The sequence below is a fragment of the Rhinolophus sinicus genome, chromosome 14, assembly GCF_057876585.1.
Source record: "Rhinolophus sinicus isolate RSI-liver-muscle chromosome 14, RSI-T2T, whole genome shotgun sequence".
Classification (NCBI taxonomy): Eukaryota; Metazoa; Chordata; class Mammalia; order Chiroptera; family Rhinolophidae; genus Rhinolophus; species Rhinolophus sinicus.
The window spans coordinates 85199420-85271300 of record NC_142514.1 but is presented as its reverse complement, the minus strand read 5'-3'; the positions used below and the strand labels follow the sequence as shown (position 1 = coordinate 85271300).

General features: G+C 44.0%; 1 protein-coding gene and 1 long non-coding RNA gene across 8 annotated transcripts; one reads left to right on the top strand and one right to left on the bottom strand.

The window, feature by feature from the left end:
* Positions 1-47828: 47828 nt before the first annotated feature.
* TFAP2A (transcription factor AP-2 alpha) lies at positions 47829-70687 on the bottom strand. Of its 7 annotated transcripts, none has more exons than XM_074335244.2 (8): positions 70255-70686; positions 61206-61263; positions 60829-61066; positions 57607-57658; positions 55293-55524; positions 53249-53367; positions 51172-51313; positions 47829-49497 (listed from the first exon to the last, which is right to left on the bottom strand). In XM_074335244.2, exons 1-8 carry the CDS (start codon positions 70325-70327, stop codon positions 49209-49211), a joined length of 1203 nt encoding a protein of 400 aa, XP_074191345.1. In that variant the 5' UTR covers positions 70328-70686; the 3' UTR covers positions 47829-49208. The 7 variants fall into 7 exon arrangements, with proteins under 7 accessions (XP_074191345.1, XP_088647513.1, XP_088647512.1 ...); XM_088791387.1 differs by lacking the exon at positions 70255-70686 and adding an exon at positions 69385-69884; XM_088791386.1 differs by lacking the exon at positions 70255-70686 and adding exons at positions 61801-61911; positions 62467-62860 and having other exon boundaries at positions 60829-61263.
* On the top strand, positions 62094-67310 carry LOC141572152 (uncharacterized). The gene is made up of 4 exons (XR_012497328.2): positions 62094-62248; positions 62856-63062; positions 65591-65959; positions 66163-67310. It is a non-coding gene; the product is annotated as an uncharacterized LOC141572152 (long non-coding RNA).
* Positions 70688-71881: the final 1194 nt, after the last annotated feature.

Sequence of the window (71881 nt, the reverse complement as noted above, 5' to 3'; positions counted from 1 at the left end):
CAATAGATGAATGAATAAAGAAGAAGTGGTACATATATACAATGGAATATTACTCAGCCATAAAAAATGAAATCTCACCATCTGCAACAACACGAATGGAGGGTGTTATGCTAAGTGAAATAAGTCAGACAGAGAGAGACAAATACCATATGATTTCACTTATATATGGAATCTAAAAAACAAAATAAATGAACAAACAAACTCATAGATAAAGAGAACATTTTGATGGTTGCCAGATGAGAGGGGGTTTTAGGGGGATGGGTAGAAAAGGAGAAGAGATTAATAAGTACAAATTGGTAGTTACAAAATAGTGGGTATAAAGTACAGCATGAGGAATATAGTCAATAATATTGTAATAACTATGTCTGGTGTCAGATAGTAGTAGATTTATCAAGTTGATCACTTCATAAGTTATATAAATGTCTAATTACTATGTTGTACACCTAAAACTAATATATTATTTCAACTTCAATTGAAAAATAAAAAATTATTTTAAAAAAAGAAAGTAACCAGAGAAATGCGCTATGGTTTAGCCACAAAGATACAAAGATGCTCACAGCAGGGTAATTTATAGTAAGAAGAAATGCAAAGCAAAATAAATGTACAATAATAATGGTTTGATTACATTTAAAAATGCTAGATATAGAGGAAAAACTAAGCAAATATTAAAAACTACATTGTAAAAGATTATGTTATTAGCATGCTAGATGAAAAAGGGAGGTGGCAAAACAATATGTACCTAAGATTCATATTATATAAAATACCTGAAAGGATGTGAAGAATTGCCCAGATGACACTGAGACAAGGTCAGGGAATCTAAAGTAAATGGTGTCATACATGTGTCCTCTTTTGTGTAAATCTGCATGGCCTATGCTTTTAGGGACTTTATAATGCTATAATTTGACATGCACTCATTTTTTAGAAGTTTAAGCCAAAGTCACTAACTGGAAGGAGATGTTATAACAATGATGGGAAAGGGGAACAAACTAGAGGTCAGGAATGAGGATTAGTGGAAAAAAGAGGAGTGGTGAGAAGGGTGTAGCTCAAAATGAGAATCCAGATAGAGATAAGAGTAGATTTGGGTGGAGTTCTGAAGATGAATGAGAGATACCTGATAAGCTCTGACCCAGTCAATTTCATGATGAGACTTCTAAGAGATGACAGGGGCAGGTGGAGATGTAGAACTAAAAATGGGAGTTAAAAGTTCAATGATGATAAAGTATAGCCAGGATTTCACAAAAGAGGTGAAAGTAAAGAGTTTACCAAGAGGGAGTAATCTAAAATTTGATTGATTAGAAAAAGGCATTATTTGCCAGGGATTCTGAATGTCACAGCATGGAATTATAATTACAGCAATTTTTACATCTATGGTAATATAATTAATGAAATGACTAATAACCAATGTATGATGTCCCGACAGGTATAGTACATCTATCATCATCCACCTTTCTCCATTTCTTATCCAGCACGATGTCATGAAAAAAATATATGGACTAATGGATCCAGACAGATCCAGATTTAGATCCCAACTAGTCTTCTGGAGATTCAGTTTCTTTATCTGCTAAATTGGGATAGTAGTAACCCACCCACAGAAGATGATCGGAAGAATGAAGTGTGTTACGATGTATAAAGGGCCTAACTCATAACAGGCTTTCAGTAAGTATTTGCTTTTTCTTATCCACCTGTCTGTGCCACTGGCTGGCAATAGCAGGAAAAGAAAACAGAGTTTAGCAAAGAGAGGTGTTAGGTAGAAGTTAGAAAATGTATGAGGAGGAGGGTTAGGATGGGGTCCATAGTGCCTATAGGAAAAGCTCATAAATAGCTTTGATTAACTGCCTCCAGCCACATATCTGTTTTTAGTATATGTTTTTACAACAACACATGATGAGAGGTAGTCTAGAGCAAGATAAGGATCGGAGTCAACAGACCTCCACCCATTTTAGGAGGTCATGACCTCTCATGGAAGAACATGCACCACCTTTTCCCACCAAATCAATATGTAACTCCCTCACCCCATCCAGCAAACTGTAAGTCTGGACAAGGGCTTTCTCACCCTCTCTCCTGCTCTCTCTCTCTCCCTCTCTCTGTCTCTGTCTCTTTGTCTTGCTCTCTCTGCCTCGCTCCCTGTCTCTCTGTCTCTCTCACTAATACCGAGAGCCTATGCCTTTCTCTCCCACTTCGACTAGGCACAGGCACGTTCTCTTCCCCAAGAACATATCACTTATACCAGGGGCCTAGGCTTCTCTCTCCCCCCCTCTCTCCCATCTAGGCTAGGCACATTCTCTTCCCTGAGAATGTATCACTAATAAACCCTACTTTCATATATATCAGCTTGCTGACCTTTGATTCTTCACTGCATCCTCAAGAAGAACCGAGACTCCCATAACAGAGGGAATAAGGCCACCTATCTCTCACTGCCTTTTATGGTGACTATGATTTTGATAGAGATGTACTTCAGTCTTGGCTGATTTCTTTCCTCCTGGTCAAGGCTGCCTAGCATCTCACACAACTTGCTCTACCACTCCAAAGGAATCTGTTGGTTTTACTGAAGGTCTTGCCTTTTAGAGAGGAGCCAGGGGATTAGTTGTGTGTCAGTAATCGTGATTTCCTAACACTCCCACTTATTGATTCTAGAAAATATGCATCTCACATTAGTAACTATAACCCAGTGATCACCCCTCGCCAATTTCTCACCATTTTATATACCCACTACTCACTCCACAATATCCCAGAGTGACCCCAAGACTTAACCAAACTCTCCAGATCAATACCAGCCACACCAAGCACTACCTATGTTTTTAGCATGAGTGTCTGACAAGGACACTCCAGGCTGTGTTTGCAATTAGCTTCTTTGAAACACTACCCAGTATTAGAAACATTACCCAGTATTAGAAACATAGGTTCAAAGATTTCCATGAATCATGTAAAACAGTCTTACAATTTCTTCTTTTCTTATGTATGCTCCATAGTCAATAATAGATTCACAATAAATGGGATTATTCATTCTCATAGACTATACTGCTAACAGAAGTATATTCTACAAGCAAAAAGAAAAAATCAATAATAAAATGGCTATTACTTATGAGCTTAGAAAACTTTTATATCCAAAAAATAACCCCAGGATGATTTCTAGAAAGCAAATCAAAGTGGGAAAAGAAATAATGGCCAATATCAAAAGCAAAAAAGACAAGAAACTCCATTACCTGTTTTTATTTCCTTTTTATATTTGACATATTTTCACTTAAGAAATTTTATCAGACATATAAATGGTAGGTGAGGCTGCCATCATTCAATAGTGAATGCTGATTCTTCATGTAGAAAAGAGACAGCAGCCGATGCTTTTCCAAATAGTAGAATCACCTTTGCAGAAAGAGCTTTCGCCCATAAAATGTACTCCAGAGATAGGTATTTTATAATTTTATTAGTATTATTACTAGTATTAATATTTTTGTGTGTGTAGTAGTTTATATTTTCAAATCACTTTCATCACCAACATCTTATCAAATGGGTCATCAGAAAAAGAAATTAAAGCAAGTATTATTAACACCATATTTCAGAATAGACCTCTGAGGCCTAGAGAAGTTGGGTGTTAAAATTAGAGATTAGAAAATTCATTGTTACTCTTCATAGAATCAATGTGGGGTTTTCTTTTCTTTCCAGTTTTATTCAGAGATAATTAGCATACATCACTGTATAAGTTTAAGGTGTACAGTGTAATGATTTGACTTACATATATCGTGAAAATGATCACCACAATAAGTGTAGTTAACATCCATCATCTCATGTAGATACCAAAAAAAAATTTCTTGTGATGAGGACTCATGATCTACTCTCTTACAATTTTCTATATATCATATAGTAGTGTTAACTTACAGTCATCATGTTGTACATTACATCCCTAGTACTTATTTATCATATACCTGGAAGTTTGTACCTTTGAATGCCATCATCCAATTCCCCCTCTTCCCACCCCTGCCTCTGATAACCACAAATCTGATCTCATTTATATGAGTTTTTTTTTTTTTTTTCAGATTCCACATATAGATGAGACCATACAGTGTTTGTCCTTCTCTGTCTGACTTATTTCACTTAGCATAATGCCCTCAGCGTTCAGCCGTGTTGTCAAAAATGACAGGATTGCCTCCTTTTTATGGCTGAATAATTCTCCATTTTGTGTGTGTGTGTGTATACATATTACAACTCCTTTATCCATTCACCCATCAATGGAAACTTAGGTTGTTTCCATGACTTGGCTATTGTAAATAATGCTGCTATAAACACAGAAGTGCAGATACCGCTCCAACATAGTGTTTTGGTTTTCTTTGGGTATAGTCCCAAAAGTGGAATTGCTGGGTCACTGTGTGGTTCTATTTCAGAAACTAAATTAGTGAATCTCTTGAAAAAGTGCACTGGATCCAAAATTCTCCAGATGTTATGAATTGAATTGTGTCCCCCAAAATTCATATGCTGAAGTCCTAATCACCAGTAGTTCAGAATGTGACTGCACGTGGAGGTAGTGTCTTTAAAGAGATAACCAACATTAAATTAGGTCTTTGGGGTGGACCCTAAACCAATCTGAATGGTGTCTTTATAAGAAAAAGAGATTAGAACAACCACCACAGAGAGAAGACCATGTGAAAACACAGTGAGAAGTTGACATCTACCAAGGAGAGAATCCATTTTTGTGTTATGATCTGGTGGAATCAGAGGGATAGGAAGTCAGTGACACTTGTCTGTCTGCCATGAAGTCAGTGTTGGGTGACTTCTAACTTGACCCCATCTTCCTAGAATGTGTGCTTCACCTATAAGCTGAAAGGCCAAGTAAGTTTCATTGAGACATTGGGATGGTTTCTTTCAGGAAATCCCAACCTTGAAAACAAGTCCATAAATGCAACTCTATAGAATGGATAGTAGTGACAGAAAAGATGAGTGGAATATCTATCATATTTTAACTAGAGCAATTGTACACCAAACTGGGATCCATGGCAATAGAATTGGGCATTTAGAATCTACCAACATGAATTAAGATGATTATCTTACATCCCAGCACTCAGGCACATCACAGCATCTGAACTAATTGTTCATTTCCCAAACCCAGTTGCAGACACAGATGTTGTCTTTGAACAAAACAGAATACTAGATATTACTGACCAGTTGTACCTGGTGCAAAGGAATAAAAGGATCGCGAGTCCTTCCACTTGACACCCACCATATCTCTTTACTTCTTAACCTCTCATAACTAAAAGCAGGGCTTACATTCAAACTTTCTACATTGAATTGTGTCTTGAAATGCATCTTAATCATTGACAGAATTACATAATATTATGTAAAACAATTAGGACATTATGTAAAACAATGAATCCATCTGGCTGATGTATCTGTAAATGATTATAAATGTGTATTGTAAACGTGGGCTGTCCTTGAGGAGAGAACACATGTGCTGTTCGAGGACCTCTTTGAATAATTAGCACAAAGTCCCTGATAAATGTGCACATCTGGTGAAAAGAAAGCTGTGTTTGATTTCAACACATGGTCACTACCTGGTAACTAGCTCTCCCTTTAAGCACCAAGTCTTCCAACAACTTGGGGTAACCACAATTTTGAGATCAGTGTATTTCCTCCTACTTAGATCAGACTGTCACACTTACAGCTTAGTCTTTCAAGATAATTAATATAAATGTGGGAAGGGACATGCAGGGCATAGATGATGGGTTACCAGAAACATATGGTCCTAACAAATCATGGGACAAATACAAGGAATTATTACATTAAAGAAGCAGCCAGAATTCTTTGACATTTTTCCATAATTGTTCCACATTTTCCCAAACTAGATGTATACTATAAATTCAAACTTCTGTCTCCAAGGAAACTTTTCCTAGCGCCTTCTTTTTCCTACTGCTTTTCTTTCAAGAGTTTGAAGGAAACATCTTCAAGGTGAAGGGAACATCAATTCTTCAAGTTTATTGAGCCCCCGTTGTTGGTGTGACACAAAGTCCTGCTTCTTAGGGGCTTACAATCTAGTTGTAAAGAAATACTCACCACACCTGAAATTTTTAAGAATTTTCAACTCTTGTGCAATGCCACTTCCATGTAATATGTAGCATTTGTCAATCTATACCTCCATGAGAGCTTAGGTACACACCTGCATTTGCTCACACATATGTTCCCAGTACTTATAACAATGAACTGCACTTGGAAATTCTTCATAAACACATTTGAATAAAATATATGTAATAAGATGTAACATGAGTCCAGGGACAGGAGACATCAATTCAGAGCAGAGTTATGTGGATGATTATATGGAGGAGATTACCTGGGTCTTAGAAATTCAGAAGTCTTTTCAAGTGGAGGCATGAAAAAAGAAATAGATGGATAAACTGTAAAAGCCCACAATTCTCAGACCCACACTGACCCCAAGTCTATTTACTCCACCAAATTTGTGTTCCATTGTCTATCAGCCCCGTAAGGTGTGCGTTTTCCTACTTACAGAGCTTAAAGTCCATGCTCTCTCCAGGTATTCTCTCCCTTGCACACACCCTCAACTGCTCTCTCTCTCTCTCCCTCCCATCTAAAATCACTTGGCAAAACTCCCAAACCTGGTTAAACCCAAGCCTCCATCTGTTCAGCATCTGCCCTCCAGCAGAACGTGACCAGAGGAAAGCACACAACTACACTAACAGATTTCATTTTTAATTTAGATTTTATTTTAAATTTATGAACAAAACTCTCATTGGCTTTTCAAAACTTCCAAACAATACTAGATGCCCAGTCAGTTCAGTTTTTCATCCTCCAAAATGACTATTTCACACCATTTCCTCTCTTCCTAAAATGTTCAAAGACCTCCACTCCACTTCCTCTCTTAGATGACACTGCTATGTGTCTCAGAGAAAATAGAAACAAGAAGAGGTGAATCCACCTGAAACTAATAAAAAAAAACAAAACGAGGTGAATCTTGCTTTCTCATTATCCAATTCTACCAACATACCTGCAACCATAACTTTTTTCACTATTTCCCACCTTCTAAGGTCATTTTGTTTACTTGTTCTCTTGAGTCCATGCTTCTTGCCTACTTACAGGTTTAGCAACTCTTATCTCATTTTTCTCCTGATCACATATTTTTTCCCATTCTTCTATAATACTTCCATCTATGTACCGGGGGTGCCAAAAATATATATATACAAGTGGACACTTTGGTCAACATTGCTCAAGCAGTAGTTCGCTGTAATCAGAAGTGTCCAGACGGTGATGGTAACCACTTTGAGCACCTCTTGTAATTGCAGAAGTCAAACATGACTTGTAATCATCTTTTGTTATCGGTATATAGTGAGTATTACAATTTTAATAGTTTTTTTTCCTTTCTTAAAATGTGTATACTTTTTTTGGCACCCTCTGTATATAAAAAAAAGTGTTTTAATAGTTCCCCTCTTATAAAATCTACCCTGACCCCACACTCCTATATTTTCCTCCCCTTTCAGTAAAACTTGAAAGAATTATCTATACTTGGTGTCTCCACTTCTTTACCTCCCATTCTCTCTTTAACCATTTCATTCAGTATTTCATATCCAATATTCCTTGCTCTTGTTAAAGTCATCAAATCAAATCTAGGAGTCAATTTTCTCTCTTTGTTTTACTGGACCTCTCAACAGGATTTAGCACAGTTGACCACCTGTTCCTTGAAACATTATGGTTTTTGGGATACCAGATCCACCTGGGTTTCTATTTCATTGGCTCTTTCTTCTCGGTCTTCCTTGGTGGCTCCTCATCCTCATACTTTCCATTAAATATGTCTGTGCTCTTCAGCTCAGCCCCAGCCTCAGGGTGAGCATCTCCCTCCCATATCTTCTTGAGACATGGCTTTAAATGCCATCTACACACTGGTAACTCCCAAAGTGTGTCTCCAGCTCTAAGCTTACTCTTAAATTCCAGACTACTACATCTCTGTTTGTAATGCTCAGTGTCTTCACTTTAAATCATCAGAACAGAGCTCTTTATTTCCCAACTAAAACACCTCCTCCCCTAATTTCCCTCTCTCCATGAATCACCCAGCTGCTCATACCACAAACCTAGGAGTTAGCTTGACTCCTCTTTCCCTCTTACTACACATTCAATCCATTATCAAGTCCTTTGTCAACTTTAAAACATATTCTGAGCCCTATCACCTTTCACCACTTCCACTATCATCCCTATACTTCAGGCCACCATCACTTCTACTCTACGATAGCCAAGCACCTCCCTACATCCTTCTTTCTCCTCAAAGGATATATTTTCCACAGAACAACCAGAGTAATTTTTTTTAATTGGGTAACATTGTGTTTTTCCCAGGATGCATCAGCTCCATAGCAAGTCGTTGTCCTTCAATCTAGTTGTGGGCGCAGCCCACCATCCCATAACGGGAATTGAACCGGCAACCTTTTTGTTAAGAGCTCGAGCTCTAACCAACTGAGCCATCCAGCCGCCCACTGGCAGCTGAGCTCAAGTCCTTGTCTTCAATCTATGTAGTTGTGGAGGGCACAGCTCACTGGCCCATGTGGGAGTACAACCAGTAACTTTGTTGTTAAGAGCATGCGCTCTATCCAACAGAGCTAACCGGCTGCCCCCAGAGTAATTTTTTTTAACTATAAATCAGATCACCTTGCTTCCGCACTCAACTCCCTCCAATGGCTTCCTACTGCACTTAGAATAAAACTCAAGGTCCTTATGGCCTGCAAGTCCCTAGTCATCTAGCTGCTGACTACTTCTCCTCAATCGCACCCTTCTCGCTCTTGATCACACCTCTCCACCCACGCAGATCTGTGCACTGACACACTTCAGTTCCTGGTTCAAAGCTTTTACTATGTCATCCCCAAACTAAGAACACTCACTAGTGTCCCCATTTGTCAGCCTGACCCCTAACCTTCTCTGTCACTTCCCTAAGAAGTTCCTCCTTGTCACCATCCCCAGACAGGCTACCGTCTTCAGGGTTCTCTGCAGAAAATATGCTTGTTCTTGCTTTAGACTTCTCTTTCTTTTCCCCAGTTCAAAAGCCTACCCATTATAAGGGGTTTAAATATTTTACGTAAATTTATCCAGTTTTATTATTATTATTTTGTTTTTATAATTTTTAACCACTGCTGCCCCTCCAATGGGTCCAGTCTCTCCTCCTTCTGCTCAGAACTCTCTCTCACCTCCTGCAATGCCTGTGTCTGTTCTGATCATTTCACATGTAACCACAGCCAGCAATTTAGGTGAGGTATCCCCCGAAGGACCGCACTGAGATTGTCTATAAATCCTTTAGTTGACTCATTTAAACAGAAATTTGAAGCATTGTTGCAATGATAGCCAAAGTCTTAATTATTGATAAAAATTTCACTTAGGCTTAACATAACCAAACTTTTACAATTTTCAGAAGGGAAGACATTGATCTGTGTGGCCTATATCTATCTACCTACCTATAGTTAATGGTAATCAAATGAAAGTTGCAGCTTAGAAATTGGTTTGAGTGAGAGAAATCATTCCAAATAGCAACATATTTCTGCAAACCTATACACAGAACTTTCACTTTAGGTTCATCCATAATACCTATTAATTTGTTATATCAATCTGATTCGGCCTGTACCTGCTCACACTTTTAACAAACTGAATTGAGCATTTCCAGGGGAATAGGGGCAGAATGAGGAAACACCAACTGGTGAGCACAGAAGGGTGACTAAGGGGCCGGAGGTGGGGGGTGGGTTGGGAATAGCTTCACAGAAGGTGGGACTCTTAAGCTAAATGTTGAAGACTGGAAAAGAATCTGTCAGGAAGAGAGCTGAAAGAAAGGGGACTTCAGCAGAGATGAAAAGACTGTAATTGTGAGGGGTGACAGCATAGAAAAGAGTCAGAAGTAGGACTTGCCTGGAGTGTGGGCACCTATTCCAGAACTCTCGCAAGAAAGCTGCAGGTGGCTGTCAAGGTGAGACTGTGGGGCAATATGATAACTCTATGGGCCATATTAAGGATTTAAGAAGTTTGGACTTGACTTTGTAGGGTATCAAAGAACCCATGGAGGTTTAAAGGATTTTAATTTAATTTTTTTTGGATTTTAATTTCAAATAAATTACATTGACAACAGATTGGAGAATGGACTAGGAGGTGAGAAGTTGGTGCAAGGGAGAGACCAGCTGGACAGGTGCAATATAGTTTAGGAGAAAGGTGAGGAGCTGACCAGAGGCATCCAGTGGGAAAAGGAATAGGAATTCAGATTTGAAAAACATGTCTAAGAGGAGTCAACAAGTGTGTGCTGTGGATTATCTTCCAGTAAAATCTTTTGTGACTCATTAGATGTGGAGGCTGAGGAAGGGAAATGAATAAGGATGACGCTGAGGGTTCTGGTCAGAGAGACTGCATAGGTGGTGACAGCATTATCCAAAATGGAAGAGGGGGGAAGAGAAAGGCAACCTTGTTGGGGAGGAACAATGCACTTCATTTGGGACACATTAAATTGGAGGTACCGTGGAAATTCAGGAGAAGACAACAGGGAGAAGCCACAACTGGTGACGTAGATGTTGGTCAAAGACGTGGAAACTGATGAAATCATCCAAGACAACACACAGAGCAAGAAGAGAAAAGATGTCCTCTTTCACAAAATTTAGCAATGTAGAAGAGAGAGGGACAGAGTAGTATCTGGAAATAGGATGGTGGGGGTGGGTGGGAGATTATTTTAGGTTTAAAGAGATACAGACACTTTCTTGGTTAAGTGGAAGGAGCTAAAAGAGAGGGAACAGAATATTCAGAAAAGAGGGCTGTAACTATAAACACAAGGACGGAGGGAAGGTGGCAGATAAGGCAGACAGGATGGAAATGCAGTGCCCAGTTAGCTGAGTTTGCCTCAGAGATGAAAGGACACGCCATTTCTCTCAGACGTAAAGGAGAGATGGATTAACAAGTAATGACATGGGAAAGCCAGGTTGAAAGTAGGGGCAGTGAATAGTTATCTTGATGGTCTCTGTATCTTCTGTAAGAAGGCGGTGATAGAATCTGTGAAGAGTGTGTGTGTTTGAGGGGTGGGAGGGTAACAGATTTGAGGGAATTAGAGAGATTTTGAAATCACAGCCCTGGAATAGGTGAAAGAAAGCCAACTGAGACGTGCAGATGGAGGAAGTACCCGCACAGAGACAGGACCCGCGGTTATTGAGCGTCTTCTCTGTGCGGGCAGAGTTCTCACTGATCTGCCCGAGTTGCTGCACCCAGGAAAGTTGGAGACCTTAATAAGCTTGAAAATGTTGTTAAACTTCTTGGTGTTTTATTGCTTCATCACTAATACTCTTTAAGCTGCTTGGGGAAAGGGTATTAAGACAATGGCGACAGTGACGATGACTGAAGATGACCCTGCCTATCTGCCATCTCCTCGCTTCTTGCGCATTTCCTGCCGCAAACAAGAACGATGATTGCAGCTGCGACTTGCACTGTGTAGGAGGGCAGAGCTAATTTTTCCATAATTTCCTGCTATCACATCACATCTTTGCTTCCTCCTCTACCCTGCTGCCCCACCCAGTTCTCATCACTGTGGGATGTGATTATCAGGAGGAAATGTTGAAAGTGCCCCACCAAATATCAGGATGAAGAGGAGTCATTTCTTTTTATTTTTTATTTATTTATTTATTTATTTTTGCTGGGGTGGGAGTTGTTGAATAGTTAATAATAATCGCTGGCATTTATCTATCACTTAACCTGGGCCTGGTGTTGTTCTACCCTCTGCATGTATTAACTGTATTCACTCACTTCTTATAAAAACCCCATGAGGCAAGGCAGCATAGCTCCTATGAAATAGTTACTGCTATAATCATACCTATTTCACAGATGAGAAGCAGAGGCACAGAGTTTTGCCTGAGGTCATACAGCACAGGTTGTGAGTAACAGACTTCAAATCCAGAAAGTCTGGCTTCAGCCTCTGCTTTTCATCACCTCACTGCCTTCCTGTAAGTGAGATAAATGTCGGAAAACCTTAGACTTTCTTTTAGAGAAAACCTTAGAAATAATCTATTGCAGTCTCCCATATCAAGCAGGAATCCTTCTGCTGTGTGGACAGTTCCGGACTAGACAGCCTGCCTGTTCAACTGCTGCAGAGCTCTAAGTGGGACAAAACCTGCCAAAATCCTCCTACAGACTGGGCCTCCCTCCTTTGGGGAGGCCAGAGAAAATGTGACAAAGGTAGTGAGTCTTGTGCCCCTCCTGGTACATGCAAGTTATTACCTATCCCTGGACAGGCAAGGGAAGGGCCATTTCCTAGGCTGAATAGAAAAAAAAAGACCAGCATGAACCTAGAATATGAGGCTTTACATGTGGCCTTGGTTGGTGATAGAGATGGGGGAACTATGGCTCTCAGCTGGCCTGAGTCTCTGAGGCCCTTTATCCCAGTTGCCTGCCTTAAAACCACCCAGAGGGAGGACACTAATTATGCCTGACCCTTAGGGCATTTTAATGTCAAATCAGAAAACGTCTGTAGATTACTATTTGTTTAGGTTCAGAAATGGACATAAAAATAGACTTGACCCTATAAAGCTCAACCCTTCAGGCAATAATTCATAATTTGCTTCTGAAAGTGAAGGGTAACTTTGAAAATGGCTTCCTCCTCCCCTGTTAATTAAATGTAGATCTCTCTAATTCCTGTTTTTTTTCTTTGAGCTGTAGATTGACTCACAGTGCCCTTCAAAGCTTGGCCTTTTGTCAACTTCCTCTAGGCCCCTTTGGAAGCTCAGTGGGTCTGTTCCCATTTCACTCTCCCACCATATGGGCTGCACTCACCTGAGGAGAGAGGGCATTTGTTCAGACGGATAGCAACAGAGTGTCTCAGGAGCAAAGGCCCAGGCTGCAGGCTAAGCAGTCCACATCCACTGGCCTGGGGAGAGCAGCCTGGGACGACTGTCCAGAAACCATGGCTACTCTTTCAAGAATCCATAGATTGAGGTTACACCCATCTTCACATTGACATTTCACACTTCTAGGGTGGGTGGGGGTGTGTATGGGAAAGAGAACAAGCAAGCAGGGACAGGACTGAAAACTCAGGAAACTATAAATAAAAAAGAAAGCGTGAGCCAATTCTTTTCACACTAAAGCAAATAAACATATGGAATAAGTTATTGGAACAAACAGCTAGAGTGAAGGGCATAAATGAGTTCAACAGATATCTGCTTTGTTTGCTTGAAAAGGGAAAAAAAACAAAGAGAAATTGGATCAGAGGAATAAATAAGAGTGTTTCTCCTTCCCATAATTCATTAATTCAACAAAAATTTTGTTGAGCACCTACTAGATACCAGACACTGTACAAGGGCCGAAGGATAAAAAGATTAATAAAATGTAGTCCCTGCTCTTAAATTTCTCACAGATTAGTTTTTTTAATTGCCTAAAGTTTTCCTGATTTTAGAGTCCTATTAAAGTTTCATCAGAATAAGTGTTTCAGGCATCTCAAGACAGATGGGACTTTGGTAATAAAATTAATTTCCATCTCTTTCATGCCTGATGTATCATTTCCAGGCCAAGACCACTTCCACTCTAGGATAGAAAAGTCCCCAAAATTAGTAATAGTGAGAGCTCTTTAGGTGGTAAATGTGGTGGGATTTAGCTCAAGCTTTGCAGCCAGGAAAAAAATCCAGATTCAGCCATTTACTAGCCATGAGATCTTAGTCAAAGTACAATTTTCAACATTTAAAAATTTGATGATTGAGAGACAATTTTCCATGGCTCTCTTGAGTTTCTGCACATCTTACAAACAAAGCACAAGCTATACTTTGTTCCAGACTACCTTTGCAAGGACATTTCCACAGCTGACAGCCTTGGAAGATATAGTGTCTCCCTCTGGAGAAAAGGAAAGGCAGACTCACTGAATAGTAGGAAAGTTTTGGGTTCCCTAGGCTTAGTATAATGCATGTCACTTCTGTGGGACTTGGGGGCAAGGGTGACTGGCACAGATACACTGATGCATGCTACTTGCTGTACCATAATCATAAAGTTCTTTTTTTCTCACCCAGGAATCTTGTGTCTTCTGCCAGCATCCATGAAACCATGACAGGCTAACTTGTTAGTTCACAAGTCAGGTCAAATCTTGACTCTCATATAAACTTATAGTGAGTACATATCAAAGACTGATTTAACTCACTAATGAAACAACCAATAAGATGGTAAAGGTAGTTCTACGAGCATTTGAGAATGGACATTTAGAAATGCTGCAAAGGTAGTTAAATTAAATACAATATTGGTTAGTGTCCTCCTGGTCAATAAAACCACAACCTTTGGGATAATCTTTCGTAATAGAAAAATTCATTTGCATCTCTACCGGACAAACAGTCGTGTAACAATTTCACTTATACATTGAATCTAAAAAAAACAAAACAAATGAATAAACAAAACAAAACAGAAACAGACTCATAGATATAGGAAATAAGCTGATGAAGGAAGGGGTCGGAGTGGGGCTAAGTAAAGGGGATTAAGAGGTACAAACTTCCAGTTATAAAATAAATAAGTCATAGGAATGTAATACACAGCATAGGAAATATAGTCAATAATATTGTAATAACTTTGCATGGTGACAGATGGTAATAAGACTTATAATGGTGATTACTTTGTAATGTAGATAACTATCAATTCACTTTGTTGTACACCTGAAACTAATAGGGTATTGTATGTCAACTATACATTAACTGGAAAAAAAAGTTGTAATTTAGTATCTACAAATTAATAAATTAGATTCTGTAATTTCACATAGTTGGGCCCTAATCCTAAGAAATAGTCAATCAATCAAAGGTACCTTTCTCCACAGAATTAAATAATCTTTGGGTGGACCTGTTCGACAATGCTTCCAATGATACTGAAAAGACAAGCACGCAGTTATACATCCTTTTGCTTATTTCTAAGTTCAGATTACTTTTCTCACCACCTTGAACAAGTGATCTAAATTCTCTGGAGTTCAGTGTCTTCATTTATAACATAGAGATAATAATACGCACCTGTAAGGGCAGTTGTATGGAGGAAAAATAGTACATACAAAGTGCCTGAGACAGAGTGGGTGTTAAATTAAAAGTAGCCATCAGGAGCAGTAAGCATAAACAAGATTTCTCTAAATCTTTCTTCCCTAACCTGCCACAATTCATTATTTGTGTTCTGAGGCAAAAAAAAAAAAAAGAAAAAGAAAAAAGTGTATGTGTCATAATTTTGAAAAGCTGGTTGGGAGTGGGGGATTGGTGAGAAGTAGCAAATTCATTTACATAAAGATGTCATCTTTAACCCCCTGGGGTTTACTTTTCCCTACCTCCCCCACTCAGCAGCTTGCCATGATCCAGACTTTCACCCAGGTGGTAGTACAAGAAGACCTTATAACTCTGTCAGTTCTCAACAGAAAGTCCCCACCCACACTGGGAAAGTCAACCCCTACTAGTAACCTAGTATTATTCCTTGCCTGATGAGAAATGTTTGTTTTTCCATTACAGTAACATGCATAGTTCCCATGGGTACTAATGGGACTTCCCCGCAGATCCATGAAAGAGAATAGCACCTTGAATTTAGACAGATAGAACCTTCTATGAAATTCAGACATTATCTCATTAATTGCTTTTACATCCCTATGAAGGGACCAAGTATTATGATGTTTATAGTATCCAGACAAAAAAATTGAGAAATGTGTCATTATGTAAGACACAAAAATAGGCATTTTACAAAGGGAATCTCCTGCCCTCCAATAATTTAGAGCTGTGCTGTCCAATATGGCAGTCCCTGGCCACATGTGGGTAGTAAGCACTGGAAATGTGATTAGTCCAAATGAGATATGCTATAAGTGCAAAATACACATCAGATTTTGAATGCTTAGTCTGAAAAAGTAAAATATCTCATTAATAATTTTTATATTGATTGCATGTTAAAATATAATGCTATTTTTTGATATATTGGTTTAAATAAAATAAATTATTAAAATTAATTTCATCTCTTTCTTTTTACTTTTTTATGTAGTTACTAAAAAATGGCACATCTGTAGCTTGCCAAGCTGACTTAGCACCCAGTGAACCCCTTTTTGACCTTTATAAGTAGTCCCTGATTACACAGAAAAAATGTAATCAATGGCCTTGAGTTCTAGTCCTGCCTCTACTACTAACTAGCAAGCTATGAGACCTTGGTTAAACCACTCTCCTTGTTTCTAAGAGCTTTGATCTCCTTCTTGGTAAAATTAAAGTTTTGGATGAATAATTCCAAGGGTCTTTCCAATTCTAATAATTAATAACTTTAAAATTACCTTCTCACTTCTAGATCCTGACCAAATTCCATACAAGTCCTCAAATATTTACTTCCAGAACAAGATGAAGAGGTCTGCTCTAGTTCAGGGGTCTGCATTTGCACTATTCTGAGTAAGCTCGAGATGAGAGGACTGCTGGACATTTGGGAGAGTATGTTATATTAACTCAGGAATGCAAATGCACCTGGGAAATGCAAGAAAATTTGGTTACATGATATTCTATGATCGTCATAGATCATTGATCTATCTAACTATGATTCTCTATGATCAGCCTTCTGAATCAATCAGGACAGATTGGGTTATGCTGCATAACAAACAACCCCAAAATCTCTGTAAGTGGCCCCCAAAAAAGGTCTATTCCTTGATCATGATGTATGTCCGTTTCTGGTCATCAGGAGGGCTCTTTTTATTGCAGTCACCCAGGAACTCAGGCTCATGGAGAAGTCACCATCTCAAGTAGTGCTAGTTGCTATTCCAGAAGAAAAGTGAGCACTATAGGGTCTCACACAGATAAATACATGGTTCAATGCAGAAGTGACATGGGTCACTTTCATTCTATCTCATTGGCCAGAATTGGTCACATGGTGTCACCCAACTGCAAGGGGACCAAGAAGAGCAATCTTACTATGTGTCCAGAAGGTGAAGAGCCAGAAAGGTTTGATGCACAGATCTATGATCACCACTTGTCCCAGACTGAACCTAAATTTACCCAGTCTCCACAAGTATGACCCAGGATGATATGTGACCCCCTAAGTCCATACAGACTGGAAGGAAGCCCTTATATCACAGTCAGATACTTGAGCAGTATCGGGCCAGACTCGAGGCCATAAGGAGGTAAAAAGCTGGAATATAGTCACCTTATTTCACTTTTCCATCAAAAAGGGAATTCCCCTTAATCGTCATTCAGTTTTTTATTTACTGGGCATTGATGCTTTTTAAGATATTTGGGAAAGAGAACAAGTGATTTGTGTGCCAAGTTAATCCCTATTATACAAAACCATCCTCCAAAACTGAAAACTGTCATTTCACCCATTTCTTTCCCAGGGATCAACAGCTTCCTGATCTATATTCGAGCAACCGTAAACAAATATCACCACCATCAAAAACAACCAACAAGCTCTTCCAAGGTTATACTAATCCTCCAACACAGATTTAGGTGCAACACTGAACTACTTCCTTAGATGTCCTCTCTGAGGAAGGTTCCGGTCCAACCAAATCACTGTATTCTGTACAAATGCACACCTGGGCCTGCCCCAAGGGGCACAGCTCTCACCAATGGCCTCGACCAGGAATGGCACAGCACTGGATATTATAAGTTGGACACTGGACTTTTTCATTCAGCTAATTTCCACCATACAGACTCTTCTGTACACTGCAGGCAAGTACACAAACAAATGCAGCAAGATTACCAACTAAAAATGCTGAATCGCTCAACACAGCACATAATATTAGATGGGAACCTCTGTAAAGCAGTTCATTTTTGCCAAGGAACCACCTTTGGTGAGTAACCTGAATGTATTCTGAGCCCAATGCTGTTTAGATGCCTCATCTTGCTTCCTGGGTAGAGAGTATTTTGATTCACGCAGGACCCCCAGTGTGCATCCTGAATCCTGAGTCCCTACAGTGACCTCTCTGGGGTTGCTGCTCCCCAGACTGCGCTTCCCAGAGACATTTCCTTCGCTTATTAGGGGGAAACCCACTTTGCTGTGAAAGCAGCAGTTGCAGAACAGTCTTGTGACTGTTAATGTGGCTGATGGAAAGTGCTGGGTCAAAGGCACTTCTTAAAGTCAAACATGTTGCTTTTCCTCCAGAAAAACTCAGGTTATCATGATGCACAATTTTGTATTATCTCCATGCCTCAAACAAATTAAGTTGAGGCAAAAAAATGTTTCAAAATAGGAGAGGAGATAACATTTCTGAGCCTTTATCTCATGCTAAGCATTATGTCAAGTGCTTTAAATACATTCACTCATTTAATCCTCTAAACAACCCTATGAAGGAATTACTATTATGTCATTTTGTATGTAAAGAGATTGCTATGATATTGGCAAGTCAAATAATTTGTGTAAAGTCATATGGCTACAGACGTATGAGATCAGGATTCAAACACAGGCCTCGACTCTTGTGTATCAGCCAGGGTTCTCCAGAGAAACAGGACCAATAAGATTAGAAAGGTGATAGGAAGAGATGGAGAAAGGAAGGGAGGGAGAGAGAGACAGATTTATTCTAAGGAATTGTGGGGGCTGGCCACTCTGAAATCTCACTGGGAGACTCGAAACTCAGGCAGAAGTTGATGCTACAGTCTTGAGGTAGAATTTCTTTCTCTATGGGAAACCTCAGTTTTTGTTCTGAAGGCCTTCAACTGATTGGATGTGGCCCACACGTATTGCCAAGGGTAACCTTCTTTACTTAGAGTCAACTCATTGCAGACGTTGACCACATCTATGAAACACCTTCACAGCAGCACTTAGACTAGTGTCTGATTATATAACTGGGTAAGATGGCCTAGCCAGGTTAACACATAAAACTAACTACCACAGCTGGTCATTAGATTAATAAACTACATTCTTAACCCCTGTACTATACTGCCTGGCAATTGTATTGGTCTTCAGGTTGATGAAGTTTACTGTTACTTCTGCATCTGGAAAAAATGCAAAAGACTGGTCACTTCACACAAGTTAGGTATTTATCAGTCTTCTATCACTGGCAAACTACCTCTAAACTTTCAAAACCCAACTCACATATCACCTCCTTTTTTGCGAGCCTCAGCAATAAGATAGATTCAAAAAGAGAATCCAGAAATTGAATTAAGAAAGGATGTTCTTTCTTAAGCCATGGCAGTACATTACTGATACGCTTATTAAAGCATTGTAATTACCTGCCCCCCAAACCAGAAGGCTAGTGCCTCAAGGGGAAGGACTCTCATGATTCTCCTCTCTCCATGATCCAGAAAAATTCTTAAAGTAGCAGGTAATTGATAAATGTATGCCAAGTCACCGAAAGGATGAATAAAAGCTAAAAAGTAGCAGGATTGCTGGCACAAAGTAAATGACAGACTCTCCAAATCAGGCGTTTTTAGCCTTGGGTCCCTCCCTCTACTCCAGCTGGGTCCCTGGATTGGCTTTAGGGGATCTCTATGAAACCTTAAAATTTATCTGCACAATTGTATGAGTATGTATCTGTATGAGCTGTTATTTAGAGAAGGTTCAGAAGTTTCAAGTGCATACTTTCTGGGACAGCAGCAGTTTGCTCCTATTGTAGTTCCACATATTTTTTTAAATTGTTTTTAGCGTCTTCTTTCACGCACAAAAAGATGCTGGTCTGTACAAGCTTAAAAACCTTGGTATAAAGCTTTATCCACCTGTGTACCTTCATAGCCAGGTGAATTCTAGACTCATGAAGCAAGAAGAAAAGCTTTCCTGGCCTATTCCTGCACTGTCTCATGCAGCCAGCATCTCTGTTTGTACAGAGAATGCTGCAAATTAGGTCAAAGTTACAACTGGGTTATAGGGGCCTCACTTAGCTTCTCATCCAAAGTTTCAGACCCCAGACTCTAGCTGCACCCTTGACACTCGTGGGCCATTGATCATAAACGAAACCAGATCAGCAAAAGAACAAACAACATTCCTGGGAACAACTGAAAATACATGTCATGCTGACAGGGCATCAGTAAAAACCAACGCAGTAGCACATTCATTTAAAGGAGGTGACCTCAGGCTTTTCTTGGTGGAAACTTACCTTGATAGATGATGATGGGGATGCAATTTACAGACTCGGAGAGGAGGGCCTAGTGTGAACCATTGTGCTTGCTTCTCCCATGGAAGGAAGGTATCGGTTGTTACAACTGACTTGGATATTGTTTGGTGATCAACCCCTCGATAAAGATTGAGATATATTGGAGAAATTACTATAATGAGGTACCATGATCATAGTTTTTTTTTTTTAAGTGTGCTTTTCCAGGACCCATCAGCTCCAAGTGATTGTTTCAATCTAGTTGTGGAGGGTGCAGCTCACAGTGGCCCATGTGGGGATCGAACCGGAAACCTTGCTGTTAAGGGCACCGTGCTTTAACCAACTGAGCTAACCGGCCATCCCATGATCATATTTTCTTAATAAAAACCTTGGGCTCATGTGCTAAAAAGCATTCATGGGAGAAAGTCAGGACGGTCTCAGACCATTAAGAACCTAGAATTTCCAGGGATGACATATAGAAAAATCAAACATATATAAATTCATTCACTCATACTTTGTGAAAGGTACTAAAAGGAAAATATAACAAGCAAAATCAAAACATAGTCCCTACTACTAAATACTGTTGAACTGGCTGGGGAACATGAGGCACCGCGAGAGACAATAAAATAAGTAGCTAAAGTGAGAGGTACCATGACAATTAGTTTTAAAGATCAAACTATGGGATGATCAATGGATATTGAAATACTCAGGGAAGAGATTATGGAATTGAGGGTGTCTTCAGAAATGAGCACAGTTTGCACAGGTTATACCAAACAGAGGGCACTGTGGAGTTCCCACCTTGGCATGTTTCACATGTAACAGCCATATAACCGCCTCCCATGGTATACAAGCAGCTATGGGTTCTGTAGGTGCACCTAAGAACCAGAGAAATGAGGAGGGGAGACATTTCCCCATTGTCAGCTCAAGTTGAAACAACGCAAGTGCCCTCAGCCTGAGGCAGGGAAATTGGGTTCATCATCTATCTATGTTTCCCAAGGCTCTGAGTAGTTCATCCGTCAAGATCCTAAACTCCTCCAACAGGTCTTGGGGCATGTGATTCACGTCATTTCTGGTTCACCCAGGGATTACGCCTATCGTTCCCATTGCTCCTGTGTTAGTCCCATAACAACACACTTGAAAAGCTTTCTTCTTTAGAGTCTAGAAGAGAGTGACACATTGCACCAGTGAAGATTCAAGTACAGAATAAATGTCTTCGTTGATTGCTGTGATCTGTCATTTCAGACAGGAGGTTACTTCAAGGCTTCTTGTTCAGAGGTTCAGTGTTTTATTTTACCTTTCTGCATGTTAAAGACTTTACATCTTTTACAATATAAAAAAGCATGATGCCAGAAAATGTCTGCTATTTCAGTAGCTCATATCCACACTAAAAGAATCTGGTCCGTTTTACTGGTTTCCTGATCCTATCTTTCTAGAGATTTTTAGATCAAGGCTGTTGACCATAAAGATAACAATTTATTGGAAGATCTTGAAACCTTCTTATCTGTTGGTTTTCCAAAGTAGTTACGGCTGTCATACCCTAGAGAGTGACATTTTGATCAAAAGTGTTCTTTATAAGGGAAACAGTAAGATCTGTTTTGTGGTATGCAGTAAAGAAATTCAACTTAGAGGATTGAAACTATAAGGCAACAAATTTCCATGAGAAAGTCACAGGTGTCCTTTGAAGAGTGTTGGAAATCAGATGAGATTCTGGAAGTTCAGATCAAAGATAGTTTGGGTTTTTACGAAAGATGATATCCTACAAATTTTAGACCAGTGAATCTGACATATTTTACTGGCAAATTCTAGAAAAGTAAACACAGGGAGAAAAAAACTTGTGAACAGAGGAAAAAGAAGATAAGGTCACAGCAAATCAGTAAGGCTTCGCTAAGAACACCCAAGAGAGTTCATCTTTTTTCCTGTAAGATTACCAGCCTGAAGAATATTTTCAATAGCAATATTTCAACTCTTTTATAGTTTTAGAGAAAAGCTCTTTCACCTCTGTGGTGTTGATGGAGAAATGGAAGCTAGATGATAATATAGCTCTAGGTGAATCAAACTTAGTTGAACGACTTTATCAAGAATACTTATTTCCTGTGGGTGGGTTGTCCTTAGATACACATGAGCCTGGGCTGCTGCCTAGTCTCAATTACTTTTGGTCAATTTCTTGGACAATATTATTGTCCAAGAGGAGGCTTCTTGGGTCAAGTCTCATCCAGATTATCTCTGCTACCCCATTCATAGATGCTCTCATTTCATGACTCACACTTGACAGAAAAATCCCTCCATTACCCTAAGCCTTAGGACCTAAGGTGTTCACAAGTACGACCCTGTGATGGGACAGAAGCATATTACATTGATGACATGAAATGCCAATTAACATAGAAATATGTTTAACAACATATTATAGAAGTATATTATATTTCTCTGAGATGTCAGCAGCTTATTCCTCATATAGTTGTCATTCTTGAGAAGCCTAGACAACACACACAAGCAACGGTTGAATGAACAGATAAACGGTGTGTTGCTTATACTACTATAGTTCTTTCCCTGAGTTGATTTTTCCAAATATCTGAATTAAGAAGATTCTTGCCCTAAAAGAGATCCAAGGAGGACTATTATATAAAGAATTTTAAGGATTTTTAACTCCAGTTACATTTAGCTTTGATGGGGATTGTACATTGAAACTCTAAGTGATGCTTTTGAAAATCTCTAAGGGTACACGGGTGAGTTCAATAGCTCCTTAGTCATTTGGCTGTTGTGATGTTAAAAGGCAACATTTTTATGAACTTATGAAGTGTTACATTACCAATTCTAGGCAATAAGGAAGTTTACAAAGACCTAAACAAAGAATAAATATGAAGATAATCATTGTAATTGGCAAAGCTGTCAGTGGATGGTGGGTACAAAATGGATTGGAGGTGATGGCCCAACATGGAACATCAAAGATCATATGACGCAGAGTAATGTAGAGGTCATGATTACAGAAACAGCCCACCATCATGACAGAAAATAATTGGTACTTATTTGCATATAATTTCTTATATGTTTTATAAGTTAATTGAGGTCAGAATGAACACAAATTCCCTTTGGCTTGTGTATTTTCATCTTATGCAACCCCAACCTCTGCTAGAGGAGGCAAGGCTAACCCATTGAGATTTGCAAAACAAACAGAAAAACAAAACTCTCTCCTTGGCCCAGCCTAAGCCACTGGCTCTCTCAGTTTTCATCCAGCAACATTGTTAAGTGTCTTGCTCCATCAGCTCTGGACTCGCCATCATCTCCACATCACCATCTTGACATTAAAGTGTCGGACAAAGTATTAACACTCAAGCCAATGAACTCCTTTACTTTTCATAATAATCCTCATTTTGCACATGATGAATCTGAAATACAGAGGGGTTTAGTAACTAAGCCAAGTCACCCAGCTAGTAACAGGAATTCAAATCTAAGCATCTGATTCCAAAGTCAATGCTTTGAACCAACCCCCATGCTTTGTTTTCCCCTCTCTCTTCAAATCAGAAATCTGAAGCCCACTGTAATTGGATATCAGAGATGTGGCGGTCTGGCTCCCGCTGAGCGTCCCACCTGACCAGGAAGACTCCCAGGAGATGGTAGAGACACGGAAGGCCAACTCATTCATGCTCATGCATTTACTGCCACTAACCCCTGAAGCTATGTGGGACCTGGAAGCTTGAGACTCAGGCTACCCTGCTTTCCCTGAATCCATAACTTCTGATGTGAAAAGCAGTGCTCTAGGCATTCTAGACTTGACTGACATATTTCTTCTACAGCTTATGAGCCCATAAACACAAACTAGAAAGTCAGCCCAGTTCTGATACTGAGATGGAAGGGGACCCTATCTGAGTCCTTACTTTCCTTTCTCCTTAACCATGAAGCAGTAACAATAATCATCAGTTTTCATGCCAGAGAACTTTTGATTAGAAAATGATTGGAAAATATGTTCCTTACCAGGAAAAAAAAAGGCAAGATGAAGAACAATGGTATAATAGGTTCTTATTAAGTAAAGGGGAAATAAAAATCTATATTACGTATGTGTTTAAATTAACTAATAACGTGAATGAGCATGGTGGAGAGCAGGGTGGGGCATGATGGGAAATGGGTAGATGAAGGATGGAATACGAGAGAGAATTCTTCACTGTATAACTTTTTGTATATTCTTTGACCCATGTACTATCTATTTAAAAACCAAACACATTGGGGCCGGCCTGGTGGCTCAGGCGGTTGGAGCTCCGTGCTCCTAACTCCAAAGGTTGCCGGTTCGATTCCCACATGGGCCAGTGGGCTCTCAACCACAAAGTTGCCGGTTCAACTCCTCGAGTCCCACAAGGGATGGTGGGCAATGCCCCCTGCAACTAAGATTGAACACAGCACCTTGAGCTGAGCTGCCGCTGAGCTCCCGGATGGCTCAGTTGGTTGGAGCATGTCCTCTCAACCACAAAGTTGCCAGTTCCATTCCTTGAGTCCAGCAAGGGATGGTGGGCTGCGCCCCCTGCAAGCAACGGCAACTGGACCTGGAGCTGAGCTGCACCCTCCACAACTAAGATTGAAAGGACAACAACTTGACTTGGAAAAAAAGTCCTGGAAGTACACACTGTTCTTCAATAAAGTCCTGTTCCCCTTCCCCCAATTAAAAAAAAAGAAAGAAAGAAAGAAAGAAACGAAAAAAAAAAAAAAAAACATTGATTTTTTAATTAAAATCAAGTATTACGATCAGAAGTGTTAGCTTTGATTGCCTCTGGACAGAAAAACCAAAAGGCGAGAAAATGGCATATTAGGATCCCAAGGCTGCCATAACAAAGTACCACACACTGAATGGCTTAAAAACAACATAAATTTATTCTCTTACAGTTGTGGAAGCTAGAAGTCCAAAACCAAGGTGTCAGCAGGACGTTGCTCCCTTTAAAACTCTGGGTAGATTCTTCCTCACCTCTTCCTAACTTCTGGGTGGCTGGCAATCTTTGGCATCCCTTGGTTTGCAGCTGCATCACTCTTACCTCTGCCTGTGTTACCACATGGCACTCCCCCTCTCTATGTCTGTGTCCAAATTTCCTTTCTTCTGTAGGGACACCAGTCATGTTGCATTGTTCCCAACCTACTCCAGTATGACCTCGATTGAACTAATCACATCTGCAATGACCCTATTTCCAAATAAGGTCACGTTCTGAAGTACTGGGATTAGGACTTCGACATCTCTTTTGGCGGGACACCACAGAACCCGTAAAAGGTGGGATGGGGAGAAATTTTCATAGTGTCTCCTTTCATACTGTTTTATTATTTATTATTTATCATGTGCAAAAAAAGAAATGCGTAACAATAAAAAAATTGAGAAGACTATCATCACAAACAAACTGTGTACTGCTGGAAAAGAGGTGTTCTCCATTTGGGTTGCGTTCTGAAACCTCACTGGATGAGAATTCTGCCTGCCCTTGTGCTTGCTTGGGGCTTCGTTTGTTTCGGGTTTTGGTTTTTGCTTTTGGTATGCTAAAATAAAAGTAAAAGTACATGCTAGGGAAGTGTATGTGTGCTTGTGCAAGCCCTCCAAAGCCCCAATCTTTTTATTACCTTGGTGCAGTCATAGTGGGACCCCTCAGGTGCAGAGTCACTTTAGTATAACTGGCCCCAAGCATCCTTCATTTTCAGTTTATGTTCTTCTCCTGTGAATACAGGAAGAAGCAAATATGTATCATCAGAACCACCCTCCCCACCTTTTATTAATTACCCAATAAAATCAAATGACTTCCTCATTAATTCAGATGATACCCATTCACCTAGAAAGCCATAAGAAATTCCAGGGGCATAAAGGCCATGGGCCACACAGCAGCTGATATTTCAACTGCGATTACCTGGAGGAGTTCATTTGTCAAAATGAAAAAGCAGTTAAAATTGTTTGCTGGCAACAATTCCGAGTTTTGGGAGGTTTCAGGGAGATGGGAAGACTAACTAACTATGAGTACGCTGCTCCCAGAAAACCCCACAAGGACACTTAGCACAGTCTTCACTTACAGAAGAAGTCAACGCAGGAATTTCTTTGAAAAGATGTCTTATCAAGTTGAAAAATCAGAGCCAATTTTCACAAACAAAGAAATCCAATTTAGTCATATATTTTTCAGGAACACATCTTCTCTCAAAGTATACCCATTTCTAAATCACGTGTGATTATTGCCCTTTGTTTAACATCTTTCACACCAAAATAGCTAAGCCTTCATAAAATGTATCGCATTAACCTCACATTTTTTGTTGCTAATATATGCAAGGCTCTTTGCCAATCACTAGAAGGAACACAGATATAAATAAAGCATAAGTCCTGCCCTCTGTATACTTGTCATCTGGTGAAGGAAATAGACATAAACAATGAACCAAACACAAAGTAGAGTGAGAGTATTCGTTAGCTTTTATTAAACGGTCTCACTGTACCTGAAGCATACACAGCATTACGTTTATTAACTTTACTATAACTCTTCAATAAGTAATGATAATTATCATAGTAAAAGGGTTTAAATAGAATTCAAGCAAGGTTAAATAAAATTACAAGAATTATGCTATAAGAAATCTGGAGAAAAGACAATTGTTTCTGACTAGAGAGACTAGAGATGCTTTATAAGATGAATTTGTAAGCCGGGATTTAAAGGATAAAATTTTTATTTTTTCATTTTTCTGAGTGGGAGGCACAGCATTCTAGGCTAAGCAAAAACCAGGGGGAATCCTGTAGTCCCTGATATATTCAGGGTAAGGCAAGAAGACTGGAGCAGCCAAAGCATGGGTGTTTGGATGCACTTAATGAACAATAAGTCTGAAAAGGCAGTTTGAGGTTGGATCAAGGGAGACCTTACCTGCCAGGCTAAGAGTTTTAGAAGTTAATCTTTACGAAAGGGAAACTGTTGCAGTTGTGTGGAGAGATTGATATAATTAGACCTACATTTAGGAGTATAAATCTAGGCTACAGTAAAATACTCAGCATTAATCCAGTGTGGCAGACGAAATGGATGAAGAAAACCTGTATACTCGTAGGAGGATCTTAGGGGAAATCTTGGTGTTAGCTCATTCCCAGCATCATTAGAAAGCCATCTTAGATTTTCAAAACACTCTACAGTTTTGCGGTATCCATTATTTTATCCAATCCACCCAGCATTCCTATGAGATACATACAGTTATGTCCATTTTACAGATGAGAAAATCAAAGCTCATAGATATTAAGTGGTTTGCCACAGCTAAAAATTCCCAGTTCCTCTGCCACGGCGTCCTCTCCTCTTTCCACTAAACCACATCCAACTCCAAACACGTCCATCTTCATTTTATAATGAAGATTATTTTCTCAAAGGTAACTGGGGTTGTGGATTTTTTAAAAAGGACATATTTGGGAATTTAAAAATGAGTTTCCCTTAGACAAAATTGCCTCTTCTGTCATCCTTGTGTGTGAACACACATACACTCACTCCCCAAAATCTTTAACACCAAGATTTAAAGTGAAGCAAATGTTAGCAGTCAACTTTTAAACTTTTGAAAATGGTGTCATTAAAGGAATAACAGCCACAATAACAAGGCTACAATAAAACAGTCAATACTAATATGGTGTGAATGAGAAGAATTGTTTGTTACATTCCCTTAGGAATGTGGGTCAACCTTCTCAGGCCTCCCCTTCAGCCTTGTCTGAAACCTTAACAAATGGCTTTTGTGTCCCTGTCTGTGTGACCGTGGTATGTGACTGGACAAGCAGCTAGTTCACACAAGAAGAGTTTATATATATAAAGGTTTATATCTACAGTAGCCCCTTCTGACCCAGATGGATTGAAATGCTATTGAGAAGCCCTGTGCAGTCCCACCCCCTCCCTGCTTGGCCTTGTTTGGGAAAGTCACTAACTCCAGCTGACTCACTCTGCCCTTTGTTGGCAATGACTCCTAAGCCAGGATTCCTATGGCAACCCCTTATGTGTTCATTTACTCCTTAGGACTGCCCTGGATATCTTTGTGGGTGGGAGGCCTTTTTTATTTTTTAAACTTTGGTGGAAGGGGGAACAGAAAGTTCTATTATTCTTTTTAAATGAGGCCATTTCAGGTAAAGCTATTTTTGTGACCATCTTCATCCCCCTTCCCCTACTCGGGCCACCTTTTTTCCTCCCTTTTCACTCAAGTTGTTCAGGAATTATCATCATTTCTTCTTTCTTGATTTTTAAAGTCCAACTATTACATTTTCCAGCTTGTCTTATGTTCTACTACTTAAATGTCTTTGTAGCGTGAAAAATTCCTTCCAAAGCTGTCTCCAAAAATCTCAAATATTGGGTTCAGCAATTTCTTAGGTTAATTTGGGGACAAGATATTGAAGTGCTAATTACAGTTAGCCCAAAGGATAAAAACTGCAAACAACAAAAAAAAATAAATGATTTACAACCTTGCAAAGGAATTTTATTGCTTTCCCTGTTTATTAAAATTTGATATCTTAACCTTTACATGAACAAGAGGAAACATGTTTACAAATTCAGCAATCATCTATTTGTAATTAATAACATGGAATCTCATCTTTCCAAAACCTCTCCCTTCTAGAGTCTCAACATTTTATCTAGCAGCTTCATTTTGCAGCAGGAAAACTGAGGCCAAAAGTTGGTTTTCCATGCTTTTCCAGCATTAACTAATTTTCTGAGGTAACTAGAAGAATATTTGAGAATTCACTTTCCTATTTTATGAGATTTGGTGGGGGCTTGGGGGGTGTGGAATCTGTCTATATGAAGCCATGAATCAGGAGGATTTTTATCAATAAAATAATGACAATTTTTTTGACAAATCAGCCCAACCAACTGCTGCTTTTTTAACTGAGTGGAAAAGGCAGCCACACAGCCAACCTGCTACCTGAGACAGTCTCAACTGGTGGGGCAAATTCATCTATCTGGCCCAGGGATCAGCAGCCTTTCTTTCATTATTACTCCCTCTAAGGAGAAAAACAATAAACTTAATTTAAAGTCTACCTAACAAAAGAAATTATATACAAAGGAATAAGATTTTGTCAAGTAGGGTTGAGCTTGGAGGGCCACACATCATTGTAACATCTGAGATATTTTTGACCTCCAAGAACCAATGTTTGTCCCTTTGAGGGCAATATCACCCCAGGTGAGATTGCATGCTCTGGCCTAATTTCATGTATCAAAATGATTCACTGATCGAGCCCTACTCTGTGTATAAATCTCTATTAGAACTTACCTTACTGTCCTATAATTACATTTTTACTCATGTGCCGCTCCACCAGCACAGAAGCTTCTCGATGAAATTTTTGAATTCCTAGAAAAGAGCTCAAAAGTGTTGAATAAATGAATGAACACCTGAATGAATGAAATATAAAGACTGATTACCATAGCAATGAAGAAGCCAGTGTGTCCTTAATAGCTCTGCTTCTTTATTCCTTGATTTACTGACCCGAGTTTCAAACATTAAAGACACGGCCAGGTGCTGCCTCAGACAAGGGCCTAGCGTGAAAATGTACGAAAGGTTTTCAAACACCCACAGGTTTTGCCCACTTTTGGGAGGGTGACAGGTGCAGTAGGCGGTGACAGAGACTTGATGCTCGTTTGATGTCTTTATGACCACTTCTCCAGCAGACACAATAAGGTATGGGAAGTAGTAATTATGTTGTCTCAAAGCAGCATTGCAAATTTACTCACAAAAATTAACACTTAACTTTTCTCACTGTTGTGCCAGGACTGGCTGCTAAGAGTGATGGCTCAGGCAAGGCAGAGCAGAGCACCCTGCAATTAGGAGGGAGGAAGACTGTGGAGGGGGCAGGGGCCTCAGACACCCACTCCTGGCAGACCCTGAGATCCCACAGGATGCAGGGAGACTCATCAGGAAGAGCCAAATCCTCTCCAGTGGCTTTTCCTCCATTCAACCTGCATGGTCCACACCCCAAAAGAATCGTTCAGCTAAAGTTTAATCAATTTCAGGGATTACCGCTACAGAGTAGGTCATTGGAGGTACCAGCAATTACAGATAAGAAACAACATATAATAATAACAACAACAAAACCTGCCATATATTCATGCAGCATTTTAATATTTACAATGTGTTTTCATAAATGAATCAAATTTTATCTTCACCACACTGTGAACAATATAGACTAGGCAGGTTTTAGCTGCATTTTATGGATAAGAAAGCTGAGGACAATGGCTTGCCTTTGATCACAATGTCTGAAACTCCTGCGGCAGTGCATTCTCCATTATAGTGTCCTGGGTTCCAGATGTTACTCATCAATGGTCTAAGATAAATTATTTACCTTCTCTTAGCCTTGATTCCCTCATTTAAAAAGTAAAGATACCAACAACAGCACCTATCTCTAAGGGTTGTTGAGAGTTTAAACGAAGTAAAGTCCATAAGGCACTAAACACATAACTGACAAAAGATAAGGGCTAAAAAATTATAGTTATTAGTATTAGTACTCATATTCAGATGACATGATATATTACTCCACGTGTGAAAAGTCAGAATGACTTGATTTTAGCAGCTCTCAAGGAAACAGGACAACATTCTCCTTCAGAAATAAAGTCATAAGACAAAAATGATACCATTAAAGAAATATAACACATCTTCCTTCAAAATATATTCCACTGGAATATTATTCAGCCTTTAAAAAGAAGAACATTTTGCCAGTTGCAACAGCAGGGATAAAACTGGAGGACACTATGTTAAGTGAAATAAGCCCAGCACAGAAGGACAAATACACACTGCATGAGCTCACTGTAACATGCAATGTAATATAGTTGAATTCATAGAAACAGAAAATAGAATGGTGATTGCCAGTGGCTAGGAGGAGGGGGAAATGAGAAAATGTTAGTCAAAGGCTGCAAAGTTTCAGTTATGCAAGATGAATGAGTTCTTGAGAGCTAATGTACAGCATGGTGACTATAGTTTACAATACTGTATTGTATACTTGAAATTTGCTAAGAGGGTAGATCTTAAGTATTGTCACAAAAACAAAACAAAAATCAAGATAACTAAGTGAGGTGATGGATATGTTAATTAGCTTGTGTGGTAATCATTTAATTATATATGTACAAGTATATACATATACGTATGATATCAAAACATTAAGTCATACACCTTTAAATATATACAAGTCAAATTTGTCAATCATATATTAATAAAGCTGAAAGGAAAAAAAGCATATTCTTTATACAATGACTTTCACCAGTAGACGTCACATCTCTTCACCTAAATTCCATTTAATACAGAGGAATCTGGAAGGTGAAAAGGCATTTTTCCAAAGTTTGATAGAATACCATTTGTTGGGCCATGTAAAACAATACATCTACCAAAACATCCCAAATCAAAATGTAAGCTTCATGAGGACAGGTATTTTTTGTCTGTTTGTTTTGCTTGCTGTAATCCCACTGCCAAGAACAGTTCCTGCACAGAGTAAGTTACTGAAAACTATTTATTGGATATGGAAAATATTTAGTGCTTGGGTACCTCAGTCCACCTCCAAATGTTATCAAGTAGATTGTCTATTGAGTTATTTACCTTTCTGTTATTGGTCCATTCAATCATTCACTTACTCAACACATACCTATTAAGCACCTACTATGTGCAAACCCTGGACTGGGTACTGAGGATAGAAACGATGCTTGAAATATAAGAACTCTTGCTCTAGGAGTTTAGAGTCTGATGTACAGAGAGGAAGGACAAAAGTAATCAGGTCCTGCAGGTCGTCTGTGAATTTGCTGTCTCCCTTTCTCTTCTCCTAGGCATTCCTGTTGGGCTCCTCCTTCTGCATGAATTCTGAGGACGTTTGAGTCCATCATAAGCATTCTGTTGTAAAAGAAAAGAAACAGAGCAGCATTTCGTTTTTATTTTCACGCTGATCCACCAGCTTCTGCACCTCCACAGTTTTGGTTGTGTTGTTGCTGACAGGGTTATGCCGTAGTTGTTTCTCTCCAGTGAAAGAACCAGTGGTCAACCCAGATCGGATATAATGGTGCGACGCTGGACTGGGCTTCCAACCACATTAGCCATAGGCCGCATTGTTGCTGCCGCTGCTCTTATTTTAATTATGATTGTACGTTAACCACCACCTTCCTTCCTCTGCTTCCCTTCAGCTGCAATGATGTATGTTACTTTTTGGTAACTGGATTTCATTAACATTTATGAACTCTCATAAAGTAGTAGAAAAAGCAATTTGTGTGGAAGAATTTTCCACCTCATTAAACAGTGTTCTTTTGGGGGTCAAGCTGATATTTTTTTGTTGTTGTTGGATTTTTTTATAGGTCCTTTGTCCTTCTCTGAGCCCTGGGGGATGAAAGGAGAGCGGTCCACACGCGGCGGGGCTCGAGAGCCCTATAGAGGGCGCTAGACCCATCAAGGGCTGCTCGCTCGCTTCCACCTGGCTTTAACCCACCGGCTTTTCAGACTCGCCAAGTCTTAGGTACCCACTCTGAGTCGCTACGGCCTTTTCCCTTCTTGGCCAAGTCTTATTCCTTTACCGCCTGTGGATGGTGTCGCCTAGCTAAGGGGAACGTGCGGCTGATCCCCTGGCCTGAGTGCAGCTCACACCTGGGGCCTAAAGGGATGCTCCGGGCTTTCTCCCGGGCGAGGGGGCACGGCATCCCCGCGCCTGGCAAGGACGATCCTTAGATCGGCTCTCGCCCTTCGATGCCCCCCTTGGCACAAACGCACTGGCGCCCCCACCCCCACCCCACATCCGAGCCCCTCGCCTTTGAGACAGGCTCCAAACCCCGGAAGAAAGGCCTGGGGGAAGTGGGAGGAGAGACCCGAATAGAGGCCCCGGCTAAGTCTTTTTAAAGCCTTTCCCCGTGTTTCAAGCTTAGATGCATCTTCTAGCCGCGGTCTCCTGGTCCAAGCAGACTGGGTTCGTGTTCACACCCGGACTGCAGTCGGAGCTGGCGGGCAATGAATGGCAGCCAGGAGTCGGACAGATCTCCGCCTGGTCACGGGCGACGCCTCTACTCCCCAGCCGTCCCCCAAATCCTGCATCTACCCTCCGGGCCCGGGCCCCAAGACGAACCAGAGAACTCGCTGGAGTCACTGGAGAGGGCAAGGGGAGCAATGCCCGACGAGGAGCCTCCCCCACGCCCGGTCCAAAGGAACTGGGGAATATGACAGCAATCGCGATGGGCCTTTTAGAGACGCGCACTATCCCACGCTGGGCCCAATATCCCGCCTCCAGGTCCCCGGGAAGAAGTAAAAAGGGCTTGACGGATTTGACACTTGGGGGAGTAAAGTGGAAACCCGAAGACGCCGAGGCCTGAGGGGGCTGTAAAGTAACCAAGGAACCAGGTGACAGGTGCTGGGGGAAACTAACATGTAAGGACCACCTTTTTCTATGCTCGATGTAAAACTGTAAAACAGTAGTTCAAACCCAAGAATCTGTGTCTACCTTGGTTAAAAAACTACACTTGGCTCTCCAAGAAACCGGCCGTGTGATCCTCGTGGCATGTTTTTCCTCCAGACAGCTCCCAAATCAGATATTATGAAAGGAGACTTCTGAGATCTGTTAGCAGGTGACCCCGCAGGGACAGAAGCTCATCTGCGGTCCAGCCTCGAGAGAGGTTGTTCGCATCCACGGGTGTGGACACGGTTCCCCGGCTTTTCTGATTTGCTGAGTCAACCGCGGACGGCGCGGGCTGTGTTGTTTCCAACCCAGGCGACTGTGCTTCGTTGACTAGTGTGTGTCGACGTGGTGATGTAATTATTGTTTTGTTTTCTAATATGTAATTACTCTTTGTCATCGCTATTATGAATCCGCCGAGCCTGACTGGAGTAGCAAGATGGAATCAAGTTTGGGGTTAGGATTCGATGCGTGGGAATACTGATTTCTCCGCCCGCTGAGGACAAGGGGACCCCCTGTCTCTCCCCCTCCCCCCACCCCAAACCTAGCAAAAAAGAGGACGCTTGAGGTTCCCTCGTAGACCAGAGGCTGTTAAGGCTGATCCCCATAGACAGATCCACTCTCTAGGAGCAGGAATTGCTGTTGCTGAGGTTCGTTTTTCTCTCTAGCATATTTATAGAGGGTAAAAGAAGAATGAAGGGAGGGAGAAAAGGAAGAGAAAGTAACAGAGGGAGAGACGGGATGGAGAGTTGAAGACAAGAGAAAAACAGAGGGGAGAAAAAATGGGGGGAGATAAACACAGGTGCTTGCTTATTTTCAAATGTTTCCTTCCTAGATTTAAAATCAGATACGGGAGAGTTCCCTCCATTTCCCACTTGTTTTACCATTCCCTGCTTTAGCAAATCCCACCCCCCGTCCAAAGTAGCCACATAGTCCCAACACTAACTCCCCCCAATCTTGCCTCCCGCTTGGAGCCAAGCCGGCACAGTCTGATCCCCCCACCGACATAGTGACGAGTCGCGCCTCCCCTGAGGTGCCTCACTTGGAGGCCCTGAAAGGGCCAGAACAAAGAACTGACGCCGCGAGCGCCTCCTCCAGTGGCTGATCTCCTTGGGCCCCGCCTGCACAGTCCAACCCCTGGGCTGAGCTCCCCGGTGAAGGCTCCAAAACCCCCTTCGCGAGCGGAAGTTCAGGGCTGGGCTGGGCACCGCGGGACCAGCTAAGCTGCAGCGCGGCGGGTGCCCTGTCGGCCCGCGTCTGAGGCCTGCACCGCACGCGGAGCGGTCAGCCTTGCAGAGGGTCCGGCTGCCCAAGGCGGGGAAGTAGGGTCCCTGGCCGAGGAAAGCGATCCATTTTCTCTAACCATTTGCCCGAGAACTGTCAGGTTAACACTGCCTCTTTGACCGCCCAGAAAAGAATGTGTTAAAATTCTTTACACGGGAGTCTCCCTAGACCCAAATGTACCAACAACCCTGTGGCACTCGCTGCGCCGACCGCCGGTCCCTAACCTCTGCCACCTTCTCCCGTTGAAATATGCACATCGCTCTTCAATAATTTAGACACCTAGGAGACTGGACAAGTATAATTTTTTTTCCAAACACACGAGCATCCGGGTTGCCATCAATCATGCTTTTGTTTTATGTGAGATGGGCTTTGTGTGTTTAGCTGCCCGGCTCCATTCCATTTGCATGCGACTATTTAATGGGCATTTATTTTAGCTTTGAAGATCTGCTTAAAAATCTAAACCCAGAAAAGAGGGAGGGGTGCCCCCCTTGTGGTTCGGGTGGATTTGCCTCGGGGCCCCTTCCTTTGAGGAGATGGGCCCTGCGGGTCTCGATTACAGATGAATTTTGATTCCGCGGTGGGGCACATAATGGAACAGAAAAGAGATGTTCTTTTTCCTAAATCTCAGGGTTTCTTTCTAGCAAACAATGCTCCAGTCAGTATTTGTGTATGAGACAAGTAATTGTGCTCCAAATGCTTAAATAAATCATTGATGGGTGAAATTACACATGCTCACTTAAAGTGTAATGTGATTAAGAGATTATGAGATTGAAGCTAATATCTTGTCTCCGCGCTCCTGGCCCCAAACCTTGACACCAGAAATTTATCAACTACAACTGTCCTGAAATTTACAGATACAATAGGTTTCTACTGCCGACGAATCAAAGACAACCTCGAAAAAAATAAAAATATGTATGTGTGTGTCTCTATAGTGTTTTGGTCGTGGTTTTATTATAAAAGTACAAGAAAAAGAAAGAGAAAGAGATGATGACAGGGAGAGGGTGTTTGCTTGTTTTATCTTTTATTTTTAAAAAGTCAGTGGCGGGGGGCGGGGGACCGTGGCGGGCGATACGTCTGCGAGCTGATTACTCCTCATCTGCAGGCCTCTCCATTTCCTGCACGGTGGGTAAGTCCTTTATCGGGGGAAGCCCCGGCCTCGCCCGCAGCCATCCTTCGCCTCGAGGCGCGCGCTGGGCCGGGGAGCTGGAGCCGCTCGGCGACTCCGTAATGACCTGGGTTCGCCGCAGCTGCGCCCTGACCCTTTGTGATGGCGCCGATAGCGCTCGGATGAAATTATGTCCTTCTCCGGGTGTGAAATTACCATGTTTATTAATTGAGCCAGACATTAGCTTTACCTTTTCTTTTTAAGCCGTGAAAATTTGTGATTCAGGGCAAATGATTCCCCGACAGACGCCGTGCTCTGCATTCCGCCCCCCCCCCTTCCCCGCCCGCGCCCCCCTCCTCTCCCCGCGCTCCCCTTCCCCCACGTCCCGGGAAGCTCAGGAAAGCTTTCTAGGTTTCCGTGCTGGAGAGCCTAAGGAGAGAAAGCAAGCGGGCCTGTGAGTGTGCGAGCGCATGTGTGTCAGTGCGCACGCGGGGTTTTTCTTCCTCGGGAACTGTTATCAAACAATAATAACAACCCCCGACTCTGAATTACAGCATTTCCCCCAGAATTCTTGATCAGTAAAACCCAAATCGTTTTCAAGACAAAGAAGCATCAATCAGCGACAAAGACAGATTTAACGTATTAAATCTTTATTAAAGTGAAGTCATTCTTATTGAAATGATGTATTGGGTGTACAGAAAGATTGTTTTTTAGGGTTTTGTTTTTTTTTGTTTTTGTTTTTGTTTTTTTTTATGATGCTTAAGATGGAGATGGTGGCGGAGAACAAGCGCTGCGTCTTGTCCTTGTTCTGGGCAGGGTTTGGGTTCCTGGGGCTCTGCCCAGGGCCCTGCTCCGGAGATCGCCACCTTGGACTACGAAGAGAAGCTGATCCCTTTGCTTCTGCCGGCCCCCACCTTGATTTCCCGAAGCACAAGTGTCCCAGGCCTTCTCAGAAACTTCCCGCCCTGGTCGCCGCAGCAGGGAAACTGATGTTCAGGCATAGCTGTCCCTAAGTTCGCGAAGTCAGTGACTCCGGAGGCCTAGAGAGGAAAAAGAACGCCCAAGGTGTGCCCTGGTTCTCAGGAACAAGACTCAGTTCTCTCGATAGCCTAAAGAAAGTCCTTGCGCCCCAGGTCTGAAGGGGAACGGGAGCGTGTGTTTGCTCCCAGCAGGCTCTCGGGCAGTTTCCACAACCCTTCCTTCCTCTGGGGAAGATTGGAGGCAGGAGCTGACAGGCTTCCCGCTCGGGATGGACTCTAAATTAAATTGGCCCTTCGGACCTCGGATCCCGTCAACGTCGGGGAAACCAGGACGAGAGGGAGTTCAGAGAGGAGTCCTCTCTCAGGAGTTCGCTGGCCAAAGTTTTCTGCGTTGTATCTTAAATGGCTCAAATTCTTATCTCCCCAGGAAGGGGTGTGGGGCGGGGTTCTAAAACCTTAGGCTGCTTCTCAGAATGGCAGCCACAACTTTAACAAGATGTATTTGTGTCTCCACCTTCAGACAAACAGACATCCACACCGACTGAAACTGAGCTGTTCGGATCAATTTCCCTGGAATACTCAACTTTTTTTTTTTCTATCATATTTCAGCAATGGGCTGAACACTATAGCCACTTGATTTAATTTAGTATTTGCATAACCAGGAGAAGAAGGTGGCTTTGCAGACTCAATGAATAGGTCTCTTGTTTGTTGTGTGTGTGTTGTGGGGTTTAATTTTTAAATACATGTAGGGGAGGAGGGCAATAGGAAGACATCTCTAGGACTTTGCTGCTGCCCCAGGAGTCAGAAACAGAGAAGGTGACAGACTGTTGTTTCCTCGCTCCTCCAGGTTCTCTCCCTCTTTTCTCATTCCCACTCATAGAATCAATCCTCTACCTTCAAATACTCACTAATTGGATATTTCTTTCGTTTGTTCCAGGAAGTCGTGCTTTTAAAGGTAAATTCCTTTGGTAAACTGTTTGAAATAATTCTGTGACAAGGGGAGATGGCAATGCTGTTTTATACACTGCACATAGGAAAAGAACAAGCTGATTTTCAGGGCAGTCTTCAGAAATAGAGCCAGTTTTAATAGGATTCCAACCAGTGCACTAATTAAATATTTCACAGCTCCCAAAGTTAATGTGCTAACATTGGGATTTTTTTTCCACCAAGTCATACAAATTGGCCTTCTGTAACACCATCCCCCACCTCAGCTACCCCTCCCATACCCACCCACACACATACACACTCCCTGCCACAAACTCCTACTGGCCTTTTTCTGAATGGCATTACAAAGAATTTTGTTAAAGAAAAGTCAGACTAATTGCTGCCAGAAGACCCGTCTCTCAGAGAAGTCTGGTTTTCATAAGCCAGATTTAGTAAGAGTTGTGGTTAAATCTAAGCCTAGTAGAAGGTTCTTAGGCTTTCTCAGCAAAGGAGGGAAACACTAAGAAAGAAACACTAAGTTCAGTCGAAATACTCAGTGGGGAGAGAGGGGAAGAAAATGGGGTGAGACAGAAAATCAAGAGGATTCTCTGAATTCTTGTTTTCTTCTTGATTCATTTCCTTAGAAGAGCTTTCTCCAAACTTAGTGGCACCCATTGAAATAGTTTTTTCTAAGCAGCTCTAGTTTCACTGAGTCACAGACCAGTGATTTGATTCTCTTGATGTGGCACGGCACTAACTTCCAAGAACTGGGAATTATTCTAAAGGGTATAGGAAGGGGATTTTCTAGCCCCAAGATTCTCTGAGGCACCTCCCTACTCCAGTCTTCCCCTTAGATCTGATTGAGTTAGTGGCAAAAGTCCCCTTCAGAAACACACAGGTGGATTCTTCCCTTTCTAAGCCATGTCACTGAGGAACACAAGGCTTTGCTAGAGTTTGAAGAGGCAGTGCCAGTCCAGGCTTCTCAACCTTGTAACAGAGTTAGATATCAGCGGTGTAGGTGGAATTTGGAGAGATCGGTATTTCTTTGAGTGTTTAAAAAAAAAAAAAAAAAAAAAAAAAAAAAAAAAAAAAAAAAACACCTCTAAGAATGGTCTCATTTTGAATGAGCTAGTTTAATTTTAGGTTTTCCTCTTCAGAACTTTCCTCTATTCTGTTGTTCTTGGAGCTTTTATAGGTACAGTCCTAGATGGTTAGAAGCCTCATGGAATTCATCATCTCCATATAATTGGTCTCCCCACCCCCACCTTGTTTCAGTCATCTCAAGACTCTGGAGTCACCTGCTTATGACTCGTGATGAAAGAGGAGGGAACCCATTCAGTTCCCAGCCTCCGAACTTTGTGGGACTCTTCAAGACAATTTTGGCTTGGAGAAATATCCTCAAGGTTAGGATATTCCCTGATATGCCAGAGAACAGTTTCCCTCCATGGATCCCATTATTTTCAGTTCTTCCATTTAACTGGCTATGGAAGGTGTGGGTGAGAAATAGAATATGCAAGACTATGGTCTCCCCAACTGAAAAGGTTCTTCCTGTCCTTGCCATCCTGGTGTTTAGCATTTAACTTCTTTCTCCTTCCCAAGATTACTGCTTCCTACTGAGTTCTCCCCCCTCTCCCCTCCACCCCCATCTTATTACAGGGATAAAAAGAGGATTGGAGGTGATCTTGGTTACTGTCTTTCTTTTGCTCTATAATTACAAAAAGATCATAATGTAAGCAAATGAATAAACATTTCAAAATCACTCTCCCTGTCTTTCCCCTGACAATCCCCTGATGAGGTTTAGGTATTGAAGGATGTTATCGATTATTTACTGTTTCATAACCATAACAAAGTAATTTCTTGTATATATATATGAAGTTCCCGTGTCTCATTTTCCAGTTTCCAGGCTGAGTAAGGACAGCCTTCTTCTCCCCAAAGTCCTATTATTTCCAATCCCACTGTCTGAACACTTTAGAAGACTAACGCAGCCAGTTGGCAATCACCTATTGGCAACTGTGGTCATGGAGGGTCTCACATAAAATAAGTACTGGAACCTCAACATTAACAGAAAACTTCCCTCATCCATTTGGTTAATCCAGGAGACCTCAACGATTTCATCTGGCTCTGGAAGTGGATGAAGGATAGTGGGACTGGCATTGAAAGGCCCATGTGAGTGAGAAGAACTTATCACTTTCAAGCACTTCATAAGCTTCCTTAGCCTAGACATGTAAGGAATAAGAGGAAGCACCAAAAAGTCCCAGGGTGTTTCATGCCATAAACGCCTGTTGTATTCTTAGGCTGTAGAACAAGTGCGATGTCCATTTGTGTTGACTTTCTCCTCCTTGATCATCATGAAATAAATTGTTACAGAAAGCAAACAACCTAAGTCCCTTAAAATCAATCTCAAGATGAGGTGATCTGAGATTTGAAGAAAACTGTTCATTACTCTGACGTTCTCATTTTATGAACAAGCAGCAAAGCTGTGTTCCTATAATAGAACTACAATCTCTTCTGTTTGTGTGTATTTACATAATAATTGCTACACAAAATCAAACCTCATGCTTCATCTTTTGCGTTTGGCTTCATTACTTTTTTCTACAGCATCAAAAATATTATTTATATCAGCTTCTAAGGTCTTTTCCAGAGTTCATCTTTCACTCTGTCATACCTACCCCCCCCTTTTTTTCTCCTAATCAATAAAAGTTTTTTCTCCTGTAGCTAGGAATCCAGTCAAAATATTAAATCATGAGTGTGTAAGACTTCCATATTTACCAAGAAAGTATTATCATAAGGCAGTCATCTTCAGATTCAACTTTGATTTACGCCTGTCAGAGGCCACAAACGAGAGATTGGATAGGTACATGGGAATCAGCGCTGGGGATTTTTTTTGTCAGAGCTTTTTGCTAAAGAGACTACCAATAATATCTTTTCAACAGAGTCCTTCCCTGTTCTCTGCCCATTTCGCTGAGCTTGTTTCTGCCTGTCTTTTTATCCCACTGGACTGCCCAAATACTCCACAGAGGCAGTCAATTCTGTAATTTCAAAGAAAAAAATAACTGAGATGAAACGTGTTTTCTCTTTAAGGGTGACCTTTGACCTTTCCTTTCCATACACCTGACACCAAGGGTTTTAGAAAAAGACCTGTTTGGGTCTGTAATGCTGATGTTGCTTCTCTCTCTCTCTCTCTCTCTCTCTCTCTCTCTCTCTCTCTCTCTCTCTCTTTCTCTCTCTCTCTCTCTCTCTCTCTCCCCCCCCCTCCGCAAGCCCCCCTTCTCAGACGCTGAACTCAATGAAAAGTTGTTGCAATAATCGCAGCTCCGCGCTCCGCCAGGGCTGAGGGAGGCTGGCGGAACACGGAGGGTGTTTTGTTAAATGCTCCCGTCGTTCGCAGGGGCTGGGACTTGATAAAAGGAGACAGTTTTCTGAAAAGATTTGATTGAAATGGCGTGTGCCAGGGCTGATGGGAGCCAGCGAGGGACAAAGCGCCGCGAATCCATGGACACTCGAGCAATTATGCTTCCACGCTGAAGGTGGATTAGCGCGCTGGAAAGAAGCATATGTTTGGCCCGGGGCGACACTTCCCCCCGGCTGAGCTTAGAGAATGGGAGCGCGGAGAGCGGCTGGACCCGGAATATCAACTATCTGCGAAGCCCCCCTCCACAGCCCAGCCCAGCCCTACCAGTCTCCCCGCCCCCGCCCCGAAAAGTCCGAGTGCATTTTTATAAGGGGAGGAAGAGGAGGAGGAGGAGGGATCTGGGAGGAGGGAAGAAGGGGGAGGGGAAGTCCAGAGGTGCAAATGGGCCTGGGATTGGCCCGGAGCGCCACCCAAGGTTTTCATCTCGGGTCATCCTAATGGGAGACCCCTGCTTGGGTTGCATAAATACTCCCCCATAGAATTTCCCGCTGCTAAGGTAGTTCGGTGCTGGATGTTTAGTCAAACGGGTATTGGAAGGTCAACCAAATTGTTGCAATAAAACAAGGTGTTAATGACTTTTCAAAGACTCAAGTGGCTAATGGTCAACGTTGTGGTGGGCAGGCGGCTGGGCGGCTGCGTGGGTTCCCAGGCGCGCCTGGGGTCCGGGTGAAGGGAAGGCCTCGCCTCGGGAGAGGTGTCCCCGCAGTTAGACGTTTGGTGACAGGAGTTAAGAGTGAAAAGCTCGGGGAGGCCTGGTGGGAGAGAAAGGGTGCGGGTGCCGGGAGGGAAGCCCCACGCAGCTCTCTACCTGCTTAGACACCCGGGCCGGGGATGCTGAAACTTCGTGCTGCCTTGGGAGTCGTGGAGCCAGAAAGTTTCCCCGATCCTGCCTCCAGTCATTAATTAAAGCTCTGTTCCCGCGAAAAAGGCCCTTAAAACTCTGACCTGCTGACTCCCGACTCCCCTCACTGCACCGGCAAGCGCGTGAAGGGAGGCGGGAGGCGCAGGCAAGTCCCAAACCTCTTTCTCAGGGTTTAACTGCAGCTTAATTGGGTCTAACCCGGACGCGAGCGCCGGTGGCCGCCGCCCAAGCCGCCCAAACCTCCATCCCGGCTGCCCTCTAAGCCCCTGCACCCCACACCCCCGCCTCCGTCCAACTCCAGGCTCAAACCTCTCGTCCCGCATTCCATCTTCACTTCGCCCACCTCCCACCTCCCACTCCAGGCCATCAAAATCAAGTTGCGAATTGCTTCTAATCGAAAGGGGCACGCAGGGGATTTTTTCCGGGAATTTAGCTAGGCCGGCGCCCAGGCAGGCGGGCGGGGTCCGAGGTGGGCCGGACCCGACTCAGTGAGGGGTGGGGAGTTAGCCGCCTCCTCCCGGGCGGGGGTCTTGGCTACCGGAGCTGAGATCAGGAGCTGGGACCGACTTCATGCTGTGGACAAAAGCGCAGCCGAGACTTGGGGGCTCCAAAATAGACAGGGGGAACCTAAAATAGGATTTGGTAGCTGACAAAGCAAACGGAAATTTGATCCTAGCATTAACTAAGTGCCTCAGGGGGAAAAAATCTTTTAAGCTATATTAGCTAAATTTAGGTTCACCAAATACTTCAAATATAAATATAAATAAATATCTATACACATAGGTGTGTATATTTCCCCAGGATAGCCCGAGTTTAAAAGAGTGATGAGCGGAAACAACTCAAGCGAGAACCCCGAGAGATGTGCGTCCAGACAAAACAGGGGCCCGGTGTTTTTCACTTGTAAAAGTTGAGAGTTGTGATGGACAACCCAACGGTGGGCCAAGCTAGACCACCAGACTCCACCTTTAGTTTAAGGGCTTTGTGTTTAGGGTTGTTATAGGAATTTAGTGGATGTAATATTTATTTCCATAGAAAAATCTCCCGCAGCGAAATTACAGCATAGAATCGGGCCACTTAAAAAAATATATATATCCCTCCTTGAGGTTGAAAATATTCCCACCTCTAAAGGGACGTTCGTATAGAAAGTCAAAATAATCATTAGGACGTTCCACCGAAGACATCAGACTCATTCTTGCGTTAAAAAGAGACAAAAGGAAGAAAGGAGGGAGGGAGGGGAAAGAGAGAGACAGAAAGATGAAGGAGGAGAAGGAAGAGGGGGAGGGAGGGCCGGAGGGAGGGCAGGAAGGAGGGAAGGGGGGAGGGAAGGAAGGAAAGAAAGAAGAGAGAAATTCCTGCTGTAAGTATCCTTAGGTATCCACTATAGAAAGGTTGTCTCCCTGAGCTTCCTTCTTCCCTAAGTAGATTTCTCCAGCAATATGCTAAGTATTGCTCTTCTAAAAAGGACAGTATAGCACCAACTTTTATTTCACAGAGAGATCTATGAAATTAAAGTTGATGCTGTGCCATCATTTTCAGACATCAAAGATGAAAAAGAAATAGTTTTGCACATTAATAATATTTAAGTTTAGTTATAAGACTCCAGTTTCAGCCTAAAATCTTTTATTCCCTCCTTTCCTCTTTTCAATTATGATCCTAAGGAACAGAACATTAGTTTTTAAACACAGGAACTTTCCATATGCATGCATCATACAGTTTTCCATCCCAACATTCTTCTCTCTTCCCACTCTGATGACTATCCTACTGCCCTGGATACACCAGCTACTTCGTTGGGTGGAGATTTAACTTACTCATATAGTCACAATTTGATTGAAAACGTTGCTCACCTATGTCCACATGGACAAACATGAGTTTGGGCTATGCTTTCACAGAAAGAAGTCAATGTCTTGTTCAACCGTACAAGTGCTCTCTGTTTATAAATACTGCAACTCGGACTAATGCATCCCTGCCTTCAGAGAAACAGTTGAGTAAACTCCCATCGTCAATGGGGTCTTTAGTTCTAATTCGTGGTTAACTTACAAATAAAAACAAGCTTCTAAGAGGAACCCATAACGGGTCAGACTTTTTCAGTTTCTCTCCCGCGGTGTGTCACAGGGAGGACGGGATCACTAAGAGTAGTAGCAACCAACAGGAAGCTGAGATGGCATGCCTGTGCAGCAACCAAGTTTAATATTAAAAAGTATTGTTCATTGAAATTCACAAGGAAAAATATCCCTATGCAGAGGCGTGAGAACTACTATTGCCTGTTGTGCTCTGTGGATTCACTCTTCTGAGATGGGTGGTTGGGTGATATTTGGGGTTGACTTGGGTTTGTCTGTGATGGCAGGTTTTCTTCTTTTTTCTCTCCTTGCATTTTAGATTTCTTTTTGCCATCTAGCTCTAAATGATAGGGACATATGGATGTGTTTCTTCAAATGCCCAACTTGGATAATCCAGCAAATTAAAGGACAAATTTTACTACTCTTTCCTCAGGACCGCTGCCATCTCTGCACCTATAACTCAGAGAATGAAAACTGGTTATTTATGTTATACTTTCCGCCTCTTGGATCTCTGGTGAGTTGACCTGATTTTTATAGCCCTTTTACCCAAGCAATAGGGATTCTTCCCCTCACTTCACCTCCTGTCCTCCCCACCCCCATAGCTGAGTGGCTTAGGAGGAGACATGTAACTGGGATGAAGCAGCTGTTGGCTTCATGCCATCCTCTAACTTGGTTATTCTTTGGACACGTTAGGCAAGCATTAGTGATTGATAATGACGCTAATTAACCCCTTTCCTTTCCAAACAGTAAACTGCTGCCAGCAGGATGCTACAAACAATAAATATAAAACACTGCATACATCAATATCTGTTTAAAGAACAACTTCATGTGTGCACATTTAACCGTACTGCTTTCAGTTAACAATTCGCTATTTATTCAAGCACTTCTCCAAAAGTCGGAGTGGGGAGGCAGAGGAAGAGAGGGGGTTAAGAAAAGGGGCCTGCGGCTTTAAGACCACAAAATGCTGTCATACCTGTCAGCTGCAGCAAAGTTAAGCTCTAATGGAAACCATGCGTAATTTTTTTTTTTAATTTCAGGTCAATACTTTTTAAAAACTTAATTAATCCAGCTCTGTTCTTAACCTATTTAAACTTAATTCAAGGCTGATGACCACATATGATTTTTTCTTTGTGGTGGAAAACAACTCTCCTGACTGACATGGAATTACTATAAATTTACTTTTGATTGAGAAAGGAATAGGGAGACATTGTTTCATAAAGAGTGGTGAAATTTAGATTTTAAGCAGGATTTGGGGAAAACCAGGGCAAATTTGATCTGATTGTGCAGCCTAACATAACCTGAGTTGTAAAGAAATGTATATTAAGTTTGGAATTTTGATAAATGAATATTCCTAGCAAGTGAATAAAATGTATTCAATTAACTAAAACCCTGTGCACTTCTGAACTGAAGTGGAATCGACTGTAATTGATTTATTTGAAACCAGAGGTTAAGGACTGAATTAGCTAAGTACAACTGGGTATTTCAAGCCACTGACTTCTCAAATGTCAAATCCCTTCTATTTTAAATATTATTTCAGCTGCGGGGCATTGCAGTCCTGATGGTAGTTCCATCACGAACTCAAATTATATTAATATTCGATTTTGGGGAGGAAAGGGTTGGATTGTAATTTTTAAAAGGTATTGAAGAATAGAAGGGATAATGAAGGAGCATTGTGTTTCCATAAAAATTGGGCGTGGTAATTAGCATAGCCTAGCAACCATTCTTATAATTCAACTATGTATCCTAATTTGAGTTAATCCAAGGAGAATCATTGTTGTTAGTATATAAACACGTGACCTGTCCAGTAATCACCACTAATCAATGTGTTTTAGAAAATACACATTGGTCACAACAGAGAAAGCCAAACATACATATAGTCTTTGATTAGTCCCACAAATTTATTTTTAATAACCCCTGTAATCCTCTCACCCCTTAAAATATATATAAGTTCTTTTAAATTTTTTGTTAAAAAAAAGAAAAAGCAGGGGCAATATCATGATCCTCAAAATGTCCAACTACAGAATAAAAATAACTAATTCTGTGCCTTTGGAAACCATTGTTTATTATGACCTTGTAATGTTCTAACCCACTATTTCCTTTCTGTCTTTCTCAGGATGCAAGGATTATATTGGGTTCAGGTTTTCCAACATAACAAGCATCTGTAAATCCAGATATGAATGAATGGTATTTAATAAGATTGTTTTCGTTTTAAAATGAGTATTTATGGGCCGTTGGAGAAAGAGCAGCAATGTATGGCTGTTTATGAATGCGATTATGCCTGAGGTTAGGATCCCCCCACACAATCTGAGATGCAGCCAAGAAAAACAGCCCTGATAGACAATGCTTCACTTCACCTGCTACGATGCTGTGTGCATTTCATTTCTGTCAAGAGTATGTACAGTTAGGGTTCATTCGCCTCATTATTTTGTTACATCTACGTTACACTTAACCAGTCTCTCTAGGAAATAATAAATAACCGCTTTAAAAAACAATTGCCACCTTGCATTCTGAGGATACACTCTCCATTTGAATTTTTTTTTAAACCTACTATTGTTATGAATTCTCTGGCTTTGGAAAATAGAATTTAGACTCCACCAACTCGCGTTCATCTGTTGGGATTGATTTTACACTGCCTTCCATAAGAAGATTAGAAAGCAAGAGGCTGCAAAATGGACACTGCCTAATGCTTTGCTTCCTTAGTCCTTCAGAATGTCAAACCGGATGAACAAATGTTAAATCTCCAGTATGTAGGAGATTATACCTATACCTAGACACTTTTTCTGTGACCTTTCCAATAACCCACCTCCATTTTCTTCTGAAAAAAAAAAATCATTAGAAATCCTCCTCTCTTCCAAAGCAAAGACTTTCCAAATCAGTTTACAAAAGCTCTGAATTCGCCATTTTTTATGTACAGGAAGTCCTTCTTTAAGAGCTAAGCACAAGTCCTGTTATTGTAGAAGACAGATAGGAGAGGTCTACAGAGACCCTCCCCCATTCTCTCCACCTCAGAGAACATTTTCTGTTTCTAAAAGGTCCTAGGAAAGCCACATGGTGATAGAAAGGGGTGGGTCGGCATATAGGGGGCAGACAGAAAGGATTCTGGAAATCAACATAATTTCCCACTTCCCTCTGCTACCACAAGAGCTAGTAAGAACAGCACAGTAGTGACTCATCTCTAAATAAAATATTTAAATACATGGGCAACAATTTGCCCTCTGTCTGCCCCCAAGTACATTTTTGCCACTATTCCTGTTCTCAGGAAACTAGAGCTAGCTTTAGCTTATTTACATGTCTTAGCCACTGAGAAGCCAGAGTGATCAAGTGAAGACTGAAGTAGTATTTCCTTTGTGCTAATGAACTAACAATTTCAATTTCAGTTATTCTCTGAGACAGATTCCATAGTAGTTAAGGTGGGGAAGGGAGGGTGTCTTCTGTTCTCCATCTTCCTTGTCATCCTTACTGTTTGGTTCTGAAGCCTTTATATTTTGGTTTCCAAAACACAAATGAAAACCTAAAGGATCAACATAAATAAAAATAAAACTTTATTTTTAATAATAAAATTAATGTTTCTAGTAAGGAAAAGATAGTATGTCATTCCTTTAGCAGTACAAACAATCTTTTATCCAAAAGAATACATTGGGTTTTATTGTGTCATTTGTCTGAATACAGACTCAGTGGAATATCTAAATGATACCCTGCTCTGAACTCCAAGTTGAAAGTAAGTTTTTATTATACTTGAGGGAAACAATGGGTTCAGCTGCTTATTGCAAGGAGCAATTGCCAAGGGAGAGTTAAACTCAATTACTGTAACCATACTGAATAAAAAATACTGCCAAGAACAAAAATACGCCTGGGTAAAGACAGCCACTGAATAAAAAAAAATCGACATAAAGCGTATCAAATATTTATTTATCTGGGCAACAAAGGACTATGATACATTGACAGGCTTGGAAACTACTGCCAGCACAACTCAATACAATACAACTAGAACTGCTTCCAAAATGGCCAGTGAAAATACAGAATACCAGGTGGTCCCAAATGTTTGAAGTTTTTTGAACAAAAAGAGAGAGAGAGAGAGAAGAGAATTCCCTAACCCTTGGTTTAAGGACAATACTCATTTATTGCTCAAATGGTGCTTTAAAGGGAGGACAGTGGAAAAAAATTAACTTTTTTTTCTCCCCACAATACATAGAAGAGTTCTCAAACCATTTAAGTTTAAAAATCTTTCCAGGGTCCAATATCAATTTCTCTTTCAGTTCAATGAAAAGCTAAATGTAATACTAATTGTATATAAAATTTTATTTTACTTTTTATTTGTTCAGCTGTTTCATTGTCGTCTTTAACATGCTACAACAGGGCTAAATTCATGAATCCCAGAGGAAAACAAATCCCCCAAACCTTGAATTTCTAAATAAGTACCATGAACCACATGAAGAACTAATAGGGAAGATTCAAAACCCACTAAACAAGAGGTAAACGGGATCACCAGATAAATAAAAAAAGGCTTAAAACAGACTCACCATATTTACAATTCCCATTAAATTACACATAAATAAATATATACAGAGACATGAACACTGATTCCCTTATATAACTGTGAATCGTGTTGCCAGAGAAAGTTCAAGTTGGTCGCTTTACCTTGAAGAGGAAAAACTTCTACAACTGAAGACATGACATGGAACTTCGTGTATTTGTGTTCAAGTTTATTCACAATACTGATAAAAATGTCATTATCCGTTTTGCCTTTTTTTTTAAGTATGGCTACAATCTCAACTGAAGTATGTAAAGGAAGGTGGTGATTCAGTCCCATGAAGCTCATATAATTTTTTTTTTACGTTCTTTTTTTAGAAAAAAAGTTTAAATTTTTTTGTTGTTGCCATTGTTGATTTGGGGGGGGGGCATATTTAAAAAAAAAAAAAAGGTTCACAAACTCGAACAGAACTTTTCTTTGCTGGCTTCACGGCCTGTCCTGTTCTCTTAGGCTCCACATGAGGGCAAATGGGAGTTGGTGCTGACGGGGAAAGTTGAGGCAGGGGCTGCCCCACTGACAGTGGAGAGCAGTCCCCAGACTCCCAGACTGGAGGACTGAAGGTGGCAGCAGTAGCAGCAGCAGCAGCAGTAGCAGCAGTAGGGGTTTGCTGATCCCGGAGCTGTCACCTGCCGGTGGTGGTTGGTGGGGTGGAGACTGAGTGGGTGGGTGGGCAGGGGGGTGGGGAGGAAAGGCAGGGGCCCTGGTGAGGCCTGGGAGGGGGCAGGGAGGGAGGAGAGCCTCACTTTCTGTGTTTCTCCTCTTTGTCACTGCTTTTGGCGCTGTTGTCCGTGTGGCTGTTGGGGTTGTTGCTGAGGTACATTTTGTCCATGGCCTTGAGGGCCTCGGTGAGATAGTTCTGCAGGGCCGTGACCGCGGCGCACACAGCCGGGCTGCCGAAGCCGTGGGAGATGAGGTTGAAGTGGGTCAAGCAGCTCTGGATGCCGGGCTCCAGGATGGGGTTGGGCCGCGAGTTCCCCAGGGGAGATCGGTCCTGAGCCAGCAGGTCGGTGAACTCTTTGCATATCTGTCTGCAGCACAAGGGAAGCAGAGAGAGAGAGAGACGTGAGGCTCCCCTGTGGGCAGAGCCAGCAGCAAAGAGAACCTATCTCAGTGCAGTTACCTCTGCCGGAATCCAGCCGACACTGACCTGACCCAAGGCCCAGAGACAGACTTGCGGTGGCCACATGCTGGGCGACCCAGTGTCCACTAAACATCTCTCCTTCCTTAAACCTTTCCACGAATGTTCCCTCTCACCTCCTCCCTCTCTCCTCTCAGCTACTCCAAACTTCTAATCCCCTTTTCTCTCACTCACACAAAACATCCTAGGCACAGAAAAAACTTCACACATGAGAAGAGAAACAAAGGAGAGGAAGAGGGACAAGTGTCAGAAACAGGAGCCTCTCTTCAATAACCAATAGCATGCAGCCATCAGCTATTCTGTTAAAAATAGTATAGAGACCTCTTTTCTGACCGTCTAGACACCTCAGCAGCAGTCTGTGGGATGAAGTCTCCACTCACTCACCTTCAAATCAGTTGGATGTGAACAGAAAGGCAAAACTTTTCTTGGGATTAGTTTGCCTTTTTAAAAAAGGCATGAAAAACCTGTTACTTGGGGATAATTCAGAATGGTTTTGGGAAGAAGAAACAGACATTTCATTTCCCAGTCCATGTCTTTTCCTACACATCAAAATAAAATAAAATTCTCTAGGGAAACTGTAATTATGGATGTGCTTAAGAAACTAAGGGAAGAGAAAATGTTGAAATACAGGCAGATGAGGCCTGCACACTGGAAGCTCTGTCTCTGAACCAGGGAAACAAGGACTAGCGAGGGCCTTGGAGGGGCGGGCAGGGGAGTGTAGGGAGAATGGGGAGCAATGCAGACTGCCTTCTCCAAGGCCAGCTGATATCCACAGGCCAGAAACTGTCCCGCCTGAGGCCTCAGCCTCTGCCCTCTGGTTCCATGCCCTCCTGTGACATGGACTTTGATAATTAAGGGCTTCCAAACAAGCCTTTTAATTTCCAGAAAACATATCAAAACAGTCATTTTCTTTTCACACACCACCTGGAGAAGCCTATTCAGCCCAGGCACCCATGGGAATATAACTTGGGCCATTTTGAGATCTACTTGACATCTTGCCTGTGGGCTAAAACTTCTGGGGTGTGTGTGTCTGTGTGTGTGTGTGTGTGTGTGTGTGTGTGTGTCACTTTCAAGGAGGGAAGAGAAAGGAAGGCAAGAAATGGGATAAGGGATTAGGGTTGAAACTAGGGCAGATTCTGGCTTGCACATTTTGCAGGCCACTGTTTAATCCTTGCCCTTGGAGAACACTGATAGACAAAAACTGATCTAGGCAAGCCTGTTACCCCTTTAAGGACTTGATTCTGGCCTTTCAGAAACAACATAGTCACAAATCCACACTCAGCTTCAATCAAATCCCCACTATTCCCCACCCTCACACACAATTTTTTTTTTTCAATGAGAAGGAGCAGAAGAGAGGGAATAAATGGAAACACACAAACAATCCTACTGGTGTTTTCCCTTTAAAATAGATTACGGTTTAGAAGATTGTGTTGCGACTTCAATATTTACAACAAAGTCGATTAACACAAAATCAAAGAGAAGAAACGTGAGAGCAGAAAACGATTTTGATTTTTGTTTCTCTTCACAATGAGACACAGAGACCCTGAAGAGGTAAACGCCTTACTTTGTAGCCAGGAGCATGTTTTTTCTTGTCACTTGCTCATTGGGATCGGAATGTTGTCGGTTGAGAAATTCAGCTACTGCTTTGGCAGGAAATTCAGTTTCGCACACGTACCCAAAGTCCCTGGCCAGGTGGACAGCTTCTCCTGGCAAGAGGTGAGAGGAACGAGGTGAGTACAAGAGAATGAAGAGTTGGGATCAAAACTTCCTCCCAAATCCCTTATTTTCTTAACCCAGATGTTGAAGGAAACACAAAATACTTGTTTTCTCATTTCAGGCATTTTATTTCCTTCTCTGTAGGATCCGGTGGATGTAGTTATCAGGAAAAATGGCCACCTATCCTAAAAGGCCAAGATGATTTGAAAATGTAAATCCCATCCACTACCTTCCAGTCTGCTTCCCCACCCTCATAACATTTTCCCAACTTCTCTTTTAAAATGTTTCTTGTATTCCAACCTCACACCTATCAACACATTCATAAATGATATTCATAATTACTCCTCGAGCTTTTCTGCAAGGGAACAGCTAAGGGTTTACATTTTAACTTGATCGCATATAATTATCTGTTCATCCAAACCGATTAACCAAGAGGATTTGAGGGTCACTCCACTGAGTCTGTCTGTGTTGTTGATTTTCGAATCTTTGGTTTTAATTTCCTGAACCAGTTGGTTTTTACTGCAGGGCTTCCTGCCATTAGCTCCAGCTCCGGAAGAACGCATGCGCCAATTAGAGCATCAAAGCCCTCTCCACAGAGCTTGTTTCCATAAAATGGAGCGGATCACAAACAATAACAGTTCTCCAGAAACTGCCTCTGCCTCCCTGCTACACGACTCAACCCCCAAACTCATACTCGCTTTTACACTACCCCCAAAGCCACTACTACCATTTTCTTTGCTTTTATAGTTCTTTTGGGGTATGGAAAGAGTGTTCTCTATGTACTGGTATTATTTTTAATACATTGAATATAATGCTACTGTAGATGAGTTTCTAGCACTAAACAATTGCTTCTTATTTAAGTTATATTATTATTGCCATCTTTGACACCATTAACAAGTGGTTCATGGGCTTCCTCCTTAAATATATGGCCTTAAACATTGTTTTTAGTTATTCACAAAGCTAGAACTTGAATTTAACTGTAATATATCTCCTCAAATACAAGATATAAATAAAATAAAATGCCTTCTTTAAACATAAAAAAAGCTGCCTGATAATTTAAGTGCCTTTTTTCTTATTGGTATAAGACATTTCCAACAGAACACTAAGAAAAATGCACAAAAGCTATATATTTATTCCAACACACTCAAACTTAAGCCAATTTAGTATCAGAAAAACTTAACAGGAATTTGGAGGAAGCAGGAATGTAAGTGGATTCTGGTGACAGTACATCTAGAGCAGGGAGTGAGGACAGAGTTAGCTTTTGTTTTCAGGGGTTTGGAAGCTTGTATATATGTGGTCATGTGTGCATGCATGCATGCGGTGGGTGCGTGTGTCTTAAAAACTGCCATGAGAAACTTTCTGTACTGCTTATATTTCTTTTTTCTTCTATTTAAACAATTCAACGTCTAAAATAGCTCACTTTCTTCCCCTCCAGTGAAAGGCACAGTTAAAGGAGAGATAAGGGAGCATATGTTTGGAAAACAAAAACCTAAAAGGGCATATAACCCTGAGCTTTCAGGACAGTCTTAAATCAGGATGCAGGTCAAAGATTCCCAAATTAATTCAGGAAGTAATGGTCACGCATTTCTCAAACGCAGATGTCAGAATACCTTCAGTGATTTACTGCTGAGCTCTATAAAGCAGACAGGAACTTGGAGAATATGCAGTTCTTAAATTTTCACAATTGTTTAGGTCAGAATTGAGCTAGGGAGGTGTAATTTTGTGGCAGAGGGGAAGAGGAAAGGATAAGAGTAAATGCAAATAGTTTTCTGACATGCAAGACTTCCGTTCACTTCCTCCTTTATTCTCTGGAAAAAAATGGAACTGCCCAATTGACACAAAATACAACCAAACATCTGGCCACTCAGTATTATCCATTTTCCCAGAAGAAAGTTCCCTTCTTGTTAGCAAGTAAACTCGCTTACCCTCCACTAGTGATGTGAGCAGAGTGACATTGGCAGCTTTACGTCTCCCTGCTGGCAGATTTAATCCTATTTTGTCCAGTTTTTCTCTCAAAGATCTTCCTCCATTTTTAGACTTCGCCCTGTTTCACAAATATATATGAGAAAGGGATTTAGAAAACATTGGGTTACTCTGCATCACATTACAGTCATTGTAACAATTTCCTAAAATGTGCTTTTAAAATGAAGAATCATGCCCCGAGAGATATTTAAGGGAGGGAAATCTAGGAAGGATGATACAAAAAGATTGTAGGAGATAAATGTTTGTTAAACTGTAAAACAGCCCCTGTGTTCAGTTATTATTGCAACTATTATGCCAGCTTGGAAGGTTTTGATTTCCCAACTCTCTAAAAAAAAACACAATAAACAAAAACAGCTCTCACCTCTAGATTTGAGGGTTTTTTTTTGTGTGTGTGTGTGTTTTTTAAGTTCAGCTGATTACTGTATTTTCCTTTTGTTACAATCACACAAATCCCAATGGGGTGTTTAAATTGTCCTTGTAAGATCTGCTGTTAGGTTGTTCAGAATAACCAAAGTTATCATCACTCTCACATTTCTTGCTCTGGCTTTAGCCCCAATGGGAAATTCATTTCACCAACTGTTTACATGCCATGTCACCAGCCTAACTGGAAATGTCAAATGCTGGTATCAGCGGTTAAAAATTCCACTAATTTCAGAGACAATGAAGGCAGTTCTAAATAGATGTCTAAATAGACTCCCATAATCAGAAAGTGGTTAAAATAAATTGTTTAAATAAAACAGCAAATTAATTAATTTCAGATTTTATTCCCTACCCAAGTGCTCTTTAATTGTGTGGATTAGATTATACTCCCCTAGGTAAACAGTCTCCAATACTGGAGATGGGGGAAGGGGAAGAAAAGGCAGAGGGTAGATTCAGATCTTTGACAGTGAAAGATTACAAAGGGACAGCAAAATGACTGTGAAGAAAAGATTAGAATAGCTGATGTTAAAATCTTCAGAAAACGGTTTTACAGGCTTTGTATGGGATATACCCATCAGAGTGGAACTAAGAGTCCATAGATAGATAAAGGAATAAATGTCAAAAGAATGAAGTGTTTGGTGTATGTTCTTATTTTTTAAAAAAAGGAAGAAAAATATTGCCTGGGAATGTTCAACACAAAACCCGTCACTCACAACGTTGGGTGGGACTCTAAGAGGAGGAAGCCCACAGGAAGAAGAAACCTGCCCTGAAGGAAGATGCTTCATCTCGCGGACCCTTATAAAACCTTATCTGTGAAATGAGTCATTCCGACCTTGTGGGGGTGAGATGAGAGTCCCTGGTCACCTATGTAACAAGCATTCGTCGGTAGCGACTATACATAACGCACTTAAACGTGCCTTGCACGCTGCCCAGCACACATCGGGGACGCCAAACATTGCAACCATTGAAGCCAGTGCCTTGGGCACCAGGAGTCGCCGTCAGGCTGGAGGCGGTAATGGCGGGGGCGGGGGGGGGGGGAGAGGAAGAAGGGTTGCGGACTCGAGAGAAAGCCACTGTCTTCCACTTAAAACCCTATTCAAGAGACGGTGGGGTTACCGTCGGAGACCATACACGGAGGTACAGTGAGGAGCCCGAGAAGAAGTTTTCCAGAGCCCGAAAGGTGTGTGCAAGGAGAAAAAACACGGCTGCACTGCGCCCCACGGCTGCAGCAGCCGGCACTGAGCCCGAGACGGTTCTAGCTGCGCGTGCGCGCGGAAAAGGGAGGGAGGGGCCGGAGTGCCGGGCGAGCGCGCGGCCGCGGCCGTCCCATGCGCGCGCCAGCAACCCGCACGCGCGGGAAGGCGGCAGAAAGCGCAGGCGCGCGCCGCCTCACCCCGCCTGCAGCTCCCACCCACCCAGTTCCACGCTTTTCTCCCCGCCCCTTTCTTTTCCCGCGAAGGGAGGGCTGTGGCGCGAGGCCCGTTTGCGTCGCCGCCCCGGCGCAGGCGCAGAGTTTCCCCGGGCCGCGGGGCGGGGCAGGTCGGGCAGGGCCGCGCCAGGCCTCACCTCCGCAGCACTCCGCCCAGCAGCGAAGCATTGAGACACTCGGGCGGTGAGAGGCGCCGCTGTACTTCCGCCACCGTGACCTTGTACTTCGAGGTGGAGCTGAGAAGGGAGAGACGACCCGGAACTGAACAGAAGACTTCGTTGGGGTTCACGACGCCGCCGAAGAGGTTGTCCTTGTTAATGGGGATGGCGGAGACGGCGTTGCTGTTGGACTTGGACAGGGACACGGGGCCTGCGGAGACAGACCAGGAGGCCGCGTGTGGGCGTCGAGGATCCCTCCCAAGTCTTGCCTGAGTCCGGCTCTCGCCCCGGCCACGGCTGGCGCCCTTGCTTGCGCCGCAAACCCCCCTTTTCTTCCATCCCTGCAAATTCCATGGCTGTTTACCTACTTCCTGCCTTATACTGTCCTGGGGATCGAACCTCTGCCCCTTGGTGCGCTTCACCCCGCTGCCGGGAGGCGACCCCACCCAGCCCTGCCAGACAGGCCTGTGCTTCTGCCCGGACCCTTTCCTTTTAGCCACAAGTGCACTGTCTAGAGATTAGAGATGGTCGTGAAATTGTGACCCTCTCGGCTCTTAGCATCCCAGGAGAGTGGGCCCCAGACGAGGTGCTGGAGCACCGGTTTAGAGTGCAGGGGAGTGGGTTACGTTTGCAAACCGAGAGCAAGCTATGTGTACTTGGGAGTTTTTTGAAGTGAGGGTTTTAGTGTTGGGAAGAAATTGCTTCAAAGACCTATAATTAAAATCAGCCCAGAGTTTAGATGGCTAAATCAGCCTGTAAACGAGCATTTCAGTTAAGGCACCAATCTGGGAAGGAGCGGATTCTGTTGTCACACACCACACGTGCCCCATCCTTTTGATAAATAGGCCCTTTCCTATGTTTAGTTTTGAGAAAGACTCGAATTTGGGAAATTCATGACAAGCCCTGTTTTGAATTGGTAGTAAGGATAAACAGGCCTACCATAGAACACCAGGAATGGGACCTTTTGTTGAGCAAATAGTTAATAGACCTTCTCCACTTAAGCGTCTTCATTGGGAAGGGGGATAGGATATATTACTAAAATTATAAACTCTTCACTGTTGGACCCACCAGTTAGAAAAAAATTCAAAGCCAGCAGAAAGTATATTAACATTACATTTCTCAACACCAATATAATTAAAATGCATTCACAACAGTTTTAAGTACAGTATGCATTTCTATTTTTAAATTCCACATGGAGACATACAATATGTATACATCCTCATCACAGTACTCCTCCCTTTTTAATGGGGGATATTCTAGACGTATTGGGAGGTGGGGGGGGCTCTAGGTTTTGGATAGATCACTTGTGACATTAATAGCTCTGGGGAGGCTAATAGAGACAATAGGAGTTAAACGAACTCTTGAGAGATTACTAATAAAAGAGCCAATTATCATGTCGACTTGGAAAGAGCATCTCTTAAGATTTATCCCTTGCACATCTAATTTGACGTGACAATGACTTCACAGATGCAAAAATGAAACTTTAAACTAGCTAACAATATACTGATTGGGGTTAGAAATGAGAACAGTTTTATATAGCATCATCCTCTGGTGGTGCCTAGAATCCTGAAATGTAATATTGCCACCACAACAACAACAACAACAAAAAAAGCTGTGAATAGCATTTTATTTCTACTCACTAAATACAATACAATATTACAAATCCATCCAAATCACTTGACGCTTTTTTAAAAAGTTTTTCCCCCCCCGAACAATTATGCTAACAATCCTGACATCTTCAGGATGCTAATTTTAACCAAAAGCCAAATTTTTGTTAACCTAATTCACAAAGTTTAAAAACCCTTAAACAGCTAATGAGAAATTAAATTGAAGAACATGGAAGGTTTTTTTCCCTCTGCTAAGGAGTGCTTTGCCTTTTTATCATCTGCCCTTATATTAATATTAAATTATTTGCACTCTTTTAGCATGTTACACTTCTTACCTTTCTTAATTACACTCATGGCCACTCGCACAATAGATTAACGAGTAAACTACTAAAACGTGTCAAAATTGAAATGCCACTTCCAAATCACTTCAACTATTGCACATTTCATGTGTTTGTCCTTATATCATTAAATTAAATGGTCAAATCATGAATCAGAACAAAGCTAGCCTGTTGCCATAACTAACCTACTGAAAGCCAATCATTTAAGCATTGCTGTTCTATGCCTGTTTGCTAATTCTGAGCCTTTAGGAAAATCCTATTTGAAAAAATAAATACAGCTCTGCAAGTTCTTTTAAATAGCACTATGCCTGTAAGGACATGCTTGGAATGCAGAAGGAAATGGCTTACCTTTCTTAATTACAGTTTGATCTGGGATGTTAATACCCGGGTCTTCTACATGCTGCAACAAAAGGATACACATGCATGTAAGTGTGTAATCAAAACAAAAGGAAATGAATATTCTGTGCAAGATGGGGGGAGGGGAAGGTGTAGAATCCAAATTCCCCCCATATAGTGACATTTATATATAAACATCTCATCTTGGCTTATTGGAATTTGGGGCTTTGCAACTCAAGAGGTTTCACTGCACACCCACGGCCAATTTCTCCTCCCCCAGCAAATAATCCACGGTTGAAGGAGGTGGGGGTGGGGAATAAAACTTTCTTTGGAAATTAAAGCAAGTTTTGGAGCACCTAATCTTTCTCACAATCAGCTCAACCTTTTAAAATGCACCTAGCATTAGTTTGGCGCCTCAGCGGCTTCGGACTTTTAGCGATTCCAGTGCTCAGGAAGCAAAAAACAGAGAAACACAATAGAAATGACAGAAGCGGGAGTAACAGAGGAGTGTTGGAAACGTTTTAGGTGGGGTGGCAAAAAGCAAACGCATATACACACCTTCACTTACAGAAAAAATGAAAAGAAAAATTTTTAAAGGGCTACTGCCTTAGCTGGGTATCAGATAAGAATATGAAAATGAAAAACACAAAAAATGTTTGAGGTTGTTTTCCTGTTGTCCAGCAGCAGATTTGTTGATGTGGGTTTCTTTCTTTTCTTTCTTTTTTTTCTTTCTTTCTTTCTTTCTTTCTTTCTTTCTTTCTTTCTTTCTTTCTTTCTTTCTTTCTTTCTTTCTTTTTTTTTTTTTTTACAGATGGGTGAGTATACGTGTATGCCAGAGTCAAAACGTGATTAGAAAGTAAAATGAAATCATGTTTTCTAATGCAGAAACTGACAGGCAATATAATGTCTGGCTGTGTTTACAAATTAGCACCAGGGCTGCTGAGATAGAAGATTTCGCAATTGTTACCAAACACAGGCATTACCATTTAAAAAACTATTACTTCCTTCTCTAGTCTTTGTCCAACAATAATACTGATTTGAACATTTTCCATTCTGTCTTGGATTTATGCTCCTGTTAATTGTGCCTGATCGCTATGATTCCGGGTGGATGGTACTAAGTTGCTTTATTACAGGTTTTATTATACTCAATGCTCTCATTTGTAACTTGCCTAAAGTGCTTCTGGATTTAAGTATAATTAAATTGAGAAATGTTCAGAAATGACTACTGCTGCAGTTCTTGTGTTTTAACTATATGGGGAAATATGATCCCTTTATGCATGCACCCTAAACCCATAAAGTAAATGTAGTGTGGCATAATACTTTTATTTGTGTTATTTCTAGACCTTGTCCATACAGGGAAGACTGTTAAGTTTAAAACCCCACTGAGATATTAATGATTAAATAATTTTCACCATCGATTTGATTTTCTTAAATATTTAGCAGTCATTCTTATTAAAGGTTAACTGTTGCAGCAATGGGGAAATTGAAAGCAACCCTTTTCCTGACCCAAATTCCTTTGAAAGAATTTTTTTTTCTTAAAAGTTTGGGAAGGGAGGGGGAAGAGCAGCAACTGGATTTCCTTGTTTTTATTTGATCATTTGGTTAATTTTTTTCTACTGACCAATTTCACCACAAAGTGTGACTACACAGGTGTTAAGAATTCACACCAGCCACTTTGGAATTTTTGCAAAGTAGAGCGATTGTAATTCACAGTAGTTCCAAAAGCTTACCACGTTATTTTGCAATTCAAATATTTCCAAAGAGCCGGCTAGAAAAAGGATTCTAGAAAAAGGATTCGGAGACTCTTCGGGAAGCGGAACTAAAATGACCACAACTTCCAGGTTTGTTTTTAAATTGCTTTTTTCTCAACTATTGCTCCTCTCATTTTCTTCCCCATGAAATGCACTGTTTAGTATCAGTTTCTGCAAACAGCTTGGAACACACACACACATACGATGCTTACTAAACCCCACATTGGGTTAAGTGCCTACTTTCCTGCTTTCCATGCAAGTCTGCTAAACATAACCAACAAATTTCAGTGATTAACTGGGCTAAATGAGAGATGTAATAAATTTTCTATTTTCCTATGTAACATAAATAATGTTTTAAATTCACCAAGCAAGCAGGTAAGTTCATCTGACCATTTTCTTTGCAATCTAATGCAGTAATCATTAAACTGTCAACGGACATATTGCTGCAATATTTGATGCAGTAATTTGAAATAGCATTTTAGCAAAAATCACATCCAGATACATTTCCTCTCCAAAGAAAAGCAGCATTAACAGAGCCTTTACAGCTTTAATAAAATTATTGGCTTGTTCTAATTCCATTTCAGGAAGGTTGTGAGGAAACCATAAATATGTAGAATTGAAGCAGAGATGCTGGTTTAAATTTAATTTCAGAAAGTATTTTCAAATTATCAATAGCCTGGTTTACATTGTAAATAGTAAATGTGCTAATACCATGCTTATTAAGAAATCATTTTTAACTGCATTTATTGATAACCGAATTAGAACTCAAATAATGTATTGCCCAATAGTCTCAAAACATTTAATTTAATATGGGGTGTAGCAGGTTCTGATAGGCATTGGGAACCCAGCTAATGATTTATGAGGTCAGCACTTAGCACCCCTAGGAAGAGAAGGCTGCGTTTTAATGTCCCTCTGCTCGGATTTGCTACTTAACTATTCTTTAATCAGAGTAGGGTATACACATAACTTTCAGACATGACTAGTGCTTACAAAATCCGGTAAAAATAATTTTCTTAGTATGTCTTTTACACGTTCTTTAAAATTACTAGGGCATTTAATGAGCTCTTTCGGTTGAATTTAACATCCTTTTCAGGACAGGGAGAAATTACCATGCCAGACTCAGCAGTGGATTAGATCCTCTCCTAATCGAAATAGTTTACTGTCTTGGAGAGGGTAAGATATTGTTAACGGTGACATTTGTCTGATTTATTTGTGTTGGTGGAAATGGTAATGCAGGCATTGTTTGGAGGAGCTCCAGGAACCATTGTTCTAGGGGCAGAACTCTCAATTTCTTTTTAATTTTTTAATTCGGTTGTCCATGTGGGTCCTGAAAGCGCCTGCCCAAAAACTAAAGTGACATTTTGAAAAAGTAAACACCACTGAGGAAAACCCGGGCCCACCGGCTGTATGTTCCCGACATCTTCTCTAGGGGTGGGTGAGTAGGGGCTGCACTCCCTGTCGAGCCATCCGCGCGGCCTCTTACCGGGACATCCTCGATGGCATGAGGTAAGGAGTGGATGGGGAGGTCTCCGAGTCCTGAGCCAAGCCCGTGTGGGCCGTGCAGAAGGTCCTCGTGTCGCCGGTAGTCCCTGCGAGGATCCAGGCCAGACAGCTGGTGGGGCAGCCCCCGGTGCGTGTGCAGGAGGCCTGACTCCTGGCTCTGCCTCTGGCCGGGCCAGCCCGGGTGCTGCGGCTGCGGCTGGGCGTGCAAGGGGTTCAGGCTGTAGGGGTCGTTGACGTGGGAGTAAGGATCTTGCGACTGGGGATAGATAGGCTGGTAGGGTGGGGGAAAGTAGGGGGGCTGGAAGTCGGCATTGGGGGTGTGGGACAGCGGCGGGGCGCTCGTGTAGGGAGATTGACCTACAGTGCCCAGCTGGGGCAACCGTGCAGTCCCGTTGCTGGTGCCGTCGTGACGGTCCTAGAAGAGAGCGAGAGCAAGGGGGAAGAACAAGAAATCAGGCGTCGAGTTACAGCTTTCCACACTAAATCCACTCCGCAAGACTGGGTGGGAAACCGCCCCTTCCCGACGGCAGGCCGCCGAAAGAAATGAGCTCTAAGTTGTTCATTTCAGAAAATACCCCCGAAGTGAAACGGGCCCTTCCAAAACTCAAGGAATTAAACTGTGCAACTGTGGAGGCATAAAAGAGAGTCTCCTTAACCTTTTCTTTCAACGGGGGGAAAATATTAAAAAGGGCCTCCCAGAATACAGCCCGTTAAGCTGGGGCGTGAAACCTCCCTTAAGCAAGATTAAAATTCCTGCCAAATATTAAACAGTAGAAGCGGCCTTTTCTTTCCCCCGTATTTGAACTTGCCTGCTAGTGCGTTATTGTTTACCCTTTTCCATTTATTTGGAGGGAAAAATCATACACGTTCAAAGACTATTGGCATTTCATGACTATTTAAATAGAAACATATTTTGTAGAGGGGCTGTAAAGAAAGCACACGTTCAAATTACCAGCTTAAAGAAGGTTTTAACTGCAGGTTGGGGGTCTGTCTTTTCCGCTTCCTCAGTTAGGAGCCTTTTTCTCCACAGGGTCGGTTTATGATATGAATGGGGAGAAGGGGACTTCAAGTCAAGGTTTAAAATAGAAAGATTCAGCCTTATTGGGTTTAAAAGAGAGAAGTGCACCCCGGGGCGGAGGCCCCCGCCCCTTTCACCCCAGCCCCAAAGGGCAGAAGAAACGCATGACTTTATGTTCCTCTATTGCAATTCACTTGCAAAACAAGCGAACAGAGTTGGTTCCAGGGAATGCCCCGGCCCCGAGGGTAAGGGGCACTCTGGGCTGCGTTTTTACTGCAAACGGATTAAGCTTCAAATGTTGAGCACATCTCGAGAACAAGTGAAGACGCAAGGAAATAAAGATGAACGTGGAGAGAAACATGCCTTGGGAAGTAGCTGCGAGGTAGGTCTGCGCGCGGGAGAGGTGGAGCGGGGACGCGGGGTAAAGCATTGGATTTGAGAATGGAAGAGAGAAAAGTGGAAAGAAGAAAATGCAAATGGAAAGGGGTGCCCTGATGGAAACCTGGGCGTGAAACCCGAGGTTTTGGGCAGCTCCGTAGCACCAGGTTTCCAGAATAGAATTCCTGAGGAAACAGGGATGGGGTGGGGGATGGGACTCACCATAGCTGAAAAACTGTGAACTAACATCTGCGAAGAGTCTGGGGTAACGAGTCAGGGTGGAAGAAACCAAGCAAGCCTGGAGAGCCCGGCTGCCCCGCCGCCCGAGTACGCCCCACACAAAAGGCGCCGGGAGCCCCGCGCCACCCAGAACTCCAGTCACCGCGCCGACGCTCGCCCGAGCGCTGGAGCCCCGCTCTGGTCCATCCGAACTTGAACCACCGATTCGAGCGGCGCCTTCAGCTTGTCGAACCCACGGTCTCTATCCTGCCGTGATCGGTTATGATTCAAAGTTCCTTAGAAAATGAAAGGCCCCAAAAAAGGAAAAGAAAAAGTGTGTGTGTGTGTGTGTGCGCGTGTTCCTTAATCCGTGTCTCCCCCTCTTTTCTTAGCGGCGGCTTCGCTTGAGCTTCTAATAACCACGCTGGGCAGCGTTCCTGGAGCCTCCTAATAGCAGATATTCATGACTATTAATATTACACGAATACTTAATAAGGGAAGAATGCCTGGAAATCGAGCGTGAAGCGGAGAGGCAACTCGCGCCGGAGCCGGCTCTCAATGCAGTCCATTGACGGGAGCCTCAGTGTAGCAAATCGGAGGTGGGGAGCGGGAGCGCGAGAGACAAAAAGCGGGCGAGAGAGGGAGCGGGCGAGCGCGCGGGGGGCCGCCGCGCGGCGTCTGGCGAATCACAGGGAAGGGGCAACATTTTAAAAGGTTGCAGGGCATGCAAAAGTGAAAGAGAAAGAGGGAGAGAGGGAGACGAAGGGAGAGAGCGCGGAGAGGGAGAATGTGTCTGCGTGCGTGTGTGAGAAAGAAAGTGTGGGCGAGGGAGAGGAGCCCGGAGTGGGAAGAGGGGAGGGAGGGAAGGAGGGAGAGGCCGAGAAGAGGAAGGGAGGGAAAGAGGGAGGGAGGGAGGGAGGGAGGAGGAGGGGGCCGAGTCGGAGCGCACGGAGGGGGAGGCCGCGGGGGAGGGGGAGGGGGAGAGGAAGCGAGAGAGGACAATCGGACCTAAAAGACTGGGGCAGACCTCGGGATACCGTGGGGGCCGTGCGTCGCGGACAGGAGCTGCCGGCGACCGCGTCCAGGCGTTCATCCGGCTCTCGGCACCCGCGGTGTTTCCCCGCCCTCTCCGGCCGCGGGCTCCTCCGCTCCGCAGCCGGGCCTGGGACTTGGGATTCTGCTGCCCGCTGCCGCGCCGCTCCTCCATAACTCGGCGCCCCTCCCCGGACCGGCCCTCGCCTCCGCCGCGGAGCGAGTTTCCCTCGGACACCCTGCGCTGTGCTCTCTGCGGCAGCTGCCGCCCCGCCCTCGGCTCTCCAGGGCAGGGGCTCGGGGACCAAAGCCCGGACGCGGCCCGGGGCAGGCAGAGATGCGAGGCGGCCCAGCCTGGGCGCTGCTGGCACGGGCTCCCGGCTCCCGGCACAAACCCGTCCGACTGGCTGGGCCACTCCCGGCCGACGCCCCCCCTGATGACACTGCTCGCTCTCTCCCAGCGCGGCAAGGCTGCCGCCGCTGCCAGTCTGCCCGCCGGGTTGTCAGAACAAGCGGCACCTCGCCTCCTGCGTGTCTCTGCAGAGCCCCGACATAATTAGACAGCCCCAATCCGGCTCGGAAACCCGAAATCCCTGCTCCGGCGCTCTCCCACCGCAGTCAAAGTTATCGAAACAGCCTTCACTCTATTCTCTTCTTCGTCTCGTTTCTGTTTTCCTTTTCTGCCTCACACACACATTCACATGCGCCCCCTCAGGGTCTCTCTCTTGGGGTGCAAATTCATCGCCTCCCACCTAGGTCCCATAGGCACCTAGCGCGGCGTGGAAGTTCGGACTCGGCGCTGGAAGCTGGGTTTCGGCCTTCGCGAAAGTGAATGCCCGAGCCCCGGGCTACTGCGGCGACCAGGACAATAAACCCTCGGAGACTAGGGGCAGAGTTTCACCTCGACTAGTTCTCAAAGGTTCCCCCATCCTGAAAACAAAGCAGCTGGTCTGACGTGGGTGTCTGCGCCCCGCACTGCGCACCACAGGAGTCCCCAGAGAAGCGCGCGTCCCGGTGGGATGTCACCCCTTGCCCCATGGGGGGCGGGGAGCGGGGTCAGACGAAAAGGAAGGGCCCGGGAAACGAGTGAGATTTCAAATAGTCTACAGAAAGAACGGGGGAAAGGGACGGTGACACAACGTTCACATAAAACCAGGTTCTGATTTCAAGTGAAGACAAGACCCCCGCCACTGCGTCCTCACAGACCTTCACGCCTGGCTTTCCCACTTCAAATGCCAAAAAGAAAAAAAGAAGAAAAATAGCTAAAGCAGGGACTCCCACCTATTTATTTAGGTAATCTCCGGCGCGGCCCCCTCCATCTTCCCCTCCCGTGAATCATCGGATCATTTCAGCCGGGATTGTGAGGGAGGTTGGGGCGGCGGCCGCCAGGCCCGGTCCCAGCGCCTCCCGCGGGCGGACCGGTGGTGCTGGGGCTTCCCCGGCTGCCCCAAGAAGCCGAAATCCAGAGACCCTGGGCTTTTAAATGGGTTCCAGTGCGGCGCGTTTTATTGGCTCCGCGGGCTCTCCGCACTGGAGGTCGCATGCAGCCCCGCCAGGATTCACACGGTCTCACAGCCGAGTACTGGGCTCCTGTAGGGGCAGATGCGTGGGGACCCGCAGCCAGCAGACTCCGTGTGGCTCAGTCCTCCACCCCCACCCCAGGTATGCGCCGACCAAGTAGCTCAGAGGGAGAAGCGGCTTAGAACTTCTTGAATATTCAACGTAGACTACCTGCGGCGGGCCCCGTTGTGATTTGGGAGATGAGTGCTCTCAAAGTGAACCCGCTAACTAGGAGATACAACCCAGGCTGAGACCGAAGTGTGCGGACCCCTTCTCCAAACAGAAATGAGCCTTTTAAGAAAGGGGGGCGGGGAGGATGGAAGGAAGGAAAAATAAATAAATAAATAAAATAGGGAATATTAAGGATCAGAAAGGAGGTTAAAAAGGGAAAAGGGTTTTTTCTCTTTCCTTTCTCTTCCTGGTACTTGGGCCCCAAGAATCTCGCTGGTGAGACACGCAGAGTGCACAGGCGCGTGCCCAACTGCCAGCAATTGCTTCAAAAAAATCCATGCTTGTCTCTTCGCTCTACTCTTAGACACAGCCAATATTGGTCAGAAAAAGGGAGAAAGTGGGACATGGGCTTCCAAGGAGGGAAATGAAAAAGGGAGCGTCCAACATCCTCCCTCTCCAGCCTCTCCCCTGCCTTCGTCGAGCGAATCCGAGAGGCGAGCGCTGCGCTTGGGAAAGTTTGTCTCACCCGCGTTTCTCAGCTGGAGGCGAGAAGAGGAGGCGCGGGAAGGTAGAGCTCGGAGCCTGAGGCCGCAGGGATAACTGAGCCAGCGCCGCGCTTACCTCGCAGTCCTCGTACTTGATATTATCCGTCAGTTTCCAAAGCATTTTCATGGATCGGCGTGAACGGATTTGCCCCCTCTCCTCCTCGCACCCAAGTGGAGCTACTCTCTGGGTAAGCGCAAAGTGCAGGCTGCGACGGGGAGCGGAGGAGGAGGAGGAGGAGGGAGGAGGAGGAGGAGGGAGGAGGGAGAGGAGGAGGAGGGCAAAAAGGAGGAGGAGGAGGGTGAGAAGGAGGAGGAGGAGGAGAGAAGGGATAGAGCTCCCGTGTGCGCTCGGAGATCTCCCTCTAATGGTAGAAACTTTTCCTTTTTCCAGCTCTTTACCAACAGCCTAATCGCCTCATTAGCATATCAACAATAGTCCAATTACTCGCCAGCACCACAATCTGCCGCCGGCCGCTCCGACCCAGGTATAAAGGCCTCTTCGAGCCGCGAACTTGCTCCTAGAGCGCACGCTTGCCTGTGAGCCGAGGAAATCTCCCCTAGCCCCGCCGCACCCCCCTGTCCTAACTGTGCCGCCCCCCCTCCCATTCCTCCCCACTCCCCTTCCCCTCCGTCGCCTCCTCGCGGGAGATGCCCTGAGCAAAGGCCGGACGCTGCGCAGGGCCCGAGCGGCCGCGCCTGGGCTCGGCTCTCAGCACCTCTTCCCCACCCCTGCTGCCACTAACGGCGCTGTCCTTTCGGCCCCGTCCAATTTTATTAGAAATTATTATCTCTTTCGCAATTAAATATAACCACCAAACCAAGACCAGCGAAGTCACTCCAGGATTTTTACCCAACAAGAGATCGCCTCCGCTCGGGGCAGCACCACCTCGGGCCGCAGTGCCTTGGGAGTTTTATTGGCTTTGCACTTTCCTCCAGGTTGGAGATTTTGCCAAACGGTTCCTGTCGCTCGGCTGGGGTTTGCGATCCTTTAATTGCCGCGTGTAAAATAAAAATTGTACCCTGAAAAGGTTACTTAACAGCTCTGGGGGTTAAATGATCTTCCTCTCGTTTGTATGTAGCTAGGGCCGAGTGATACATCAACATGGTGTTTGGGCTAAGGGTTTCCCGGATGCGAGGTGCACAGGACACAGAACTCCCATGGAGACTCACAGTCGCTTCTGGAGTTGAGCTGAAATACTGACATGTATGCACTGTGTCATGCATGCATCAAAATAAATCGCTGGGAACCAACTCTTCGCTGTGCTAATCTGCTCCAGTTTTCCCAAGATCCCCCTTTTTAATTAAAGCAGGAAGAGTTCCTTCATGATTTGGTGATGTTACTAACGCGGGCGCACTCGCCGCGCAGTGCCCGGCTGACGCCGAACCCTGAGGCCCGGCAGCTACCCCCTCATGCAGGTTGGCCAGTCTAGGCTATCCTGCTCTACAGGGGAGCCTGCTCGCCCCACCGGGGCTTTGTATTGTTTTCTTCTGTTTTAGTGAATTTTTTTAAAGGAAGAAATAAAATACAAAGATGTGGTACTCGAAATACAAAGTAAGTAATTTCTCTGGCCGAGCTTCTTCATTTGTCCTCCATAAAAAAGTTTCGCTCTGTCTTTTTCCCACTCGAACACAGCAAACTCCCCAACAAGAGTAGGTCTCGCCTCAGAGCTGCTCTACTAACGACCCCTGTGCCTTCTGGGCCTGTTTTCTGCAAATTCCCAGGCCTCCCAGGTTTCCATACTGCGAACTCGAAGTGAGGTAGAGGCTGTTGAAAATCTGAGCGTTCCCTAACAGGTGGAAAAAAGGCAAAAGCAGAGAGTGCCCCTCTCCCCCCACCCCCAGCCTGGAGAAGAGAAATTCTCCCTCCAGGAGACCGCAGCAAATATCCCAAACCACGCAGAGGAGGCCAGAACCCCTCCCCCACAAAAGTTAGGAAGACTAGGGCTAGAAGAGGGAATCAGAGCCCAGGGACTCCCTCCGGAGCCCTGGGTGTTGCCCTGCCCTCTCTGCCCTCCCTGAACACTAGCACGGTCTCAGGGCTGAACCTAGTTCTCCGCTCCCCACCTCACTCCACTCTGGAAAGTCAGCTCTAGTGCTAGCACCACTCACTCTGTGGGGCTGCCCTGGGGTTCACCTCAGCGGCTTGAAGTCGGGAGATGGGCCGCCAGGGGGACTGACACCTTCCCAGCGGTGGCCGCAGCCGCAGAGCGTGATCTGTAGGCCAAATCCTAGGCCTGGGAGCATGGATTTTCCACCTCCAGAAGTCACCACAGCGTGCTTAAGGGAACTCTAAGTTTCGCTTTCTTTCTTTCTTTCAGTTTGTGGGCTGAGGAAGGCATTGGCCCTTCATCTTTTCCACGACCCCCCACCTTGCTGTCCCGCGCCCCGCAGATCTCCGGCTCCGCACCCGCCGGGGCTGCTAAACTGTTGTTGTATTCCCGCCGAGGGCGCCTTTGAGGTGCAGAGTGGGGCCTGCGGGCTCAGCGCCGCCGCCAGTGTTATGGGCACTGAAGAAAGGCCAGGGCAGGCACCCTGGTCGCCCCTGAAGCCAGCGGAGCCGCGTTGGTGTGAGCGTCATTACCACGACAAGTCGCTCGATTGCATGTCAATGCTGCGGCCTCGCCGGGACCCCAGGACAGCAGCGCCAGGCCTGGGGTTAGAGGTGGGGGTCCAGGCCCGATTTGGGAGCGTGGGGAGGACGTCGGGGGGAAGAGCAAGTATCTGTATGAGAGACAGAGACACCAAGAGAAACAAAGAGACGGCGAGGGGCCACAATGACTCTATTCTCTCCAGTTATCACCACCCTGTGGGACCCCGGAGCCCAAAAGGCCAAGCTCGGCGGAGCATCCCGCCCCTCCTGGTCCCAAACCTGCATTACCCCCACCCAGATCCCCGCAGGAGCCAGGCCCATGGTTCACTCCTTTCCTCTTCAGGCTGTAATCTAGCTGCTTCCGAGCCTTAGTCGGGCCCACTGGAGGCCCAGACCCAAACCCTGCCTGCGCTCCCAGCGCCTTCTCACTGCAGAGGAATTCTGCAGCAGTTTTTCCGGCTTACAGAGGAAACCCGAAAAACCTCAGCCAAAGAACTTTACCCAGTTTTCACCCTCCAGAAAAGAGAATGAAGGGCCCTGAGGCCCACAGAAGCCAGGGAGAAAAAGGTGTGCATTCCCAGGACTTGTGTTTGGTGTGGGATTTGTATCCTTAAACCACAAAGTTAGTGTAACTTTGGGGGAGGAAGTTTCATTTAGTGATATTTAACTGGGGGAAGAGGTATAAAAGAGCTCACGGTTGATAAACAAAACAATTGAGTGCAAGGAAAGAAATATTGCAATATGACTTCCTTTCCCCAACTCCAGGGAATGTGGTGAAGACCGGACTTCTCCGAACTTTACTTCTAATGGCCTAAATCTGAAACAAGCGAAAGAATTCGCCCCAGAAGGAGCAGGGCCTCGACTTTTCTTTGGCAAATCCGGGCGTTTGGTTCGAATCGCCCTACACACTTAGGCGAGCAGAACCTCGCCCTCATCAGGCCTCGCTTTGCTGGGGCGAAAAGAGAGCCCCGGGGTTCCCATTACGAAATCGACAACAGGGGAGAGGCTGCTACCCTCACCAACCTGGCCAAAGCCGCCCTAGTTCCCACAGGGGAAACATCTGGAAGTTAGAAGGAGAGCGCTGGGCGAATGCTCTCGTGGCCGGGGTCCGGGTTCGTGGTTCAGGGCGGGCAGGATCCGGAGCCTCGTTGGCCTTGTGGTGCCTGCGGCCTAGCAGGGCCAAGTGTAGCAAGCTTTGGTTTCGGCAAATCTTAGACATTCTTCTTTATCATCCACCATTCAACCTCCATCCAGTCACCCCCATCCGCAGCCCAAGCGGAGAAAACTGGCTTCAGGAAGCGGACTGAGAAGCTAAACTTTGCGCAAACTCTTTGAAGTATGTCCGAAAAGAACGTGCTCGCCGCGCGCCTCTCCGGACCCCTTTCCATTCTCCACACCGCCTAGGTCCCAAAACTTGGAGGCACAAGGAGAGACAGGTGCACCAGAACCCCACCTCACGCGCAGCCCTGGGGTCTGGGGCAAGACCCAAAGCGTTGCAAGCAGAGAACACTCATCACGGCGCACCGCAGCCTCCGCCCTGCGCCCTCCCCACTCCTGAATTTGTCATCCTCCCCAGTTTCTACTTGGGGTTTGGGAGAAGGCTGTAGCGCAAACCACAAGTGACCCCCAGGGCCACTTGTAGAGCGTACGCCAAACTTTCCCGAGCGCCGGGCCCCGCGGGCAGCGCACGTTGCCCCCAGCGCAGCTGCCGCCGCCTGCGCGCGTTTTTCCTGTCCTTTCTCTCCTGGGAACACTCCTGGGCGCTGCCAGGCGCGCCTCACCTACTACTCTCCTGCCCTGGGCCACGGCTCTTCCTCTCCGCCTCCCCCTCCCGCCCCCCTCCCCCGCTCCACCCCCGCCCACCTCGGCCCCAGCCCAGTCAAACCCCCGTACCTGCCAGTCCCCCATTTTGGCAAGTATGGACATCGCGGCTCGACGCTCCTGGCGACTGGTCCCCGCCGGGCATGGGCTATAGGGCTCGACCGGGCCCGCTCCTTGGAATCGCTTGGGCAAATCCTCCTTTTTTACCTGCTCACCAACATCTCACCTGGTCATAAAGAGCTGGGTTGCTACCTGCCGACGCATGCGCGTTAGCCCAGGAATTCACTCCGCCAGCCCTAGTCCCAAGCGCCTCGCGGAGCTGACCTGGGAAGTGATGGATTTATAGCCCGGGCAATCTCGCCATCAGCTCCAGCTTTTCCCAACAGCCCCAACCCGCTTTCCCGGTCAGTCCCTGACCAGGGAACCGAGGCAGACTGCCTGCTGGGGTGTGCTGGGTGCGATGTGAGCGTGAGTGGCTGTGTTTACGCACTCAAGCAATAGGGGCATCTACACTCTTCCCATGGCTCTCCTCCCCCTCGAAACTTTGGGGCTTGGAGAGTCTCCACCCCGAGATGGGGGGGTTGGAGGGCAAGGCCCGGAGATGGGGCCAGTCCCGATAGGTCCCGCGCATCTGGATGCAAGCGGTGGGGGCCAGATCCCTGTCCCCGGTTCCCCACCGGCCCACGAGGTTCATTCAGAACAGTCCCGAGGTTCAGCACAGTTCCCGGCCTCGCGAATGCGAGTCGGCTACCCCCAGGGGTGCTTCAGCGTCGGATCCCAGATCAAAGCGTTTCTCAGTAGGTGAAGAAGTTCACGATTCTGTTTCATTTCTCGCTTCTGGATTTAGTCTCCTCCCACCGCAGACACACACACATACACAAACACACACACATGCACACTTACTTGCACACTCATACACTTGTATTTAAGTCCACCTTCTCTTCCTTTCACAGTTCCCCGCCCCTCCCCCACCTATCTATGCCTTCCCAGCTCTTTATCTATTTCACTAAAAACTTTTAAAAGGGAGAAATGGGGGCGTTGGTGGTTGTGGGATGGGCAACTGAGGTTTGGGCTGGGGTTTGCTTTCCCATGACAGATAAAATCACTCAAGTGATTTCACCGCTGCTTCTAATTAGAAGGGAGCTTTAAAAGAAGCCACAGGATTTTGGGCTCCGAGGAGCTCACCTCCCCGGCAGGAACCACACCTGGCTGGGAGGGAGGCGAGAGTGAGGAGCCTAGCCTCAGGCCGCGCTCGCCGCGAGACCGTGCCAGGTCCATCCCGGCAGCCACGAGATCAAACTGTCCAGGGCTGGGGCCTGGGACGACTGGGGCAGGCCCAGTTACCCTCCCCGGCTGCGGTCGCGGGGACCGGGAAATGAACAAAGAACCGGTTTCAAATCGTCTTCTCTGACTCGTCAGGCGAATGTGTGTAAAAGGTCAGCTCCGCGCTGAGGAGTGGAAATCTGTCCCCACACCAAGACCTCCCCTTTCTAACCCTGCGTTTGTGCCTCTATCCATGATGGCCTGCGCAGATGGCCCTGCGCCCTCACGGCGTTCCCAGGGATAGTGTGGTGGTGTCTCTCCAAAGAGTCACCATGTCGCCTAAGCATTTTAATTGTCCCCGGTCTAAGGGACTTTTATCTCAGTGCCGATTCTCTTGTTGATTTGAAATTTTCTTGGACCTGCCTTAGAACCTTGC

Coding starts and splice junctions, on each gene's coding strand:
- TFAP2A (XM_088791385.1), bottom strand. CDS start 63,670: ATGGAGGAGCGGCGCGGCAGCGGGCAGCAGAATCCCAAGTCCCAGGCC. Junction 61,264..63,490: donor GGCCCCCACGGTATCCCGAG/GTCTGCCCCAGT, acceptor GCTCTCTTCTAG/GACCGTCACGACGGCACCAG. Junction 51,314..53,248: donor GCTCACATCACTAGTGGAGG/GTAAGCGAGTTT, acceptor ACCTCTTGCCAG/GAGAAGCTGTCCACCTGGCC.